At 34.8% G+C, this 51,511-nt stretch overlaps 1 protein-coding gene across 1 annotated transcript; it reads right to left on the bottom strand.

Annotated features, from left to right (window-relative positions):
• Window positions 1-6,736: 6,736 nt before the first annotated feature.
• LOC124372922 (protein zer-1 homolog) lies at window positions 6,737-30,715 on the bottom strand (the record flags this gene model as incomplete). The annotated part of the gene is made up of 3 exons (XM_046831334.1): window positions 6,737-6,912; window positions 29,189-29,331; window positions 30,582-30,715. Coding segments are annotated over 3 exons (367 nt in total), but the record flags the coding sequence as incomplete, so codon positions are not given.
• Window positions 30,716-51,511: the final 20,796 nt, after the last annotated feature.

Genomic DNA, 51,511 nt, shown 5'->3' with positions numbered 1-51,511 from the left:
TTTAATGTCAGAAGTTGTAATCCTCTGTATTTTACAACGTTCATAAAAAAATGTATTATATTTTTCAAAAAATATCTTAACACGTTGGACTGCTGACGGCAAATACATGTAAATTGCCCCAGAACCTAAAGTCTAATATTTATTAATACACTTACTATTTGCTATCAGAGGCTGATTATGGGCAGATAATAACGTCTGTGATCCAAAATGGCGGATTACATGACGTCACAGATTGACCCGCGGATCCGCGGGGTCAGCACGCGGAAAGAGTTTTGTCGCACAGAGCGCGGCTAAAAAGTCTAATAACGCGAGTGGCTACCGTAAAAAACAAATCCAATTTTAAACTATTTCATTATATAGTGCAAAACAAAAACAAATAAAACTATATACAATATTTACAAGGTTCTTGAGGGCATGGCTTTTACTGCTGGCCTCTGTGATGTATGTCAAAACAATTGACAGCACAAAGTCCTGGTTTACCTGGACAAACAGAACATGTATATGTTGTCATCTTCCTTTTCTTTTCATTCTTGTAGCATACCCTACAATCTTTACGTTTTCTGTCACCCTTTTTATCCCGTTCTTCATTTTGTACAAGTTTGTGGGTTGGGTTTCTTGGCGGAGTAATGAGAGGAGGAATGGGTCGTCCATCAACATAAAAAAACCAGTCAATCGGTGAACCATTACCTGGTACATCTACTAGCAATCTATTTGTTTCCGGTGAAAGGGATCTGCCTTAGTCCATTTGTATTATTAACCCATGAAGGGTTTATTACAATATCATTCACTATCACTACCCGAACTGTCAACAGCAGTGTTTCCACTGGATTCACTATCCACATCTGATGCTTCATCGTCAGTAGCACTATTTTCTGTAGCACGGTTGGCAGACATGGTGAAATGCGATATAAAACTTGTATAATACAATATTACAATGTCACTACACATAAATAAACAACTCACTAAGAACGCATCACTTGCACATGCTAAAAAACGCGGGAAACAGAAACAGAAACGAAGTACAAGTCAAGTCAAGGTCAACTCGGGAACCAACACGCCACGCTCAACGAGTACGAAACCGTCCCGGCCGAGAGCTGGGCTCACACTGAGCAAATAGTCGAGACTATGGCAACGCCCCGCGGATCCGCGCGGGGCCACCGCACTGAACGTGGTTAACCAACTGAAATAAAAAAAAATTGTATTATGTTGGCTTCAATTTCACTTCATGTGACGATTTTTAGACCAGCAATGTTGAGTGACTTTATCCCAAGGTCTGGCAACTAAATTACCTCTATTGGCAGCCACTTTTCCAGGTTTTGCAAGCGTATATTATAAAAAAAACCTAAGAGATACTAAAAGTTATTTGATTATGCATTGTCATATATAATTTTGTTCATAAAAGTCAGTATTTTTTACTATACATACTTTTATGAGTAATTTTTAGAGTTATTTGTTTATTTTTTCATTTGAAACCTTTTTGTTTTAAGGGGGTGGGACCATAACTACAGAAGTGCGCTAAATCGAAAATTCCAAATTATAAAATTATTTATACATTTCTCTAGTTTCAGAAAATATATAGTTTGATGGACTTATTACATACAATTTTATTTTTATATTGATAAAACCTGCAACAGAGCATTTTTTATAAAAAATTGACTTTACCCCTGGTAACATACTATATTACAGCAATAATAATTTTTCTTTATATGAAAGAGAATTATATCACATCAAGAGTTAGCAAAACCTAACCAGATTTAACCACCGCTTTCATGGTCTATTGGTTCACTTTCTAACAACTATCACTAGATTGATCTAAATAGGTCCTATCCGTTTCAAATGCATATAATGTTGGTAAAGTTCAACATATAAAATAAATAAAACTTGCTAAAATACAAACTTGACACTCCTAGGCCTACATAGATTACGAAACTTCGTTACTTTGAAACAAAAAAACTATATCACTCCCGTGAAAGAGAAAATACTTTTTTAAAACATGTTAATACCACTTGACTAAATAATAACTTCATATAATATTACATACCATAACAACAAACGTAAACAAACAAACAAACCAATACGTAAACAACAGCAAAGAAATTACAAGAATGAAAATAAAATACAATATTCTTCTTGTATCAAAGATCGAAAAGTACCGAACTTCATACTAATGGATACATTGATTTATTTGCCATTGAATTACTTTCGTCAAAAAGCATTATAATTACTTTTATAAAGTGGCTTTTTCGTGGCAATGTTTGACCGTTGCTACTGCTATCCCTGTCCCCCAACACATTAAGAAAAAAAAGAACCTATTAAGTTGCCTGTTATCTATTATGAACCTATAAAGTTGTGAATTATTTGGAGGAACACTACACAAATATCGAAGGATTGCTTGGCACCAAGAGATATAACCTGTCATAAATGCTTGGCATTGACCGCACCGGCTTCTTAATAAGTACTTGGCACCAAGAGATATAACCTGTCATAAATGCTTGGCATTGACCGCACCGGCCTCTTAATAAGTACTTGGCACCAAGAGATATAACCTGTCATAAATGCTTGGCATTGACCGCACCGGCCTCTTAATAAGTACTTGGCACTGAGGGGATATAACCTGTCATAAATGTTTGGCACTGACCCAGGGTTTAAGCTGAAGTAAATGTTTTGTAGCGAACATGCTACAAGCTCTTCATACTTTTTAAAACAAATATTTTGTCTTGTAGCACTTATTAACAGCATTGGTGTTCAGCGGAGATTCCAATAATATTTATTAAAAACCAATCTGAAGTTCTATAATACTTTAGCCTTTGAACAATTAATATTTACATTAATGAATATAATGTAGCTAAAATATTTAGAACCTCAATAATGAAAAGATTTTCGTGAAGATGTTTAGTTAACCCGGGAGCACTTGCGCTATTAGATTGAATCTAACATATTTTTTGTGTTATATAACATTTTTTTTATTTGTTATCTTACAACACTGAACCCTTAATTTATGCTTCTATGGGTATGTCTGCTGCGTATTGCATCATGTTTAGGTAGTAGAAGTCGCTGGGTGGGGCGTCATGGTGGGGGGGTGGACGCTCCTCGTGGGTTATTAGTTTCATTATAACAATGCGAGTGATCGCGTAACTGCCAGTTTAAATCCATCAGTTTAGTGATTTTTCAGTTTGCTTTTGAATTATATTTCGTAGATTGCTCTTTTATGACATTACAATTATTGCAATGAATGAAGACCATGAAAAAGCCGTTCTTAGTTGGTTGGAGGGTGTTAGATTCGATCTAACAACGCGAGTTCTTGCGTAATTTCTTGTAGCGCGGGTTCTCACGGGTTAAAAACAGTTTGGTTAGAAAATACAATTTTTAATTTATTATAAAAAAAATATGTCTTCTCTCAATATAAAATACCAAATTTAAAAAATGTATAGTATGGTGATGATATAATCTTTTTATAAAACAAGTTTCTTTTGACCCTCCAAGCCCAAGCATCCATCATCAATATTTTTGACGACTCACTAAACGTCATCATTAAAAATTTGATGATAAATATGTGTCTTTAAACTCATTTTGCCGACGCTAATACCGATCAAATCACATTTTAACCTATACCGTTCGAAAGCCTATGCATTTTTCTTTGTGTTTAGTGGTCTTTTAATAGTACTCTGTACCAAACATTAGTCTACATCATTTTCATCAGCTTTTGTTTCCAGAGAAGTGTGTTTGAATTGTTTATTGTTGCTTAGTTACAAACATGTGAATTTCGCTGTTTAGCTGTTCGCACGTTTCTATTGGTTTTTTACGTAGTTAGTAATTGTTAGAAATTATATTATTCCATGTAAATAGTGTTTGTTTTTCATAAGAGATAATTACTATTTTGACTTTCCTCTAAATACATAAATATATATTATAAATTGCTAAATAAACACAACAATATATCTTTCTGCGTCCATGGCAAAATTTGATACAAGTAGGCTAGTAAGTTTTGTATTGCTACTATATTTAGTATAATATAAAAAGTAACATTGATACAATAAGAACATTATTATACAATTCTGTCTTCAGGACGAAATTTCCTAAAATTTGGCTATTCTGAATTTTGAATCTGTGTAATATTTTAAATACATATGCATACTTTATTGCAAATGTTGTTTTAATTTTTGTTTGACTTTTTTAATTTCTAAACTAAGAAATACTGTTTTTTCTAATTTAGTAGTTACACAGTTCTTTGCAAACCAATTGGTGTGCAACACTTTATACTTACGTTACTATTCAGATTTATTATTAATTTTATAAGGATAGTCTGCAAAATGTCACAAAACGGGTATGTATTTTACAACACATGATAAAATACATATCATATGTTAACTCTTGAAGGGTTAACATAAGTTTATCTTGGCACTGAGGATATGACCTGTCATAAATGCTTGGCACTGACCGCACCAGCCTCTCAATAAGTATTTGGCACTGTGGGATATGACCTGTCATAAATGCTTGGCACTGACCGCACCAGCCTCTCAATAAGTATTTGGCACTGTGGGATATGATCTGTCATAAATGCTTGGCACTGACCACACCAGACTCATAATCGCTTGGCACTGACCACACCAGCCTCACAATAAACGCTTGACACTGTGGGATATGACCTGTCATAAATGCTTGGCACTGACTACACTAGCCTCTCAAAAAGCACTTGACACTGAGGGGTTAACTTAACACATAATCACTAAAACTCACACCTTGACAAATATCTCCCAAAAAATTGTACTAAATAATATGAACTGAAAGTCAAACATACATATACTAATACCTACCACATCATGGGGTATCTTGAACTGGCAGAGCGTCAGACAACCGTTCCGCATCATTGTGTCATCATCTCTATGAGCATTCATACCATTCAAGAGAGTAGTGATTGTGGTCCTTTTGATCTTGGCAGGGAAAGGCGGTATGTCTTTGTTTTTCACAATGTAAAAGAGAGTTTGCACTGCAAACAAAAGTTAGCATTGTTAATTTTCATGACAGTACTTACCCCTTACACTGACCAATGACACTCCACTAGTAGAAATTCTCAGAAAATCATGTTTCAAAACAACCACAAGGTCTAAGCAAGCAAGAAGGAACAATGAAGAAATAAGGAGTTAAAATAAAGGTCATACCATTATAATGCACCTTTTGTTATACAAACAATTTTTATTCACTCTAAGCTACACAGTGCAGTTTTTAATTCTTAAAACTAAATATAATACAACATGAATATTTCACTAAAACAAGTACAACACTGATAATGAAATCAAACTGCATTTTACAAATTTATAATTTTGAAATAAAGTTTTAAGTGCATTATGAAACAACGATTTAGTACTAATTTATCACCCACAATCATGGTTACAGTTACGTAAAATAACTATATTTTTAAAAAATATAAAATTTGTTATGTTATGTCAAACAAATAATAATTGACATTATGGTCTGTTGTTTACACCAGCGCAGGTATTTAAAATCTTATCATACAACAATATTATAGTCATTTGAAGGCAAGTGAAGCCGATTTGGAGCTATCTGGAAAAGTAAATCTGATCAACCAGTGATCTGCGGAGAATTCCGACTGGGTGACAGAATGTATAGTAGCCTATAGTGTGGCTGTCCGATTATGGAGGACAGCGCATCACATTGAATATCTGAGTGCAGTAAAAGACTGTGGTCTTGAGCGTGGCCTTCCGAGCACTACGGATTAATAAGCAAATCTGTTAAGGATTAATAACAAATATCTTCAGTACTTGAACAACAATAGAAATTAAGTTCTGGCCATTCTGGTAGTTTATGGCAAGTTGCTAATAATTCCAATCATTATCTGAGCTAGCAACACAAGCCCAAAACAACTATCACACTGTCAATGTAATGAAGTATTAAATATTTATACAGAGGGCGATTCACGAAGATATGCAGAAACTGTGGAAGCTCATTCTACATGTAAAAATAATGAAAAAGTTGTGTCCAGAAATGCTATGTTAGCGATTAACGGTTAGTGAAAGATTTTGCATGGATTTCAGCTCACCGTGTAAAACGAGGTCTTCTTAAAATTCTGGTAAGGTAGGTTAAGGGGCGAATTCCATCATTTTTAATGGTTTTTATCCTGATAAATTGAATAAAACAAGTCCCAGAAACTGTAAGCTAAGTAGATTTTGAAAAACCAGTAACGAATTCTAAAAATGGAGTAAAAATCTCATTTTTTCATTTTTCGTAAATATAGTACACGGAAATCGAATAGATCTTTGATTAAATGAATTTTTATCCAACTGTTATCCATCATTATTTTTTACATGTAGAATGGGCTCCCACAGTTTCTGCATATCTTTGTGAATCACCCTGTATAATAATCCTAGGCAGCAGGACAAGGCCTACCTAGTACATTGAGTAAACAAGGACAATGTTACTGTCATTAAATTATTTTATTAGAAGTTTAAAATACTGAGATTCAGGCTGTTTGGACATTAATGTCTAGCTTCCCAGATTCCTGGCGATGTAGAGTCTTGGCGTTTAGTGCCTAGCTTCATATGCTAATTCATGTTAAATGAGTTCTCTTCCAACCAGAGAAATAATTACACAGCCAAGACTTTTCCCCTTTCTGTCCAAATACAATAGTATATTCTTGTTTCAGATTTTTAAGTGACTTAGTTATATACAATATTAGTTGGTTACATTACCTCCCAGATATTTGGATGTGTTTTCTCTGAGATATGTCTGTCCATTGCATTTAGTACCACATTCAAAGCTTTGGAAATCTGTGCACAATGGTCGTATCTGAACAAGTGATACAGATCATTCAAAACTCGCTGTAAAAACTTCTGATCGATCTATATAAGCTGTTGCTGCATTGAGGATCTGTTTTTCATTAGCATCTCCAGAAATCTGAAAACACGTAAGCATGCATTATCAACCATGATAGATAGATAATGATCTGAAAAATGCTAAATTTCAATTTTTCATATAAATATCTTCATAAAATTAAAAAATAACAATTATGTTACTGCTGTAACCCATTTTCTCTGTATAAATTTTTTTTAATTACAGGCTTTGTAACGACAAGATATTGTGTTGGTAAAAAAAAAAAATGCTTTCCCCACTTGGAAAGGAAACACTTCACGATTAATCCTAATCATATTTTAAATAAATAAAAATACAGAACATTTCTGTGTGAGAAATTGTACCCTAGATCACAGGTGTCCAAACTATAGTGTGTAGGTCAAATAGGGCCCGTGGTCTCTCTGCAGAAATGAATTTTCATCAATAGTGAAGCGAAGTGCTGAGAATGGGAGTCTGCACCAGCTAGGTTGACAACTATTAATAAGAGTTTATATTTTTAATTAAAATGTATTTTACTTAACCCTTTGCAATCAGGAGGCCACTAATGTGGCCAAAACTTATATCACGCTCAATTCAAATTTAGTCTCAGATGATCGTTCCCTCCGCTGACATGCCACACATAGCGGCTGGTTGTGTTCTGTCACCACTCAGTGCACGTGTCACCATGTATGTCACTGTTACTCAGATTTAAATTAAATTCTCAAATAATTTACAACGTTTATTACTTTTAAGGTTGAAACTTTATCAATTGGTTAAGGAATTAAGTTGTATTCCCAATAAAAGAACTAAAAACAGGGTAACTGGTTTAATGATGATGTAAAAAAATCTTAGATCTCTGTTTATTTATTTATTCATCAACGGTATCCACCATTTTTACAATAATAATTAATAATATTTGAATAACACAATACAATATAGGCCTACTAATACTATATGAATACACAATAATAGCATTAATATGTGGACAACAACTAAGACAAAAAGAGGCAGGAGCTGGTGAGCAAAACAGCAAGTGTAACAAGACTAGTGCCCAGACAAGAAAAGAGAACAACAATCAAAAATAAAACTTGAACGATTATAACAGTAAAATTTTTAAAGCAATAACAAGAGATAAACTTGAAACAAACTATAACAATATAATAAAAATTTTAAAAAATAACAAAATTAAATTTCCTAAAGAAATAACAAAAGATAAACCTAGAACAAACTCCAACAACCAAGACAATAACAAACAAACAATGAGTTAGGCATACAGAAAGTAACAAAAGTGTGTAAAAATTTTACCCTAAACAGAAATTGCCATACCTATGATACCGCCACAAAAAAGCCCAACTAGGGTTTCTTATAAATAATTTGAAACAGTTCATTTCTAAATCCAGTTGGCCTCATGAAGAAGTCAATCAGTGGAGCCACGTCACTGCCACAGCGGAGAAGTCTTGGGACCGATGAGTTATATGCATAGTATGAGGGCATGGATCTTCTCTGGAAGATTGTCCTCGACCTAGTACCTCTTGGGATGGAGATGTCGATGTAGCTTAAGATGACCGGGCAATCCAGCACACCACTCACGATCTTGTTCAAAAACACAAGGTCGAGGAACTTCCTTCGGAGAGAGAGGGACTGCAAGCCAAACATGTCCTCCACTTCAGCCACTGGAGTGCCCAGAAAGGTATATCCAAGTCGTATTCCGAGGAGACGCACAAAACGTACCTGAACCCTGTTCAGCATCTCATTGTGGCCAATTTGATAGGGTGACCAAATTACAGAACCGTATTCCAAAACAGGGCGTACTAGGGTCTTGTATAGATTGACCATGGTGATTGGGGATCTAAAGTCTCTAGTAGATCTTACAATGAAACCGATGAGAGCATTGGCTCTAGAAGTGACGTTCAAAATATGGTCATTGTAACTTGGTTGCTTATGGTCTGTTAATGGTTGCTTATGACAAGTACAAAGTTTCTATGTTTATATGTGTTAAAGATTGTTATGCCCAGACTTAAAAGTAAAGTAAATATGTCTTATTTTACCAGGCAAAGTTAGGGCTAAGAAGCCCTCTCTAACACTTAACCTGGGGACCAACGGCTTAAAGGTGACTTCCGAACCACCACCAATGGCCGGGCAGGCGGGCTGCTTGCAAGGACAGGATAGCTCTGCGGTCACCCATCCAAGCAGCAGCCACGCTCGACGTTGCTTGATCTGGTTGTAAGGTCCCAAATTTTGAAGTGTTTTTTTTGGTCAGAACAGTGAAATACTATATTGTTTTACATTAAATTGTATCAAGTGGAAGCGAGAAGATAGTTTTAATGTCCTGGCTGTAGTAAAACTCGCACGGCGCGCTACCGTCGCGGACGAGATTGCCGTAGAATCCGCGGGGGGCGCTGTTAAAGATTGTAGCTGCCGCCACCTAGAGCGCGGTAGTCGACTGATAAAAGGGACTGGCGAGGGCCGGCGAGAGGGGTTCGATACGGAGAAGCGTGATTATCGAGGTGAAGGACAGTACAGCGAGCAGAGGACATTTTCAGACAACTTCAATTTCATTTGACAGGTAACTATTATTCCGAGTTCGATTAGTTATTTCATTATTCATGGTGCAATAGTTGTAGTAAATTTCTGTTTGTTTTGCTTAGCTTGGCTTGCAATATTTAACGTAAATTTTCTTTGCACGTTTTTTCACTCTGCATGTGCAAGAATTTTCATGCATATTTTCATTGAATTTGTACGCATATAGAATTAAATATATTGTAGTAATATTTAGTTATCTTCACCATTAGTAAACATTTCGTAACGATTAAACGCGATTAAATTAAATTGTTTTCGATTAAATAAAACTTTCGTTTATTATTAGGCTCTCGGACTGCTGTGAAAATCGGTCCTGTCTCTAAAATAAATCTAGGTTTCCCTAAATTTCCGATCTGCTGTCACAAGCGGGTCATAACGATTAAACGCGATTAAATTAAATTGTTTTTCGATTAAATAAAGTTTTCGTTTATTATTAGGCTCTCGGACTGCTGTGAAAATCGGTCCTGTCTAAAATAAATTTAGGTTTCCCTAAATTTCCGATCTGCTGTCACAAGCGGGTCATAACGATTAAACGCGATTAAATTAAATTGTTTTTCGATTAAATAAAGTTTTCGTTTATTATAAGGCTCTCGGACTGCTGTGAAAATCGGTCCTGTCTATAATTAATTTAGGTTTCCCTAAATTTCCGATCTGCTGTCACAAGCGGGTCATAACGATTAAACGCGATTAAATTAAATTGTTTTCGATTAAATAAAACTTTCGTTTATTATTAGGCTCTCGGACTGCTGTGAAAATCGGTCCTGTCTAAAATAAATCTAGGTTTCCCTAAATTTCCGATCTGCTGTCACAAGCGGGTCATAACGATTAAACGCGATTAAATTAAATTGTTTTTCGATTAAATAAAGTTTTCGTTTATTATTAGGCTCTCGGACTGCTGTGAAAATCGGTCCTGTCTAAAATAAATTTAGGTTTCCCTAAATTCCCGATCTGCTGTCACAAGCGGGTCATAACGATTAAACGCGATTAAATTAAATTGTTTTTCGATTAAATAAAGTTTTCGTTTATTATAAGGCTCTCGGACTGCTGTGAAAATCGGTCTTGTCTATAATTAATTTAGGTTTCCCTAAATTTCCGATCTGCTGTCACAAGCGGGTCATAACGATTAAACGCGATTAAATTAAATTGTTTTTCGATTAAATAAAACTTTCGTTTATTATTAGGCTCTCGGACTGCTGTGAAAATCGGTCCTGTCTAAAATAAATCTAGGTTTCCCTAAATTTCCGATCTGCTGTCACAAGCGGGTCATAACGATTAAACGCGATTAAATTAAATTGTTTTTCGATTAAATAAAACTTTCGTTTATTATTAGGCTCTCGGACTGCTGTGAAAATCGGTCCTGTCTAAAATTAATTTAGGTTTCCCTAAATTTTCCGATCTGCTGTCACAAGCGGGTCATAACGATTAAACGCGATTAAATTAAATTGTTTTCGATTAAATAAAACTTTCGTTTATTATTAGGCTCTCGGACTGCTGTGAAAATCGGTCCTGTCTAAAATAAATTTAGGTTTCCCTAAATTTCCGATCTGCTGTCACAAGCGGGTCATAACGATTAAACGCGATTAAATTAAATTGTTTTCGATTAAATAAAACTTTCGTTTATTATTAGGCTCTCGGACTGCTGTGAAAATCGGTCCTGTCTAAAATAAATTTAGGTTTCCCTAAATTTCCGATCTGCTGTCACAAGCGGGTCATAACGATTAAACGCGATTAAATTAAATCGTTTTTCGATTAAATAAAACTTTCGTTTATTATTAGGCTCTCGGACTGCTGTGAAAATCGGTCCTGTCTAAAATAAATTTAGGTTTCCCTAAATTTCCGATCTGCTGTCACAAGCGGGTCATAACGATTAAACGCGATTAAATTAAATTGTTTTCGATTAAATAAAAACTTTCGTTTATTATTAGGCTCTCGGACTGCTGTGAAAATCGGTCCTGTCTAAAATAAATTTAGGTTTCCCTAAATTTCCGATCTGCTGTCACAAGCGGGTCATAACGATTAAACGCGATTAAATTAAATTGTTTTTCGATTAAATAAAACTTTCGTTTATTATTAGGCTCTCGGACTGCTGTGAAAATCGGTCCTGTCTAAAATAAATCTAGGTTTCCCTAAATTTCCGATCTGCTGTCACAAGCGGGTCATAACGATTAAACGCGATTAAATTAAATTGTTTTTTTCGATTAAATAAAACTTTCGTTTATTGTCAGGCTCTCGGACTGCTGTGAAAATCGGTCCCGTCTAAAATAAATCTAGGTTTCCCTAAATTTACGATCTGCTGTCACAAGCGGGTCATAACGATTAAACGCAATTAAATTAAATTGTTTTTCGATTAAATAAAATGTTCGTTTATTATTAGGCTCTCGGACTGCTGTGAAAATCGGTCCTGTCTAAAATAAATTTAGGTTTCCCTAAATTTCCGATCTGCTGCCATAAGCGTTTCATAACGGTTAAACGCGATTAAATTAAACTGTTTTTCGATTAAATAAAATTTTCGTTTATTATTAGGCTCTCGGACTGCTGTGAAAATCGGTCTTGTCTGAAATAAATTTAGGTTTCCCTAAATTTACGATCTGCTGTCATAAGCGGGATATACGAGCGGTCGCTATTAAGATAAATATATAGACATAGCCTTAAATGATTGCACATCTTATTACGATCATTTTATTTAGCGATTTATAACCCGATTGTACTGAATTCTCGTGGGGTAAGCTTAGGTTGTCCCGCAGTGACGGAATACCAATTGAGCGTGGGTTGGTTACTTGTATACCATGTTTCTGTTTCCGTATACGTAATTTTAAAATCAAATCGGTTCTTTGCCCCTTAAAGTGTTGGCGATGATGAGCTTGTGGCTCTAACCACTTTAACAGATCTTTTGAGATCTACTTGCTTTCTGAGTCAACACTTTATATCCGAAATACACAACTCTCCAGACCCCTGGGAAATACCCAGCTAACTGCAACTATCCGCGTAGGCTACAAAACGGTTGAAGTTTTGCACCCTACTAAAAACTAACGTTACAAAATGGCGCCCGAACAGGGACGGGTATAGTGATTATACGAGTGTAATATTCTTCGAACGTAAAAGATAAACTTTTAGTAAGAGGTTTAGCGAGATAGTGTTTATAAAATGCTTCGACCAACGGGGTTTTGGCGACTGTGCGAATACTTTTTCGCTCAAATGCACGTTCTACCAAAGGGTGGAAACACGAATAGGCCCGAAAAGTCAACAACAGACTCAGAACACCAAAAACAAATACCTACGATTGTGACTACTAGTTCCTCTGAAAATACTAGCGAATCACAAATTAAAGGTATCGAAAAAAAACGAGATTTGGGTTTGCCACTGGTGACTTCGAAGGACCAAACAACAAAGGCGTTTTCCACGACTAGTTATTCCCCTTCTGAGTTAGATCCAGTCGTGGGGTGGATATACAGACTCACGAAAGCCCAGTTAATAACTGAAATGCTAAAACACGACTTGGACACCGAGGGTAGGACGACAAATTATCTAAGAAAATCTTTCGTACAGTTTCTTCGCTCACAGCCGGACAGACGAGATGAGGCTGTAGGCGGAAGAGAATCCTTTGGCAACGACCCAGTTGGGCCGAATACCAGTGAAGCAGAGACTGATAAAAGAAGCCGAGAGTTAAACCTGAGGGAGATACTCGAGGTTCCACCCGATACTAGTGACGACGAAGTAAAGAGGCTTTTAGTTTCACTGAAGACGCGGAGTAAGGCCAAGTCCAACTGGGATACTGGACACGACTATGTGAGTTATGCACCTTACGATGGCGCAACAAGATCTGTGTATACCGATGCTTTTAAACTTCCAGCTCTGGCGACAAGTCAATACATTGCACCTGGGATTTCTCACGATTCTCTTAGGCGGCATGTAACGCACTATTCTAACGAAAATCAAAGATTGAGAGATGAGCACCTTTCCCGACAGCCGCATGTCAATTCCGCTGAGATATGCAACACAATTAGAAAGTGGAATTTACATTTCGACGGAGAGCGAAATCCAGTGTCTTTTCTTGAAAGACTTGATGAGCTGATGGAGGCTTATAATGTATCCGGGGGCGATCTGATAAAAGCACTCCCTGAATTGCTAAAGGGTACCGCTTTACTGTGGTATCGAAATAATAGAGAGTTTTGGGACAGTTTTGAAGATTTTCGTCAAGATTTCGAGCTAAACTTCCTTCCGGTAGGCTATAAGACGAACATGGACGATGAAATAAAACGTAGAACACAAGGTGACAGTGAACCCATCAGGACGTTTGTAGTGGCCTTGAATACGTTGATGCGACGAAGAGGCGGTATGACGCCCGTAGATAAGCTTGATAGGTTATATGCAAATATGCACCCGAAGTACAAGCTGAGTTTAAAGAGGCAAGACATACGAACGACTAGTGAACTCATTTCTTCGGCAGAACACTACGAGATGTATATCCGAGAAACTCACTTATATCGGGCACCGCCAGGTCCAGCTCAGTCCCTGGTGCCTGAAACCGCATATAGCCCCAAAAATAAGAATTTAAAAACGTTTGGTGTTTCAAATGTCACCAATAAGGCAGCGGCTGATACACTCAGATCACACAATGAACATCCTAATCGAGATCAACGGGAACATCCTCGGAAGTCAATAAATAACGAAGAAAATAAAGTGTTTGAGAGGACGAATAAATTATCTGGTAGGCCGGAAATGGATACTAGGGAAGGACAAAAAGTTGTAAGAAGAGAAAGTATAGCCTCTCAGAGAAACACAACTATCCCGAAGAATACTTCTAGTTTTGTATGTTGGAACTGTGAGAAACCCGGTCACATTTTTAGGAATTGTCGCTTCCCGAAAACCCTAAAATGTTACTTTTGCAAGACCCCTGGTTTTAAAACTACGGATTGCAAATGCAACTTGGGAAACGGAGTGAGGGCTCAGGCGAAAGGAGGTCACCTGGAGCCCCGCAAACGAATTTAAGAACCTCCGCTGAATGGCAGCAGTGGGTAAAATATATAGCCGAATTCACCAAAACCTGTCCAGCCGAAGTTCGGAATAAAGACATAAGACCGTACGTACCCGTATTGTTCTGTGGGATGTTAGTATGGGCCCTGGTCGACACGGGGGCAATGATCTCCCTTGTAAACGATACAACGTATGATATGCTAATGAGTAAAGGAGCGCGGATTACGACTGAAAAACTTCAGATTCAAATGGCCGATGGGACAAAAACCGAAGCGAGGAGAGGGATCGAATTTGAAGGAAGTATCGAAAACATACAACACGCGTTTAAGTTGATTAACGTCTCAGGTCTTACTTCTCCGATTATTTTAGGCATGGACGTAATAGCGCCATTAAAACTAATTGACTTTAAAAAGAAAACTATTTCCAGAGAAGAGTACGGCGTAAATAACTGTGAGGGGACAGCTATAAATGCTATCGTCACGCTAAGCGAGGAGGAAGAAGAGGAGCTTAGAGAGTTTTTGGAAAACGAAATTAGCGGAGTTTAAGGATTCCCCTGGTCTTACCCACATAGTAGAACATGTGATTAAATTAAAGAACGACGAACCGATTAAACAGAGATTTTACCCACGTAACCCCGCAATGCAGAAAGTGATCAACGATGAAGTTGATTCAATGTTGGCGGACGGGATAATCGAGAAATCGAATAGTCCCTGGAGTTCTCCAGTTGTATTAGTCAAGAAACCTTCCGGAAAATTTAGGTTTTGTGTGGACTTCCGAAAGGTAAATGCAAAAACCGAGAAAGATGCTTATCCCCTACCTCAAATCAACTCTATCCTAGAAAAACTCAAGGAAGCCAAATTTATTTCCACGCTCGACTTAAAATCAGGGTATTGGCAGGTGGGTTTATCGAAGGAAAGTCGCGCCATAACCGCTTTTACAGTACCAGGAAAAGGACTCTACCAATTTACGAGGATGCCGTTTGGTTTACACTCAGCGGGAGCAACGTTTCAACGACTTCTCGATACCATAATAGGCCCGGAATTGGAACCCAAAGCTTTCGCCTATCTAGATGACTTGATTATTATTTCATCGAATTTCAAGGAACATTTAGAATCTCTGAGAGAAGTATTTCAACGTCTTCGACGAGCTGGCCTAAAGCTTAACCCGGAGAAGTGCAAGTTTTGCCAGACACGCTTAAAATATTTGGGACACGTTATAAACGATCAAGGAATATCCACAGATCCAGATAAGGTGTCCGCTATCTTAGACTTTCCAACGCCGAGGAATATAAGAAACCTCCGAAGCTTCTTGGGTCTTGCGAGTTGGTATCGCCGATTCATATCAGGTTTCGCGACTCTGACGGCGCCACTTACTAAACTGCTGAGAAAAGCGGTTAAGTGGGATTGGACAGCGACTCATGAAGAGGCTTTCGTCGAACTGAAACGCCGCCTAACAAACACCCCTATTCTAGCATGCCCAGACTTCAGCGAACAATTTGTCCTACAGGTAGATGCGTCTCAAATAGGGTTAGGCGCCACCTTGAGCCAGAAGCGAAAGGGTAAAGAGGTGGTTATAGCGTATGCCAGTAGACTGTTAACGGACGGGGAAAAGAAGTTTACGGTCACTGAACAAGAGTGTTTAGCTTTGGTATGGGCGGTAAAAAAATTTAGACCTTATATCGAAGGGTACCATTTCCTCGCAATCACCGATCACCAAGCACTGCAATGGTTAATGAAGATACAACAACCAACCGGTCGGTTGGCCCGCTGGATCCTCGAGTTGCAGCAACACGATTTTTCAGTCCAGTACCGTAAAGGTGCTTTAAATAGAGTAGCCGATGCTCTTTCGAGAAACCCTCCTGAAAGGACTGATCAAACAACCGAAAACGACGACGAAGTTAGTGATCATTCTCTGAAGGTGTTTGTAATAGAAAGCTCAGAGAAGGAAAGTAATTCAAATTGCGGCGACTATCTCCCAATGTCATGGTATGATAACCTAATACACAAAGTTAAGAAAAATCCCCGTAGTTTCCCTCGGTTTACCATAAGAGGAGGAAAACTATACAGATATATTCCCTACAGAGGCCCAGGAGAGGGGCGTCAGAAGAGTTTGGATTGGAAGATGTGTGTTCCCGAGGAGGAGAAAAATCGAGTACTTGAGGAAACTCATGATAAGGAAACGGCTGGGCACTTCGGCTATCGAAAGACAGCCAAACGAATTGCAGACAGATACTACTGGCCGAGATGGCGGCAAGAAGTCCGAAATTATGTCGCTTCATGTGAGACGTGCCAGAAATTCAAGAGTGAACAAAAGAAACCCGCCGGAATAATGAAATTTAGACGACCAAAGGGGCCTTGGTTCGCAGTTTCGGCGGATTTGATTGGGCCGTTACCTAGATCAAAAAGAGGTAACACTTATGCGGTGGTTTTCCAAGACTGTTTTAGCAAATGGGTAGAAATAGCACCCATAAGACTTGCCAACGCTCGCCAAGTATGCAATCAATTTAAGGAATTGATATTACTTAGGTACGGATCACCTGAGGTACTTATAGTAGACAACGGAACACAATTCACGTCGAAGATTTTTAAGGAACTAGCTGAGGATTGGGGAATCGAGGTCAATTATACTGCTCCATTTTCACCTCAGTCGAACCCGGTAGAGAGATATAACCGCGTGCTGGGAACGATGATTGCCCAATACGTTAAGAATGACCATCGAGAGTGGGACGTGAACATTTCAGAATTCAGATACGCGATGAATACAGCGGTACATGGCAGTACAAAGTTCACTCCCGCTATGCTTAACTTTGGCAGAGAGCTGAAGCCACCGAAATCCCTATCCGGGTTTTTCGAAGAAGGGAATGATAAACGACCCCTCTCAACAGCCGATATCCATAAGGAAAGGTATGATCGATTTCAACGTTTATACGAGAGATGTCATCTGAACCTAAGGGCAGCTTATAACAATCAAGCAAGGGTATATAATTTAAGACGACGAGAAGTAACGTATAACGTGGGCGATAGAGTCCTAAAAAGAAATCACGCTCTTTCTTCAGCCGCTAACGCTTTTGCCGCAAAATTAGCTCCAAAGTACATAGGACCCTTTAAAATCGATTCTAAAGTAGATTATAACATATACCGTATAACCGATGAGGTCACGGGTAAAAATAGTAATGCCCACGTAAAAGACTTAAAAACGTTCATTCGTTAATGTTACTGGTGGTGAAGGTACTGGCTAGCTGGTTAGTAAACTGCTTTGCATGATGCTTATTTTGTGTGGCTTTCAGGTAATACCTGTGGTTAAGAATGAAGGGTCTGAGAAAACTAATCACGGTTAACCAAACCGAAATCGATGTTTTAGCGGCGAAAGACACATTGATGAACGACGTCGTCATTGAGGCCTACTTACGAATTATAGAGAGACGGAATTGGTACCCAACAAAGTGTGTCTTCCATCGATCTATATGTTCGATACGTTCTTCTTCAAGGACTGGAAGGAGAAAAGATACCAGGCGGTCAATAACCGGTTTAAGAAAGAAGATATCTTTCAAAACGATATGTTATTCGTTCCCGTACACCTCCCAGACCGTGGTAGCAGGGGACACTGGATCTTAATCGTGGTGATGGTCGAAGAAAATACAATCACCGCGTACGACTCTTGCGGATGGAATAACGAAGCGGAGAGAGGGACAGTGCGAGATTTCCTGACATACGAGGCCACGAGAAGGAACCGGAAGGTAGAGGCATGGAAAACGGTAGACGCACCCAAGAATATCCCTCGACAAGAGAACTCGTACGATTGCGGCGCCTTCGTGTGTATGTATGCGGAGGTGCTGTCAAGGAAGGCACGATTAGAAGGAAAAAAAGCGAGTGGAAAATCGATCCGGAAGAACATCGCTTCGGTCCTACGAGCGGGGCGTGTTGGCGTCGAGGACTTTCGTTACGCCGAGCCGGGCGATATAGCGGATATGTTTCCTACGGTTCGAGGACAAACTAGCCTCTCCCCAAAAGAAACAGCGACCTCACTCCAGGGAGAAGCGAGTGGGTCAGTAAATGATCCAGTACTGGAGGATCTGCTTCGAGCGGCCGAACTCGGATATCCATCCATGCGGCACGTTGATCTGTTCGGCCCTCTTTATCGACCTGGACCGTCTCACCCGGCCCCGATGGAGGTCGACGTGGAGGAAGATTCCGCAGCAACGGATGACCTCATTGCCCTTATCGACGAGGCAGTAAGGGACCTAGACGTGGAGCCAGGGAACCAACGGACGAATGACCATGAAAGAGAAATGAAAGTCGAGTCCGATAGGCCGGTTTCTCCATGTCTATCAATCGCGGCTTCGGACTCTTGGGAAGTGATTGATGAAAGACTGTGCGAAGAACGAGGAGACGATACGGTGAAAGATATCGAACCGAGGGAGAGTATTGAAATGGAAGCCGAGACTTCGTCCCTGAAACAGAGTGGAACACCGCGAGGAGAATACGACGGTGAAACACGCAATACAAAGGCGACCGAAAAATGTAAAAGGAAAAAGAGACACCCGAAGAGAATAAGAATATATTCCGAAGATGGGAAGTTCAAGAGGGTAAACGTAAAGTACCTACATTAAAAGGATGCGATGAAGGCATCCGTATAAAGTTTTTCTGATTGCGAAGAAGCAAGATAAATTTTTAGTTACCTTTTGTTTTGTTATTTGTCAAGGTTGACAAAACATACTATAGGAAATAAGTTTAAATTTGGAGCTGAAGGAATACTTATTTTAGTTTAGAAGTTTTATTTATGTTATTAAAGTAAAAAGAAAGTTCATTTTGAGTAAAACAGAGTTCTTTTTCTTTTTCCGTTTCTTTTTTTTTTGACCGAACTAAGTGGGGGGTGTAAGGTCCCAAATTTTGAAGTGTTTTTTTTGGTCAGAACAGTGAAATACTATATTGTTTTACATTAAATTGTATCAAGTGGAAGCGAGAAGATAGTTTTAATGTCCTGGCTGTAGTAAAACTCGCACGGCGCGCTACCGTCGCGGACGAGATTGCCGTAGAATCCGCGGGGGGCGCTGTTAAAGATTGTAGCTGCCGCCACCTAGAGCGCGGTAGTCGACTGATAAAAGGGACTGGCGAGGGCCGGCGAGAGGGGTTCGATACGGAGAAGCGTGATTATCGAGGTGAAGGACAGTACAGCGAGCAGAGGACATTTTCAGACAACTTCAATTTCATTTGACAGGTAACTATTATTCCGAGTTCGATTAGTTATTTCATTATTCATGGTGCAATAGTTGTAGTAAATTTCTGTTTGTTTTGCTTAGCTTGGCTTGCAATATTTAACGTAAATTTTCTTTGCACGTTTTTCACTCTGCATGTGCAAGAATTTTCATGCATATTTTCATTGAATTTGTACGCATATAGAATTAAATATATTGTAGTAATATTTAGTTATCTTCACCATTAGTAACATTTCGTAACGATTAAACGCGATTAAATTAAATTGTTTTCGATTAAATAAAACTTTCGTTTATTATTAGGCTCTCGGACTGCTGTGAAAATCGGTCCTGTCTAAAATAAATCTAGGTTTCCCTAAATTTCCGATCTGCTGTCACAAGCGGGTCATAACGATTAAACGCGATTAAATTAAATTGTTTTTCGATTAAATAAAGTTTTTCGTTTATTATTAGGCTCTCGGACTGCTGTGAAAATCGGTCCTGTCTAAAATAAATTTAGGTTTCCCTAAATTTCCGATCTGCTGTCACAAGCGGGTCATAACGATTAAACGCGATTAAATTAAATTGTTTTTCGATTAAATAAAGTTTTCGTTTATTATAAGGCTCTCGGACTGCTGTGAAAATCGGTCCTGTCTATAATTAATTTAGGTTTCCCTAAATTTCCGATCTGCTGTCACAAGCGGGTCATAACGATTAAACGCGATTAAATTAAATTGTTTTCGATTAAATAAAAACTTTCGTTTATTATTAGGCTCTCGGACTGCTGTGAAAATCGGTCCTGTCTAAAATAAATCTAGGTTTCCCTAAATTTCCGATCTGCTGTCACAAGCGGGTCATAACGATTAAACGCGATTAAATTAAATTGTTTTTCGATTAAATAAAGTTTTCGTTTATTATTAGGCTCTCGGACTGCTGTGAAAATCGGTCCTGTCTAAAATAAATTTAGGTTTCCCTAAATTCCCGATCTGCTGTCACAAGCGGGTCATAACGATTAAACGCGATTAAATTAAATTGTTTTTCGATTAAATAAAGTTTTCGTTTATTATAAGGCTCTCGGACTGCTGTGAAAATCGGTCTTGTCTATAATTAATTTAGGTTTCCCTAAATTTCCGATCTGCTGTCACAAGCGGGTCATAACGATTAAACGCGATTAAATTAAATTGTTTTTCGATTAAATAAAACTTTCGTTTATTATTAGGCTCTCGGACTGCTGTGAAAATCGGTCCTGTCTAAAATAAATCTAGGTTTCCCTAAATTTCCGATCTGCTGTCACAAGCGGGTCATAACGATTAAACGCGATTAAATTAAATTGTTTTTCGATTAAATAAAACTTTCGTTTATTATTAGGCTCTCGGACTGCTGTGAAAATCGGTCCTGTCTAAAATTAATTTAGGTTTCCCTAAATTTCCGATCTGCTGTCACAAGCGGGTCATAACGATTAAACGCGATTAAATTAAATTGTTTTCGATTAAATAAAACTTTCGTTTATTATTAGGCTCTCGGACTGCTGTGAAAATCGGTCCTGTCTAAAATAAATTTAGGTTTCCCTAAATTTCCGATCTGCTGTCACAAGCGGGTCATAACGATTAAACGCGATTAAATTAAATTGTTTTCGATTAAATAAAACTTTCGTTTATTATTAGGCTCTCGGACTGCTGTGAAAATCGGTCCTGTCTAAAATAAATTTAGGTTTCCCTAAATTTCCGATCTGCTGTCACAAGCGGGTCATAACGATTAAACGCGATTAAATTAAATCGTTTTTCGATTAAATAAAACTTTCGTTTATTATTAGGCTCTCGGACTGCTGTGAAAATCGGTCCTGTCTAAAATAAATTTAGGTTTCCCTAAATTTCCGATCTGCTGTCACAAGCGGGTCATAACGATTAAACGCGATTAAATTAAATTGTTTTCGATTAAATAAAACTTTCGTTTATTATTAGGCTCTCGGACTGCTGTGAAAATCGGTCCTGTCTAAAATAAATTTAGGTTTCCCTAAATTTCCGATCTGCTGTCACAAGCGGGTCATAACGATTAAACGCGATTAAATTAAATTGTTTTTTCGATTAAATAAAACTTTCGTTTATTATTAGGCTCTCGGACTGCTGTGAAAATCGGTCCTGTCTAAAATAAATCTAGGTTTCCCTAAATTTCCGATCTGCTGTCACAAGCGGGTCATAACGATTAAACGCGATTAAATTAAATTGTTTTTTTCGATTAAATAAAACTTTCGTTTATTGTCAGGCTCTCGGACTGCTGTGAAAAATCGGTCCCGTCTAAAATAAATCTAGGTTTCCCTAAATTTACGATCTGCTGTCACAAGCGGGTCATAACGATTAAACGCAATTAAATTAAATTGTTTTTCGATTAAATAAAATGTTCGTTTATTATTAGGCTCTCGGACTGCTGTGAAAATCGGTCCTGTCTAAAATAAATTTAGGTTTCCCTAAATTTCCGATCTGCTGCCATAAGCGTTTCATAACGGTTAAACGCGATTAAATTAAACTGTTTTTCGATTAAATAAAATTTTCGTTTATTATTAGGCTCTCGGACTGCTGTGAAAATCGGTCTTGTCTGAAATAAATTTAGGTTTCCCTAAATTTACGATCTGCTGTCATAAGCGGGATATACGAGCGGTCGCTATTAAGATAAATATATAGACATAGCCTTAAATGATTGCACATCTTATTACGATCATTTTATTTAGCGATTTATAACCCGATTGTACTGAATTCTCGTGGGGTAAGCTTAGGTTGTCCCGCAGTGACGGAATACCAATTGAGCGTGGGTTGGTTACTTGTATACCATGTTTCTGTTTCCGTATACGTAATTTTAAAATCAAATCGGTTCTTTGCCCCTTAAAGTGTTGGCGATGATGAGCTTGTGGCTCTAACCACTTTAACAGATCTTTTGAGATCTACTTGCTTTCTGAGTCAACACTTTATATCCGAAATACACAACTCTCCAGACCCCTGGGAAATACCCAGCTAACTGCAACTATCCGCGTAGGCTACAAAACGGTTGAAGTTTTGCACCCTACTAAAAACTAACGTTACATGGTCATCTTGCGATAACCAATGTACCCGCTACACAACACCATTGGCAATACTTAAATGATCTTATCGAGCAGCCATTGATGAAGCTAAAATAAATTACAATGCTAATCTTATAGAAAGCTCAAATAACAAGTGTAAAGCAGCCTGGGCCATTATTAATGACATTAATAATACAGTTTAATATAAGTCGAGCTGGGACATAAACCCTGATAATTTTAACAATTATTTTATTGATTCCATAACTGAAATAAGGTCAAATATAAAAAAGCCTAGCTCAGTATCGGTTACTGATATGTGCCTAATGTTTACGAACCCAGATAGTTTTAAGTAGGATCAAGTGTTAGTCTCTAAAATAAGGTCTTTTATAAGTCAAATGGAAAAAAAAAACAGACTAAGGATTTCTATGGCCTATCTAGCAATATGTTGAAGAAAATAGTGGATCATGTTGCAGAACAACTTACAATTAGTATAAATTTATGCCTGGAGCAGGGTGTATTTCCTGATAGTCTCAAAATCTTCAAAGTGATTCCAGTATTTACAAAAGGGCCAAAAATAAGTCAGGCAAGTTTCCGTCCCATCTCGCTTATTCTAGTCTTTGGTAGTAATTGAACACATTGTTCATAAGCAGGTTAGCATGTACTTGCAATTACATAGTTTTTTATCTGACCAACAGTTTAGCTTTAGGCAGGGTAGATCAAAAATATCTGCTACTGATGGTATAGTAAAGGAGATTCTCAATGCTTTTGAGTTCAAAGAATATACCTAGACCACTTTTATTAACTTAAGCCATGCTTTTGACTGTGTTGATCATGCTTGTTGCTTGAAAAGAAGGAACAGTATGGCATCAGTGAATATGGAAAACAATTTTTAGATTTCATCTGACTAAGAGGAGTCAAACTGTTTATCTTGATGGTCGGTGGTCTTCAGTTAGTGAGCTTAGATGTGGTGTTCCACAGGAGTCTAACCTATTAATATTCAACAGTCTAAACTTGTATGTATGTGGATCACACCAATTTTTTTCTATTGATAAAAACATCATTCATTTACAATTACAAGTTATAATACTTTAAAACTAGCTTCATATTGGTTTTTCAGCTCATAATTTACTTTTAAATAATGACAAAACTAAATCAGTTCTGTTTAATCTTAGGCCTGTTACAGCTGATATTGAATTTGACAATTGTGTTGTTTTCAGGTGTGTATATTGATTGTAAGCTATCATGGGCAAAACAGGTTGAACAACTATACACTAGGCTATCTTGTGTGATTTTATTAAAAATCTCTATATAAAAATCTCTTAATAGGTGTTGTGAGTTGTGTTTCTAAACATTACATTGTTACTATTTACTATGAAGATCTATTTCAGTTGATAATTTGCTATCGGTTGATTTTCTGGGGCAATTCCAGCAACCTTAAAGATAGCCTTTTCAAACAGAAGAAGGCTGTTCGAATAATTACCGTCTCACTACCTGACTAATATTGTAAACAACTTTTTATTAATTGAGGTATTTGGTATATTTTATCTATTGCAATATATTCATAAAGATGTTTTATCATATAATGTAAGGAATGAAATCCATTAAACATCTACAAGTCATGGTAATTGTCTTGATGTACCTTTTACAAGATTGGAAAAATATAGTCTTGCCATGCTACAATGTGTGTGTAATGTGTATAATACATTAGCACTCTCAACCAAAGATTTATACTTTAGTCTCTTTAACCCTTTGAGTGCCGCAGCGTTTTGCTATATGGTATGCATAAAATGCCGAGCGAAAATGCCTGATTCTGCAAGGGTCTGGTTAAAAATTCATAACAAATTTATTTATCGGTAAAATGTCTTGGGTTTTTGTTTATTTTTTTAGATAAATATATTTTCTTTATACATATAATACATTGATCACTTATTTAACGTTTTTTATACAAATAAAAAAAATCATTAACAAAAACTTTATGAGCAAAAACAGTTAGTTTTTTATTTTGACACAACTTAGTGTTAATTAAATATTTTATTTTTTTCACTTTTAGTTATTCTATCTTATACACTCCATTTAATTATTTACAAAAAGACATATAAACATTTCTTTTATACTTATAAATAAAGTTTGGAAAATAAATATGAAAATGTGAACCACTACAAAACTAGAAATTTTCTAACCTAACCTAACACTCTGTGTATTGTCTACACTGATAATGCTTAAATCTAATGCCTGCAATAGTAGGTCTTCATTGTCAGCAATGTTTTTTACGACTCATTGTTTATAAATATCACTGAACAAACACAAAAACTATACAAACGTATTTAGTAAAGTACTAGATGCTTACGATCGCCATAACTCGCGGCCATCATTGTTCTACTTACACACAGACTAGAACAACACACACAAACGAAATAATTTGTAGATACTAACACTACAAACCCATTTACACATAAAAGCTTTCAATATAATTTGTGAAATAAACAGCAGCGCAAACAAAACACGTGACGGCTCGTCCGCGTAGCGGCCGATTCTAAACGCGACTGACGCACTCACTTTACAACCACCGTAAAAATCAGAATCTAACCAAAATGCAACAAAACCTACATCAAAAGTTACGTTGAAGCCTTTGGAATGCGTATGTATAGTAATTGAGCCAATTTAGATAAATACTATATAAAATATAAGCGTTACTGCAGAAGTCGCTATCAGCGATTCTGGCATTTTTTTGCATATAATGCGGGATCGCTGACAGCGATGCTCCGGCACCCAAAGGGTTGAACGTAAGTTACATAGATGGCTGGCTGCTCATCCATTCTATGGTAACGATGAATTTTTAAACATGCCAAATTCAGAAATAAATATTTTGTAAGTCTGTTAAATATGTTATGCATTTATAACAGTAATTTTTATATCATTTTCATTTAATTTAAATATGTTGGGGCGAAATACTTTAATCAACTGCCTTCTGAAGTAAAAGACTGTAGCACAGTAAAATTGTTAGTATTAAGTTGAAAAAATGGTTGTTTAAAATAGTGATATCAGTTTCTTAAACAATACACTTATATAGTTACTTATTTTTTGTCAGTTTATTTATTGTTTTCTATTTATTTAGTTAAAATGTAGATAGTGTGTGTATTTATTTATTACCTCATTGTTATATTATTTATTTGTAAATGTGTGATATAATTATGTATTTTTATTTTTGTTACCGTTAAATGTTAAATATTTGTTTCCTTAATACTGTATAGTGACAAGAGAAAGATTTAATATCTAAAAGCATGAACGAATTAGTCAAATAAGGCAATTGTATAATTGAAAAGATGAAATAAAGTGATTAGCAGGTTGCACGGAGTGAGCGGTCAGTTATAAAGAAGAGTTTGAACTCTAGCTAATAAACATTTTTTCTATTATTGCGCTGCCTCACTACTGCATGAGGTGGCAGTGTATATTCCTAGAATGTAGATTGTTGTAAAACCGTATTTTTGTGGAGGAATAAACTCATTATTTCATTTCATTTAATTTCAATTCTCAATTTCATTCCTCTAAAGTTATTTGTAAGCAATCTATTCTTGACAGAAGGTGTTGTATATTAATATGAAACATGGATATGTTATTTTTTATTTAAATTACAAGTTACCTAATTGTTAGTTATTTTTGTGTCTGAATCTTCCTCCTAAAAAAGAATTTTCTGTTGACATGTTTTTTTTTAGTACCTATACTATCAATTTTAAAATTATTATTTATAAAATGTGATGTACATTTAACTACATGTTCACCATGATAGATTACTTCAGATCACTGGACCCATCACTATACTGTGGCAATTTAGTTGTCAGGGCTGCATTCAAGGTGTGGTCCTAAGAAGCAGGAGTTGGCAGCTCTGTCGATGTAATTGCTAAATTCCTCAGCACATCTTCCTCTGGTGGAAGGTGGTTTTCCACAGCTATTACAGTCAAAGTAGGAGGAAAGTTTTCTACTGAACCACTTTTATTAGAACATGTTACCAAGTCAAGGTTCTTGACGTCAATAAGAGAGAACATTACCTGTAAAAACCTTCATGTGTTAGTCCTCCTCGAGTAGTTTGTTAGATTTTTTGTTATATGATACAATAATAATCTTGGCTTCAGTTAGTCAAAGTCATAGTCATAGTCATATTTCTTTATTAACATATTCTTCAAGACAACTCTTTATTTGACATATTCATAGAGAACAGCCATGCGTCAATATTAGATAAGGTTCAGTATAAATTTATACGTTGAATGAGGAATTCAGGAATTCCCCCTCCGAGTAGAACAGTCGATCCAGAAGCCATGCTGTCAGCTGTTTCTTGAGGCGCTTTGGATGTTCCATCCAAGAACAGTAATAGTGTCACAATGTTAACAAATTACAGAATGATGTCAATAATAAATAAGAGATGTCAGGAGTCATGTCAGAGCTTCCAATCTTCTTTATTTATTTCTGTGAATTCTTCGATGGTATATAGTGGGTGGTCCACCAGGAAGTTGTGAAGGCATATTTTCAAGGCTGCTCCCTTCAGGGTTTTCAGTTAGTTAATTAATTTTATCAAATTGGTGACAAATCGAGCTGTCAATTTTATCCTGAACACAACCAATAGGAAAGCATATTATATGCCTCAACCCTCTTCTTTTGAAATCTTCGACTAGTTGATTAAATGCAGTGTCAGATTCACTCATGGTGGGCTCTCCATAGTACATATCCTTGGTAATAAAGATGTACACAAGAGGCCCCATATTGACCATACAGGTTGTTGGTGAGGCATTTAACAAGTGTTGGTTTACCGGTATATGTTTTAACCCTTAAAGCGCCGTAAGCGCATATGCGCGCGAGGATCGACTTTGCTCTGAACGCCGTAAGCGCGTAGACGCGCAATATACTTGTTTATACTATTTTGCAACCACTGTTAGTTCAGAGTTTGTCCGCTAGACTGTGAGGGGTGTATGTTACAGTAGTGTAGCGGGCTGTGCCACATCACGTGACAATCTTTGTGTTTATCGATCAATGCTGAACCGGTTTTTGTTGAACAGCTGGCAGTTCGGTAGTATTGCTCAACGCCGCAAGCGCATTTATGCATACGTCACTGCCTCGCCGGGCAGCTCTTGTGTTCTACTTCATATCCTGTTGAAGCAGTGCGAATAGTTGATCGGTAAACTACTGTGTAGTTTTTGTGTTATATGATCATCTTTTTATGAAAGTTATATATTTATAAACTTTTGAAGTAAACAGTTTCTTGAATGGCGATAAAAGTATTTTTTCCTCGTAGAAATATTTTTACTCCTTATATTTATAATTATGTATTTTGGCTCTTGTTCCGAAATTTTACATTTATTTTTATTATTTATATTTAGGCTTGTTTTTACTGCAATAAGTGTTACAATCTTTTATTTACCTCTATAAACATCTGAAAACCATTTTGTAATTATAAAAATAACACCCGTTAGATGGCTAAGAATTTGGAAAATATTTGGTTTTTCAAATTTTTTGGCATGAAAATTAAAATTTTTTATAATAACTTTGTATTAAATATGTAATATACTTATTTTTCTAGTTCTATTCTAGTACATATAAGGACGCAATGTCATCATTTAGATACATAATAAAAAAAAGGAAACAGTAAGCATTGGGTTAAAATTTATAAAGGAGCTGGAACGCTACATAGTAAATCATGTGTATTTAGGGCAATAAATATGATAAAAGATATTTTTTTGCAGTTTCTGTTTTATTTTTTTTACCTAAAAAAAGAAATTAAAATTAGCGTTGAGAAAATCTAATTTTTAATTTTTTTATAATAAATGAGCGCTAATCCAGAGTTTAGCTGAAACTGTTTGGCGCTTTAAGGGTTAAATACTGTGGCTACTCCAGCTGACATATGACGAGGGGCATGAAAGTCAGAAGAAATGTGATGTGCAAACCCTACTGTTTTATCATTGTGAAACTCTTTTATGTATACTTGACATATGTACACTAATTACTCTTGTGTTATATTCTCAAAAAGTACATCTGTTTCAGTATGTTGTTCACCATTTGCTCCATTTTTGTTTATTAAAGGAATACCATCAACTAAGCTAAAAATAAGATAAGCCCATTGATTTCTCCCACTGTTGTTAATGTGTAATCCATGCTAAATCGTGTCTATTAAGAGTATCCAAATCAAGTATGTGCAACTGATTCCATATGTTCAGCTAATTATTTAATATAACTGTTAACAAGAATTATCTCCTTGTGAATTGAATCCAACTCATCAGCATCAAATCTTGAAGGTATTTTTGTTATGATCACTGGTCTATCCTTACTTAGTTCCCTTAAACTATTCTATCCCAGGCATACTATATTAGTATTTCTAACTGTACTACAAAATCAATACTTAAACCAAATTTGTAAAGGCTATTTAAAGATTAGATCTAAAGAAAATGTTAAGTATAAATTGTTTTAAAGTATCTAGAAAGAATCTACAAATGTCAACCCAGATTTAAATGAACAGTAACAGTAGTTAAAAACTATAATACTCTTTCTTAACAACTTGCCTCTTTTGCAGGGATGTCATGACGTCTGCACGCACCATGTTGGGTTCCATAGAGACCAAGGAACTGCAGAGGGTTCAGAACACGGGAATTCAAACCTGGTATATCGCTCACCATTCCACTTTCATTCTTTGTCTCAGCAACTCCTGTTTAAAAATAAGTTACAGTATTAAACATATCATTCTTAGAATAAATTTTAATAAGTAAATTCTAACTCAATAGATCTTTTAAGTAATAATGGTAACTTACAACCATCTTGGCAACAAATTATTAATGAGTTATCTCAACAGCTCCCATTAATAATCTCTTGAACATTACCAGAATTGTGTGCTAAAGAAAAAAAAACAGTTGCTCAATTTATAGTTTTTAAAACTCTGTAGGTCTATACATTGATTTAAATCAATCTTTCACTGTCACTGTATCAATGAATGTAGGTGGTGGAAGTAGGCTATTAGATTTATTTAAATATCTGTCTTCAAGCCACTAAGATCCGAGATGTCAATGGGAGTTCATACATGCACATGTTACACACATCAGACAGACAGTTTTAAAAACAGGTATTCTGATTTGAAGACATTCCCTAAGTATACTTGATGTTGACAATGTTTGTGGGTAGAAATTGCAAAGTCTAAACCAACCCTGCGATAACGAATCACATATATAAATCAGTGGTAGCCAGCATTTTTAAGAGATGAGTTTACCAGTAATTTTTATTTATGTACAATGGAACAATTACAATTAAAATACATAAATGTGACCTATTATTTCAAGTATAAATTAGTTGGTTGGAAAATATTTCATTGCTACACATGATACAATTTTCCAATATTTTTTTCTCTTTAATTATATACTGAGGTTTTTCAAATGAGGCCTCATGGAACAGTATTTGTGAACCCTCCTCCCATTGGCTATTGGCTATTGATAGAAACAACTGTCCTCAACCCCTTTAAGATACTCAGTCAATTAATTGACTTTCATTTCTAACCCAGGAATCTGCCTAGCCTAGAGCATAGTTTTAAACCCATGCGTTTTCTGGAAAGTGCTCAAGTGCCTTAAAATGTGTTTCGGCATTAAAAGTAAAGCTGCAAGTTCTGCATAAAACATTTTCTGGATATTTTTAAAAAGACTTCTTTTCCAAAGACCAAAATAGTGAAATAGTTGTTCACAGATGTTCCTAGTGAAGATTTAAAATGAGTCTATACATTTTAAAATTGAAAATAGTTTTATTTGGAGTTATTTTCTTTACATATTTAACTTTTACTCAAATGTTTACATAAAGCTCTGCTAGAATGATCCTTCCTTTAATTATTGTAGAGGGTGTTCATGTTATCCCATGGCCGTTATAAAACATGAAAACTATACTGCAACACATTACTTTAATGTGTTAAAAGCTTACCTGTTCCTGCTAAGTTTGTTCCTGAAATATCCAGTGACACCAAATTTGGTAGACATCTAACAATTTCAGCCAGTGTGTAGTTTTCATTTCGGAAAGTGCGTAACTTATCACTTGACTGGGATATATCAAGATGTCTGAAAAAAAAGAAATGTCATTTAAAAACATATTGAGAGCAGAAACTAAAATCTGGGGTTTTTTACATGTTTACTTTATTTCTCCCCAAACCTAACACTGCCATGAGTTATTTATCTCTTGAGTAGACTGAATGATACAAAACCAGTAAATTAAATTAGAGCTGCATATTTTGCCTCCTTCCAATCTGTTTTTAGATATGGACTAGTACTGTATGGCAACTGCTCTAGGATTGAAGACATATTATTACTGCAGAAGAAGGCTATTAGAGCTCTTAAAAATGTGAGCCTAGAGAGCATCATTGTAAACCACACTTCAAGGACTTCCGATACAATTATGATTTATATATATGATTTAGTTATCTATGTACTTAAAAATCCAAATTTACTTAAATTTAAACATGAAATTCATAGCCATAACGCGTACAGTAAAAATGATGTTGGAATTGGACAATGTCGGTTAAGTAAAACCCTTAACAGCCATGTTGTGATATCTTTGAAGGTTTATAATTTTGTTAAATGACAAATTAGCTCATATACCTTTGACAGATTTAAAAATAATTTTTATTCCTGGCTGTTGAAGAATCCATTTTATAGTTCAGATGAATTTTTCAAAATTAAAAATATGGATTTTTAATGATTATTGTGTTTTTGAATTCTGTTACAACCATTGCTGTGCTGTATAAGCTTAATTAATGTTAGTTTTAAGATTTCAATGTGACTGTAATAATTAACTGTATTTATGACTGTCAATAATGTACACTTTTGTAGCAAATAAAAATGATGAAATGAAATGAAACTGCGAGTAAAAAGTAAAGTTAATTTATTGTTAAAAACAAAAATTCAAGCTACTATTTTGAAAATATACATCGAGTCAATTACTGCAGATATTTAATCCATGTTCAATTCACCCAGAACATATCACGTCTAACCCTAGTAATGTTGACCATCTTTTTTGGTACATTCAATCATTTCTAAAGTGCAGTCAACACTGTAAAACATTCATTCAATATTGATAAATAAAAATCAACACGTCATCACCTGTATAAAGTATTGGGGATCAGTGATAAAATACCTCATCACGCAGAAGCTCAGTCTTGGTGACAAGCTCAGGTCACAGAAATCTGCTTTTAACTTTCCCTTAATAGTTCTGTCAAGTAGACTGCATGAGCATAATTACTAGTCCATTGAATATTTTTAACAATAACTTTCTTTAATTTTCTCAAACAAGATATTTTACAGATTGCAGTTGTGTTAGAAGTTGAAGAATTGGCTAAATATACTTTACGCTATGTAGCACTACTATCTTTTGTTTTCTTCACCTGTTTTAACAACAGCAACTAGTTTCACATTTTAAGGTCTTTAGTTGTGTGTATTATTGTGCTGTTAAAATTGGAAAATGTAATAATCCCATTGGATTTGTATTTATAACATATTGCTAACAAATTATAATATGTACAGCCACTTTTATCCATTTCTTAAAATATTATGTTTCATTTCCAGAGAGAAATTTTTAGATGATCAAGAAAATCAATAATTGTTTGGAATTTAGGTTATTTCCCAAACAGTCCATCAATTTAGGGTACTGAAGGGAAATCAGGGTTTCTTGGTTGGGGGGGGGGGGGGGCATAACAAGCTAAGGAGGGATATACATTGGTGGATGGGATAATCGAGATATCAATCAATATTCACGTGAGAAAAGTACACGGAATTTTAGAGATCAGAGTAGGGCTATCAACTGTATATGAGGATAAATTAGGAATTTTCCAATATTTTTTTTTTCCCTCTTTTTGTCATTTTCCCAAAAGTTTCTATGTCTATAATGGTTTGATTGTTGTTTTTGCCCTGTGCTCTCAGTCTTATTTGCCAATATATATCATATTTGCAAATCTTGGTATTAAATAATTTTTTTTCCCATTTTGTGATTTGTCAGAGTTTGTTGCGTTGTACATTTCACAATAAATATATGTTCTTTGTGTTTTGTCATCGCCATTACCCATTTTTTTGTTGTTGTTGCGTTGTACATTTCACAATAAATAGACGTTCTTTGTGTTTTGTCATCGCCATTACCCATTTTTTTTTTTATTCAAGTTTTGTTTGTGCTTTAAAATTTAACCCTTTTAGGACCAGACCAAAATTTGACATTTGCAAAGAAAGTTTTTTCGTTTTTCTGGCCATGCTCCAAGAACTGTGCATATTAAAAATGTGCGATTTTTCAAGCGTTTGAGAGAAAAATCATATCTTCAGAACTAATTACTGTACAGATTTGTTTTTAGGCTTAAAATGTTTATAATTAAATTGTTCATTGTGAAAAAATAAATTTAAGTCATTATATAGCAAAAAAACAATTTGATTTATCTGTTTATCAAATAAAAAAAAGAAAAAAAATTAAAAAAATTGAGTTTGATCTTCAATAACTACCAAAAATAAGAATAAATTATCTGTGGGAAATGGTATTTATTAGTTTCTCTACATATAATTCTCTATAACTGTACAAGATTTGAAAGCCCTGGAATAAAAAATAAAAAGTTTGTAAATGAATTAAATTTTTCTGTAACACTGGTTAAAACACACTTTTCAGCATTAGCCTAACATACAAAACCTTACAGGCTACTAAGGATATTATTCGGTACTTTAGGATTATACCGACCACACTATTATGAAGAACACAAAAATATACATTTATAGAAACAAACATGATAGAACGAAAAAACAACTCTTTAATTACAAAATTACAAACTTACATCGATTATCAATTGTTAATGGGGTCAGATTCTGTTATATGCCCCCAACGCTTAAACTTTTTTCAATGAACTTAGAACGTTATAAAACGATGTAGTTGAGTAACATAACTAACATTCCATCAATCAACAAGCATTTCCAGGTATTGTGATGGGTATTGTTGTCGCTGTTATCTTATCTTTCTCGAGAATCCTGATTACGGCAGGCCGCGCGGCATCACATGATTATTTAAGTTTTTTGCACGGTACATAAAAACAAGTTTTTGTGTGTTTTTTTCAATAAAGAGTTTAGTTTTTGTTTGTAATGTTTTGTTTTTGTTGAATTTTTGTGTTTGTAGAAATGTAGGGGTAAAACACGGAAGTACAACAAAGCGACGCACCAGCTGAACGGGCGGCGAGACTCTGCAATCACGTTATCTACTAGACCGCTCGACTTTGACCTCTGTCTGAGGATTGGGAGGGGTTTGCAATAAGACAATTCCTGTTTTATATTGACGAAATATTGTTCTCTACGCTAATCTGGTAATCAGCAAATGTCAAATAACGATTCATGTCTGGGTGTGGTCGGTATAATCCCAAAGTACCCTGACAACATTAAGATGCAACATGGCCGTAAAATATTTTTTTTTCACCAAGGTGATGATTTCCAAAGACGTTTTAAAATTTGACATCATAGTAAGAAACATACTGGGAATAGAAAAATAGTATATTTATTCCATATAAAAGATTAAAATATCTCTTAAAAAATATGAAAAGTCCGCCGGCGATAAATCAGACGGCTGGTCCTTTTCGCATAGTACACCGCCGGCAATAAATCAGACGACTGGTCCTTTTCGCATAGTAAGCCGCCGGCGATAAAATCAGACGGTTGGTCCTTAAAGGGTAAATTTTCAAGCATTTTCCTTTTGAAAAATAACTACTATTGTGAAATGGCTTAAGTAAACAATTACCTTTTTTATAGAGACAAAATATGTCCAACTTATTTATATACAAGAATCCAGTACAACACATCAATAAGTTGAATATAACCATAGAGCAGTTTGACATGGAACGGCACAGTATTTCTGTTCTGCTGCTGATGCAAAACTAAATTCAAGCTCGCTAGAACAAATGCGGCCAAACAAACTAATTTGCGATCGGTTAACTTACATGTATAGTGGACATATTAGTGTATTAGATTCAATACAACTAATCAAGATCTTTTAATACATAGACATCCATTGAAAGTGTTAACTTCATATACTATAGCAAGGTAGTTACTGTACAATAATGCACACAATGACTATGATACATCATGCTTAGTACAGCTAGTCAGATTCACTCATTTATAAGCCTATTCTGAAATACTTATAATGTACTTCTGTTCAACATTTTGGGTTTTTTGTTTGCTCAGTAGTTGAAACAATCCAAAATATGAATGATTCAATTGTTGTAGTGGCCACTTATTATACTGCAGTTTCTTCCTTAACGCGTGAAATTCCGGTGGTGTCATGGACATGTCACACCACACCCACTCATACTGACGACACTACAGTGGCTTTTTTACTATTTAAAAATAAATTATAATTATGGCTATATTAAATGACTATGACTATTTAGTTGTCTAAAAAATACCATATCGACCTTGGTTTCTCGAAATCAGTCTTTAAATTATTTATTTCAACGGTTTCCCTTTACATAGACTTATACAATATTGTGCTGTATATAAACTTAACAAAAAAAATAGGTTCAAACTTAACAACAATAAATTAAATTAATGTGGAACAAAGTAATGTACAACAACCAAAAGAGAAGCTAAAGTGTATACAGTATAACAACAATAAAAATGTTTAAGACAAACACGTACGTGTGAAAGCCGCTATAATTTGTTGAAAACTACTTCATGCAAATTCAGGTTAAAATTAGTGCAATAAATTAATTAATGAACAGTAAAAGTATTCAAAGAGCAAAAATAACAAAAATGGGAATTAATAAATATAAGTTGGGTAAAAAACAACAATGCACTGTACAAAGAAACAGGTAAAAAAAATACAGTATTAATTAAATACGTCCTTCACTCTAACAAAAGAGAGAACAATTTAACAACAAGGCAACGAGGGACAGTGAAAAATCAAAGTTAAGGCTCCATTCAAGTGGCTTTTGAGACACTCCTTATAGCCTCTCATCGACTGGCCGAAGATGTTAGCACTGTTCTCCAGCTAGTTGGCTTCATTGAGAAGACAAGGAATACATCCATGTTGATCATAAGTAATGGACTGGAATCATTAAGCGAAGAAACTCACTGGATGGAGCTCCTCTTGGCATTTTAAAGTGAATGGAGTCCAGAATTTCCGAGCTTTAAGTTCGTTTCGCAATTTGTAAAGGAACAATTGGTCAAGAATTAATCTCCACTGACCAAGAGTCTCAAGTCCAAAGAAGAGTTGAAAATTCATTAAATGGTACTTCACAGTAACGGAAGCCCACAGGTGTCCCAACCAGTTGCACCAACTTCAACTGAATTCTATCTAAAGGATCAGTGTGTATCCTCATGTAGAAGGAGCACCAGGCAACATATGCGTACTTCTACAATGAGTGCACAAGTATCTTATGGTGATCAGAGTAGAAGGTAAAGTAAAATAACATATTGATTATATTTTAAGTTTACAACTTGAGTCTCAGCTAATGAAATGAAAAATGCCTTATTGGAAAGGCAGAGTTGGAGCTGTCAAGCCCTCTACAAATCAACCTCATATCATATACAGTACATTAACAATACTTGAACAAAGGACACATGTAAACTTTTAACACACCTAACTTTATAATAAAATATAAACAAAATTGCTTAATTCACATAAAATAGCTCATTAATTTTAATAATAAATAATATGGCTAACTTGTAGTCAGCTGTTCTAATTAGTTGACTCAATTCTCGCCAGCCTCGAGATATTAATAGCAATAGACAATGTTGCTATTAATATTAGTTGACTTGGATTTCCTCTATTTTTCGCATAAGTTTTATTACTATTATTTTGGGAGATGAATGAATTTGAGGTTACATGTCAACAACCATTAATAACGATGCACCATGATGGCTGCATAATACTTTTTATCTAAAAAGTAAAATTTCGTCTTAAAAAATTATATTATTTAGCAACATTTCTATTATAATATACACCTGTATGTATTATACACAGAGTTTTAAACGCAAATATTTGGTCAGTGTGACACGTGTCCGTACCTTTAATATTGATGACACCACAAATTTACAATAGCGTCAGAGTACTTTTTATATAAAAAAATTTTTTTAAAGTATTTATATTTCACTATAATAATGGTTAAATACTATAATAATAGCCTAAAAAAACTAAGTTTGGGACATACCGTGCTATACATATCCCGTAATAATGACTGGACTTGAACGTGTTAAAAAAAACCTAGCGTTTGCTATCAATTTGACAAAATATTAACAGATCCAAGGAAAATAATCCATGATAGAATATAGCCTGGGTTCTATAATTTTAAAGAGTATTGTTGAAAACAAGAAAAAATAAGCTGCTCCTTAAGTTACAAGCTCAATTAGCTACGTCTTAATTATTTACAAGATATATTATTTGGGTAGAGTACGATAAGCGGACCCAATTTATATATATGGTGTAATGGTAGCACATTCACCCGGCAAGTGAGAGATCCGGGTTCGACTCCTGGCGGAGCAAGTACTTTTTGCGATTCAATGTTTATTGAAATTAAATAAGGCAATTGCAATTTAATTTAATGTAAATAAAAATCGTTTTGACAGGTATTTGTTCTTCCGATCATATGTTAGTTTGCTTATTTAAAACGCATATGTAACAGATACGGCCAAATACAAAATAATTGAATCGGAAAAAGTGAGCGCTCTGTGGTGTAATGGTAGCACATTCACCCGGCAAGTGAGAGATCCGGATTCGACTCCCGGCGGAGCAAAGTACTTTTTGCGATTCAATGTTTATTGAAATTAAATAAGGCAATTTCCATTTATACAATTTAATGTATATATATATATATATATATATATATATATATGTGTGTGTGTTGTATATTTTATTTAAGGATATTTAATTATTATACCCATCAACCAATAGTAATTGATTTGATCCATGACTAAATCATCTGCACCAATTGTACACACATTTTCATATTCTCAACAATATTTGTTCTATACATGAGTTCTTTTAAATTAAAAAAAAGATAGTTAACCATACAAAATAAAAGTACCTATAATATGAATTATTGTGTCTTTTTCAGTTTCAAGATCTTTTTTTGTAGTTACTTTTTTATTATTATTTTAATGTCGTTTTTCATATCACCTGTATTAATTTTATTGTTTTGATTAATATTATGGTTCCCTATTAACTATTAATTTGAAACATGTGACTTTAATTTTGCATTTTAGATACATTGATATCGATTGATAGTTTCTGTTTGTATCAATACATTAAAAAGTAACGATTATTATGACAAGCCATAAAAAACCGGGTCTATTTACCAGACGTACTCTGCCCCATTATTTTATGTATTACCTTACCTTAAATGGTACCAGTTGCAATATAGAAGGCAACCCCTCTTGTACTTTTGCAACATTATGAAGCACAAGATAAGTGAGGTTTGTCAAAAGAGTTAAAAACGTAAAAATTTTTCAATTTCAATACAGCCAGAGAGGTCAAGGTGTGTGAGAGATGATAAAGACTGAAAAGACACATTGAAATACATGGGATCTTTTTGTATGCCTGTGGGCATGAAATTTCTTATACAGAGCCTCTTCAACTTCGGAGTCTTTAGGATTGGTCCACAAATGAGGTCATCAGAAGCAGAATTTACACTTTCATCCGGTAATAATTTAGCACCAACTCCAATTGTTAGATACATCAAATTTTGGCCCATATTGATTCAAAACTGGATAATGATTTATCTGTGATGTATCTACATTTCTCCAAGTCTAATTCAATTAATTTGTGTTTTAGTAAAACATTTCTAAACCTTCATCGCTTAATTTTTGAATTCCTTAAGCGCACGCATTTGAGATTTGTTGCATTTGGATTGCTGAATATGTTGACAAATTTGTCATCTACTACACCAACATTTTGAAAGTAAAAACTGGAAAAAAATTTCTCACACAGTTCTCTAGGCAAGGTAAGACCAGAATGGAGTTCATAACGGTTTGTTTGTCGGTTTAAAATAGCATACTGTAGATAGATTACGAACAATGTAAAGAAAACACTGATTGAGTAGGCTTTCAGGAGCAGTATCACTATCCCAAGTTCCTGAAGAACTGTATTCATGTATACTCTCTGGAGGAGACATTTCTTTAAATTAAAATATGCATGAACAAAAAAAAATCCTAAAACACTTTTTTATAAGATTATTAACAAATTTTCATCTCTGATTGATATCTATTCAAGAACCCAATCTCTACAAGGTCACTCAATCTTTTAGACATTTTAGAAAACACATTTAATAATCAGATAAAAATATTGAAGTTTTCCACCTTTTAAACTTTTTCTGGTCGTCATAACAAAATTTTCCACAAAGTTTTTATTGTTAATTATTGATACTCAAAAATCAGTTATTATGACAGCAACATTAGATGTGCACTAAAAATTGTAAATGTAAGTGATTGCACAAGAATAGTAAAGTTTCTATATGGAAAACCTAGTAGCTTTTTGATAAGCGAAGTGAGTTATATTAACGGAATCACATCACACTTTCAAATAAATTTAAAGTTCACACATTACATCCTTTAGTTCCATAAAAATTTTAGAGCAACTCAAAATTTTTTATTGTAAATAAAACTTCTCACATAAATACAAAGATCTGACTGATTGATGACTGACTGAAAACGATTCAGAATTAAGAACAAAAACAAACCATAGATTATACCACAACCATAGAAAAAATGCATTGGTAAGTATCAGACTGAATACCAAATTTTATATTAAAAATTGTATACTTTTTTATTAGTTGCATTAAATTTAACATAAAACACATTTTTTTGTAAGTTGTATCATTGCACAAAGGTATATTTTTCTGATAATACTTTTATTCCTAATAACATAGTTTCATTGTACATCAATTGTAGGAATTACGTTTATTTAACAGAACAGGATGAATAAAGGTTGCCGCGCAGCAACAGTTATGCCCGAAACGGTTTACGAGAAAACTCCCTAGTATTTTGACAACGAGCAATGAATTCATATCGTTTCGTAACCAACAACAGTAAGCTTGAACTGGAAAAACAGTCTAATAAGCGGGCGACTAGAAAACTCTTTCAGCTGGTTATTTGAGCATTAGGGTTTATAATGAACAACAGAGTTGTTAGTGAGACCATTATTACTTAATTCCCGTAAATTATTATGCTAACAGGTCGATAAATATCAAGTTTTGTACATCAATTTTATCTAAGTCCTGATTGTAATTTATATTTAGTAAAAAAATTAAATTGTTTTAATTATGTTATTTTAATGACACAAAGTAACAATTGTTCAGTTTTGAATATGTTTCATTCTTGGGTTCTATAGGTGTGTGAAAATTACTAAAGCAGAGGCCTGAGCCTTTCTTGTTAACTACTTCGTCATAATAAAGATCCTTATTTTAAATTAATTCTAAGTTATTTTTAAAAATTAATGGCCAGCTACAAGTGTTTGAAATGATATATTTAAATTGTAGAGAACATTATTGATTCAAACGCATTAAATATTGTAACTGAAGTGAAATACTTTTTACGTAGAAATACTATAAATGATTAGCTAACCCCCAGCTAACAAGATTAAGAATTTATAAATCATCTGACATAGTATTTTTTGACTTAACTAAGGACGGCACCGGCGCTTTTATAACTTGTTGTTATAGACTACGTTGTGTAACTACAAAGTAGTGGTAGAAACTATACGCTTGGAACTCACATGTCAAGGTTTGTAACCACTTCATAGGAGTGTTTCCAACTCAGCTAAAAACAGCCAAAGTGATTCCAATGTGTAAGAAGGACGATCCTCGCCTCACAAGCAACCTTATCGTTCCATTGTCGAGTGTTCTGCCAGTTTTAAAAGGCAAAGTAATGTGAACACATTTTAAACATGTCAACCAATTAATGCCATCGCCAAGCCCTTGTGGATGCGTCGTGGAGCGTTGTTGAGGGATCGGGAAAGTCACAAAATGTGGTGTAATTTCTAGATCTCTTTCGAAGGCCTTTTTATTTGTGTTCACCATGCAACAAAAAATACACTTTTTGCGAAAACTGGAATGATTATGGGGTTCGTGGTCTGCCACTGAAATGGTTGTAAATCGTACCTCATTGACAGATATCCAGTTTGTAAGAAATTTCCAATGGTTCAGTCACAGAGAGTTCCTGTTGAATGAGGGGGCCCCCCCCAATGATCTATCCTTGGACCTGTACTGTTCTTAGTTTTTAAGTGAACCGATCTTGGACTATCAATTCAGAATGGAAAGATAGTCCAATACGCGGAATGACACGACTCTCTGCATCAGAGCAAAATCTAATACCAATCTGGAAATAGAAACGTTTGTTGAACTGAATTCTTGTATTCAGTATTTCTCTGACATATCTTAAAACAAACTAATGCAAAAACGAATTATAATAAGTTTTTGTCTCCGTCAACAAATTAACAAATTCGACCTATAGCCATGGGTAGATGACACCCTTTTTAGAGGAAGTGGAGAATCCGCTGGACTTTTAAGAATATATTCTCGATAGAGAGGACTAACTTGGACAGATCATGTGAGAGCATGTATGTGCAAGGGTTGCTTCAAGCGTTTTTACCCTGAGGGATTTGGCACAGGTTTGCTCTTTCCTTGAGACATTCTAAGGATAGGCCTATTTTGGCCTTGTTATATCCCCATTTTGACCTACGGCATACGCCTTTGGGGTGGATGTGCCAGGATCTGAATATCAACAGAGTTTTTCAGGCTTCAGAAAAAGTTTTAGAAGATCATATGCAAATTGAATCCAAGGAGTCGTGCCGCGCAATGCGTTCAGGGAGCATGGTTTTCCTGACTTTACCCTGCCTCTATGTTTTGGGTGTAGCTTTGTATTACCGATTCTGATGTGAGTTAATAGTCGGGCAGAGATGTCCACAAGTATGATGGTAGAACTGGGGATAACTACAAGGATGCAACATCATAGAACGCTGAGGAATCTGAACAATATCCATGAGAACAAAAAGGGTTTCAACAACCCAACCCTATTAAAGGATCTTTTAAGTGTCCCTGAAGTGTTTTACTCTGTAGATGAGTTCGTGATACGCCCGCTAGGAACCATAATTTTTCGTAACTTAGTGCCGATACTGAAGCCATGTAAAGAATGAGAGGGAGAATGTAATTTAATGTATGTATGCGTGCAAATAAATGAATCTTAGAATAGCCAAACTGCAGGACCTTTAGCTTTATGTACTGACGTTTGCAAATCCAATGGTAAATTTGATTGAAAACAATAAAAAATATGTTTTATTGATTGATTGTGTAGCTTAGGTTACTACCATCTAGTGCATGTTTTTTGCATTGGAGAATTTCTATTTTTGTGTGAAACATTCCTTTATTTAACTTGTAAATAGTTTTAAAAACTATTTAATTTTGTCTTTGTCGTTTGTTACTTGTTATTTAAGTTATTTTATCTTTTACTGTTCTGTTGTATTGAAAGTTTTGTCTTATCTATGTATTAATTATTATAATCAAAAACAACTATTTATTATATTTATGATAACTTTTATCATTTCATATTCTGAAAGTCATATATATATATATATAAGATATATATATCCATAAATATTATATATATATATATATAATATATATATATATATAAATAACTATAACTATAGTAAACATAAACTAACTACTTTATATAGTAAACTAGTATAGTATGTAGTAGTCATAGTAACTTATATGAACTATAATAGTAATAAACAGTTATTTTGCACAGTTTTGTAATGGATATTGATAGAAAATTAACCTTTAGAAATGAAAGTTATTAACTTTAACGGCCTTTATCTTGATGCGGTGGAGGCTTCCATTTACTATTTGAAACACTCTATAGGTTCAAAGAATTTGAAATTATTTTAAAAACAAATTCTTTAAGGTCAATTTAGTGGGAAATCTACTAAATCTTTTCAGTAGATGTTTGACCACTAAACACTGATACGGGTGGTCATTGATATCTGAAACATCCTGTCTAGTTGAAAGATCCTTTAACAAAACTTGACTAAAAAGCAATTCTATGGATGGATTCCAAGGTTTAGGCCCGATTTCAATTAACAAAGACTGGTAGGGACGAAATCCTGTGTTGAGAAACAATTAGCCCATACAACAGAAACATCCGAGAAAAGCTAAAGTTTAGACTTTTCAAACTTGATAGTTAATAAAGCGTAGTTTGTCTAAATGCAGATACAGCATAACATTGTGACGGTGCAATGAAACATTTTAAAAAGTAAGTCTTTCCTAAACACATCAACAGTAGTATTTTATGTCCAATGTTTCCTTAAGTTCGTTATTCAATCCTATTCTATTAAGAAAGCAAAGTCCCACTAAATGATTCGCAATTCGACGATCATATGTTTATGACATTTAAGCGTTTCTTAATGAATTTGGACATAATAACTTTCATCATTTTATCCAAAAATATAGACATAATTTTAATCAAATTATAGAGCGTAGAAGGCCTAGAATGTAGACTGTAAATAAGTGACTGTTATGCATATATTATTACAAAACGGGTAACGTAACGTTGTAAATATAATGCAAATAATATTTTTTGAAAGTTTGACTATTGATTCATAATCGGCAGTTGACAGTCTTAGCAATAAATTTTACATTGGTTTATAACATTCCATCTAATTGTTAAAGAAAAACCACATGATCAAAGGTTTGAATGGATCCCTGTTAGAAAATTTTAAACACATGGTTTGACATGTATTTTGTTTCTTGTCTTGTTTTATCAAATGATTGATGTGAAATAGTAATTTTTATTATGTTTAGATTAAAAAAAAGTTCAATTATTGTTACCTGAGTCGTTCGAATTGCCTTTTTTCTTTTAAGTTGAAATCTGCTCAGTTCCCCTTTGGACAGTTTGAAAATGTCCTCTCACATTCCCTGGTTGGTGAACAACTGATAGAAAAAACAGAATCTATATCGACTAATGAAAGAAATAATCCTATTTTATTGAGAAGAAGTTCAAACCGCCGTTAAAATTATTGGATAAAGCAGATAGGTTATTTGTTATTGACACTCAGACAAGAAAGGTAACGTTTTCTAGATAAAATGATTCAACAAGTTCTTGAAACCAAGTATGATGAGGTAAAGAGTTACAGAGAAAGATGAATAACAAGAAAATGTAAATATGGCACCCTTAAATCGGAAGTAAGGTCTGGCCAAGTGTTTAAACTATGGAATCAATTGTTATTTCAAACCTTTCTTGTTCTAAGTAAGTGTAACATTTGCCCTTTAAATTTTAATGGTAGATATGGAAGAACGAAGTCGGCTTTGGGCTGCAATTCAAACAGGTACAACACGACGAAACGAGTCTATTGATAATGAGATATAATTTCAATATTTAAATATAGTTTACAGCTGAAAATTCAGAAGAAAAACTAGTAGATAGCTTTGCTCCGCCCGATCTAATTCGATTGAGTAATTTACACGTATGTTTTGGTAGTAAAGAACTATTGATCGAATTGTAAGAGAATTGCTAAGCTTGGTTTTAACCTCAATTAACTCTAAAAACGTTCACTCTAAAATACTTATATGATCAATTGGAAATCTCAGTTATGTTGTTTAAAAACTATAGGAGTCAAAAGTGACACATACATACCTGTATGCTGTTTCCTATGGCAAAATCAACTTTGCCAGACCTGTATAAGAGAATGGCATCGACAACAATTTTCTTGCCTAAGCTTAGTTGTTCATATAATTAAGAAGACATTTCCATAACCCCAAAAACACAAATTAGAAGAGCTTAAAGCATTTATGAGGCTTATAGTAGAATAAAGGTTATCACTAGCACATAGTACATTATCTCATAATGATAAGAAAGGTTAATCTTCCAGGGTAATAATAAGAAAAGATACGAGTAAATTAGGCCTATAAAATTGTGTCGGGTCGAAATGAAAAGTTTGTACAAAGCTTTGAAAGCTATAACTACATGTTGCAATTTTAGTTGTGCTTTAGAGTTGACTCCAGGCTTAAACATACTTGTATATTTTGTAAGGCTCTCCATTCTAGTTAAAAGTGCTTGAAAGTGCCAGAAATAATGAGTTTGTGGTGATATGAATTTTAAGTGAAAAATAGGATTGTTTTGCTTGTTCTAAAAATAGGACCCTCTCGCAGTCAACGTAAAGCTTTTCTGAAGTGCATAAGTTTGTAATTGAACATCATGTACCGTCTTTTATATCTTAAGTTGGATGACACCTAACAAACCACAAGAACTACAAAGGTTTGGACACAATTCAGTTTTAGACTGCAACAAGGAAGTGAGTCTTCATGACCAATTCTTGACAACAAGGCACACCTTCAAACCCTTAGAGTCTCTCTCCTCAGCGAGGAAGAAAAATAACGTGAAGGCGTTAATTTGCATTGGATAATCAACGAACCTATATAAGAAAATCTGTTGCCTAAGAAAAAAACATACCTTTAGAACAATGTACTATGTCCTCATTAGCTTTTTGGAGGAGGGAATTTATTTTCGACAGAAGATTATGATTGTTATTTGGGTAAAATTAAGAAATATAATGGTGAGTTTTCATGTAACTTCAAAGGCCTTGTACCATGAGCATCTGCAATTCCCCTTCCTGCTGTGAAACAAGGGCCATGGACCCAACATGTAAAAACAGAAATAAAATTAAATTATTTTAAAGTATGTTCTATCAACATTTTAATAGTATTCTGATATAGGAAGGCAAATTGTTTACCGGACAGGAGAGGGATCTGAAATGTGGCTTAGTTGTCCTGTCGAAACATCTCTCGGTGGATACTAATGGGTAAAACATGACTATGGCTAACCTGATTATGAGTCCGAAAATTTGTACTATGAGATGCATCAAGTATCCTCACAGTTGATAAAGTTAACTTCCCCTAATTAAGCTATGGGAACTTTACACACACTAAGGTAAAGATCCCATTTGAAGTTTGGAAGTAATAAAAGATGTATCTTGTAGCTGTACGAAACAGATTTTTGAGGGCTTTAAAATATGATAAAGACGGACGTTATGGAGTATAAAAAGATTCGAAACTCTATTTTTGACGGATCGCTTGTGAGAAAGGAATATCCTTCCCTCACATAATGTGTGAGAAAAAGTGGTTATAAATTTATATATGAAGAAATTTTCTCCTTCGCTTCTTACGCTTCAGACTGAATGAAATAGGAACTAGTTTCCGGACATTGAAAAAGCCTGCTTTATGTGCAACACAAGTTGAAAAAGGTGACCGTTGACTATCTTGAAGAATATCCTTGTTGGTTGAAGAGCATTTAATTTAGAGAAACTTATCGTCATGCTAGAAGCGTCGTAATTAGAGATTCTCGAGTAGCCCATATTCCTTTTGAACTGCAAGTTATTGGATTACCCATCCGTTTAGGGACAAATATATAAAGCAGCCTTCCATAGAAGAATCTGATCAATGATTCTGAGTCGGTTTATTAATAAAGTAGTTTTTAAATAAGTGCTGTAAGCAAAAACGTTATCCAAAACCTTATCTGAAAAAAAAAAAAAAAAAAAGACATGTTTTTATTTTGGAGCTCTTTTCAAATAGATATATGTTTTACTCTATGGCTTTTGGGGAAATGGTTGAAAATAATAAACAGATAACCAATCAAAAGAAAGATGTATAAGAATCCTTACTGATTCAGATCAGATCACTCCAGCTGAGTGGTATGACTCTTGTTTTACTAAGAGTATATATCCTCTGCTTTTTATCATATACATTTATTTATGATAATACTAAATTTATTGCTTTTCTGGTAGCTATGCTTTAAGAGAATCAACTTTCAAGTCTAATAACAAAAGAAAATAGCCATTTAAAATAAAGTAAAGGATCATCCAGATTTTAATTAAAACGCAGTCCCTAACTCATACGTTTTCGTCCGTCACACTTTTTAATAACTTACTGTATATAGATTTCCTACCAATTTACTTGAAGAACAAGTAAATTGTAAATATATTTTTTATCAGTTGATTAAAAAATCCTTTTTCTACTGTAAATGGAATGAATGTTATTTTGTGCAAAAGGCACTGAAAGTATATGTTTAAACTTACTCAATATGTCGTTCTGTTTGTTTACATATTATCAATTTTTTTTTTGTTTTATAAAATGGTTTTATTTCATTTGCCTTTTTTATTTGTCATTAATAGGTTTTAAAAAAACACAACAAACTTAAATTTTTAAAGGAAGTTGTTTCGTGTGAATGTATTGGTAAAAATAGTACCCTATCTTTATATTATTTCTGTTGTTTTTGGTGTAGTGTTATCATTGTTGCTTTAAGGCTAAGGTATTTGATATAATTGCATTGGGCTACTAAAACGAAGAATTAAATTGATATTTTTTCCATTTGCTTATTTAATCATATTTTACTATCATGTGATGTACTGTAATGGGGTTGGTCATGTATTGACGACTCGGTGGATTGCCACAACCATATGAGCTCAAAACTTAACAGATTTATAGAATCTTCTTGATGGCGTAAAAAAAAAATTTGAAACGTGTTTAACCGTTCTACTTACTTTTGGAGTATCCATCAGAAGGGAAAGACTCGAAATTCCAGGAGTTTAAGTCTGTGGTGATACAGGTCTGATTTATATACTGATAACTGTATTAAAAGCGGGATGGTAAAATGGGGCGGAAACTCAATATTCGCCACTGAATCAGACCATTGACATGTAGAGATATACCCATGTAAAAACATGATTTATGTGGACCATTGTCAATAATACATTTGTATGGGGGCAAAAGTCCATCCTACTTTGAAACAGGTATATCCCCCATCTTCAAGACTCATGCCAAACACAATGAACAACATCATTTTACCCTAAAATTAAGAAGAATTACAAGGTCCTCGTACAAAAATAAAATACAAGAAATACATTTGTCCATATAATCAACACTCCGACCGCTGGGGAGCAACTCCGACCCCTCTTTTTGAAACCCTCTTGAGGCAGTCCGAAGTTAAGTATACAAACCCATTTTTTTAGTTTTTCCAAGCATATTCAATTATCTGTATCTTTAAATTGGAAGCAGATTGTTAAATTTAGCTTCTTATCCCAATTGTAGGGCCCACTGTCGTTCAATGCGATAGATTACCATTGTATCCAGTTTCTAGCTCAATTTCCAATGCTAGTATTTAATGCTTTGGTATTTTTTCAATTCTTATATTTTTTTAACTCTACTGATTCTTTTCATATCTCATGATTTCCCAATATTAATTGCTGATCGGCTGTATGAAGCGTTACGAGAACATTCTTGAGTTGTGTGTTAGAGTGTGCTTATTGTTATTTTATAATATGCAGTTTTCCCGCATCCGTACAGTTAATTCTAGTTTGTTTGTGTTAGTAAGGTTTGGAGGAGAATATGACAGGTACTCAATTTTTACCTACCTAATCTTTCTAGTGCTTCTCTTTGCTACCAGGAGACCTCTATACCGCTATCTTCCACCAGTAGAGCCAAATTACCTCATGAAAAGAAAACAACAAGGGCTACATTGGAAATAGGAAATTATTCTCATGCAATTATTTGAGGTAATGGCTTATTTTAGTGTAGACCTATAGCATTTGATTTACCACGATGGTTAGTAAAGCAAGGAACCTTATTAGCCTAAATTAAATAGCTCTCTGCCATATAATAAACTACTCAACTCTCCAACTCATTGGTCCAATTTAGTTTCTATCTTTTTAGTAGAATAGGTTAGTGGTAATTCTTCCTAAATACAAATAATTAAAAAGTTCAATAATCTGATTTGTCGGCTTTAAATAATGTCCAACATTTTATTAGTAACAGATAGAATTTTTTTATTGAGAGTAGACCTACACCACTTTTGTCAATAAGTATGGCCTACACTCGTTTAAAATCTGATTTTTATTGAACTAACTTCTATTATTCAGATTTGGGTATTTTATTTAAACGGTAAATCTAAGCAACTATATGGGATCAAACCTCGATTTTTTCTCTATATTACAAATATAATGTTACCCAAATATTCAGATTAGAAAAAGGAAATGACTAGAATTTCATGCATGTGCTGAAAGCAGTGTTATAGTGAGCATGGCAACCGCTCGAGAGAATTACCTATTAACGTGATCAGGGAACCTGTTTGATGCACGTGACGTTATCTGGGCCAATTCAACATTTGGAACTACTCGATGTTAATATTATAATTATTTTTCTAAAAGAGCAAGGCGAGCGCAAAGCGCGCTGCGCAGCGGGCAGGCAATCTGATTGCGTGATCTTGGAGTATTATACTGAATTAAAATCAGGCCAAAGGAATGTACAGCAGATTCCTATTAACCAGTATTTTTACGGAGATTTTGTATTGTGGCTTATTATATATTGGTTTTACTTTAGTTTTTGCCAGCATGTAATTTATGTGTTTTAAAAATTGTTTTATATACATTACCTACGATTAGTATATGTAATATGTAATAACAACTTAATCAGTAATTTTTAATTAAAAAAAAGGAATCACACACTGATGCCTTGCCCGCTGCGCAGCGCTTACGCGCTGCCTTGCTTCTGAATTAAAAAAAAAATTTAACTTGAGTAGTTCCCAAATTTGAAGCCGCAGATCACGTCAGTTAGCCCCCTGATCACTAATAGGTAACTCTAAGCAATAATATGAACCGGTCTGGCGGTTTGCCTGCTCCTATAACTGCTTTCCCAGCAAGAAAATTCTAGTCATTTCGTTTTTCTAGAATTGGAACTATTGGGAACATTAATATTGGTAATATTGAAAGAAAAAATCGAGTGATTGACCCCATATGATTGCTTAGAATTACCTTAATTTACAATACCGTGAAAACCATGAAAAATTGACTTTTTTTTCATGGCGTTTGGGGCATTTAATAAGCCAGAAGTATTTTATTATCACAGGTGGCATATAGAACTGGTGGGGAAAGTGTATATTATTGTATTATAATTGATGGCCTTTTCGGGCATTATTGCGTTAAAAATATGTGGAAAATAATCCGACAAAAATTTTGTTCGTGAACAACACTTATGGAGGTGTTAAAGGAATTCAGGGGCATCACGTGATCTGGGATTCGACTTTTGGCAAGCTCGAGTTTTTATAATTTTTTTTTTCATAAAGAGAGTCAAGCAGTGGCGCAGCCACTGCGCAGCGGGGCAGGCATCGATATGACCATGAATTAAACAGTACTTGTGCAGCATCATTTTCAGTAAAATTTGCCAGCAGATACTGTCAAAAACCAAGAGTTTTTTCCAAAAACTCGTTAACTCCTTATTGATTTTTCGTTGCCGGACAGAATTTTTTCTTCACTATTGGTATTCAGGAAAAAATTGTAGTTTTTCAGGGGAGAAAAAAGTGAAACATACCTTTCCATGGGTCACGTTATTTGTAAATTGAATACCCCAGAATTTGGTATTATACATCTAATCAGTATGAAAACAGGAATTTTAATACGATTAACATACAAGAGTAAATACACATTACAATATTCTAATTACAAATTTTAAACAATAACATTAGCGTAAATCTAACTATGGCCTAGACTTACAAATTAAAAATATATGTTACAATATATAAAAGATTGCGCTGAATTGTAAGTGAGCTCATGCTTTCTTGTGAAGGGCAGTAGCCCAAACCCACTGTAAACTTAATAAGTAGGAATCAAAATATTCTTGTTACATAAATTGTAATATTGAACTTATTCACTTCGCATCAAAAGAATCGAAAACAATTCAATAAAATATAACAAACTAACTGAATAAGATGCGTGTAGGTAGTGGCCGCTATTAAAGGGTCTAACCCCTTTTTATTGACTTCAGATCATCCACGTTCAAATATGTGTAACTTAGACTTAGTCGTTGTACAGTTAAGTTGGCTTAACTCTTATCTACTAAGTGTAGCTATTTTGTTATTACCTTATACAGGTGGCAGTGAATGTCCTTATGTTTTTATAAAGAGGTTCTTAAAATACTTTTGTATATACAAATTAAATGTGATCATATTGTAGGTTGTGTATAATCCACCACTGTTTGAAGTATGTTATTCCATAATATTTTAAATATTTTACTTGCAATCTTTTTCTAATCACATGTAGTTTTAAATTCCTTTCCACATTATCATCAAACACATGGGACTGTTGACCATCTCAGAAATTTACATGAAATGGTCGGCCATGAAGGTAGTCCTTTACGTTAGATTAGGAAAATTGGCAATTTTTTCGTTCATTTATCTGAAACAGTATTCAAAGTTTTGGAGGGCTAGTATATTTATGTAGTTTCTCAAAATCTATCAAAAATCATAAACAAAAGTTAACCACAATATATAAGTATGAGGTTAAGTTGCATGGAGTATGTCAATCAAATTTTTATAACGGTATTTTTGTTTGTCCTCCAGAAGGCTAGCCTTTTAATAGGTTTTAGGGAGTGGCAAATTCAAAAATAGTCTAAGGCTAACTATGGTATTTTTAATAATTAAAATGTAAATGTCAATTTTTTTGGTTGTATTTGAGTGCACTGGTACTACTGTTATAAGCCTCGTATGAATATTCAGTGTTAGCTGCTCCTGATAGTTTATCTGACCGTTTTTGTGGGTCAGAGACAGCCTTAGTGAAATACCAATCAACTATGCCCGTACAGTAGTTCATGATGTCCATCCTACTCGACGCGATCTGGCGCGTTAAACTGCTAAAACCGATCAATTAAATTTTGAAGATTACTTACAATTTTAGCAGTTACGAATATTTGAAAATTAATTAATTTGCTTTTTTATTGGTCATCGGTGATCTTTCAGTTGTGAGGAGTATAAGTTTGTTGTGAAATCTGTGTTGTCTTATTTTTTAAATTAGAGAAAAAGCTAATTTTTTTACAC

The sequence above is a fragment of the Homalodisca vitripennis genome, unplaced genomic scaffold (genome assembly GCF_021130785.1).
Source record: "Homalodisca vitripennis isolate AUS2020 unplaced genomic scaffold, UT_GWSS_2.1 ScUCBcl_4365;HRSCAF=10500, whole genome shotgun sequence".
NCBI classification, from domain to species: Eukaryota; Metazoa; Arthropoda; class Insecta; order Hemiptera; family Cicadellidae; genus Homalodisca; species Homalodisca vitripennis.
Note: the sequence above shows the minus strand (reverse complement) of the source record. Positions and strands in the feature narration are given on the sequence as shown.